At 40.1% G+C, this 72,089-nt stretch overlaps 1 protein-coding gene across 2 annotated transcripts; it reads right to left on the bottom strand.

The window, feature by feature from the left end:
* Positions 1–21,425: 21,425 nt before the first annotated feature.
* On the bottom strand, positions 21,426–70,315 carry LOC110490016 (cadherin-10). Of its 2 annotated transcripts, XM_021563092.2 has the most exons (12): positions 69,963–70,315; positions 61,096–61,448; positions 38,691–38,985; positions 36,522–36,641; positions 35,717–35,884; positions 34,912–35,099; positions 32,004–32,263; positions 30,698–30,834; positions 30,217–30,338; positions 30,016–30,124; positions 24,610–24,858; positions 21,426–22,547 (listed from the first exon to the last, which is right to left on the bottom strand). In XM_021563092.2, the coding sequence occupies exons 2-12, from the start codon at positions 61,309–61,311 to the stop codon at positions 22,054–22,056; spliced, it is 2,358 nt and encodes a 785-aa protein (XP_021418767.2). In that variant the 5' UTR covers positions 61,312–61,448; positions 69,963–70,315; the 3' UTR covers positions 21,426–22,053. The 2 variants fall into 2 exon arrangements, with proteins under 2 accessions (XP_021418767.2, XP_036800198.1); XM_036944303.1 differs by lacking the exons at positions 61,096–61,448; positions 69,963–70,315 and adding an exon at positions 56,396–56,498.
* Positions 70,316–72,089: the final 1,774 nt, after the last annotated feature.

Here is a 72,089-nt window from a genome sequence, read left to right as displayed (position 1 = left end):
TTTTTATTCAGATTTCATGTAATGGACATACAGAAAATAGTCCAAATTGGTGAAGTGAAGAAAAAAAACATGTTTCAAGAAATAAAAAAAATAATGAAAAGTGGTGCGTGCAAATATATTCTCCCCCTTTGCTATGAAGCCCCTAAATAAGATCTGGTGCAACCAATTACCTTCAGAAGTCACATAATTAGTTAAATAAAGTCCACCTGTGTGCAATCCAAGTGTCACATGATCTGTCACATGATCTCTGTATACACCTGTTTTGAAAGGCCCCAGTGTCTGCAACACAACTAAGCAAGGGGCACCACCAGGCAAGCGGCACCATGAAGACCAAGGAGCTCTCCAAACAGGTCAGGGACAAAGTTGTGGAGAAGTACTGATCAGGGTTGGGTTATAAAAATATCTTTGAACATCCCACGTTTCACCATTAAATCCATTATTTAAAAGTGGAAAACATATGGCACCTCAACAAACCTGTTAAGAGAGGGTCGCCCACCAAAACTCACAGACCAGGCAAGAGGGCATTAATCAAAGAGGAAACAAAGAGACCAAAGATAACCCTGAAGGAGCTGCAAAGCTCCACAGTAGAGATTGGAGTATCTGTCCATAGGACCACTTTAAGCCGTACACGCCACAGAGCTGGGCTTTACGGAAGAGTGGCCAGACAAAAAACATTACTTGAACAAAACAATTAGCAAAGACGTTTGGTGTTCGCCAAAAGGCATGTGGGAGACTCCCCAAAGATATGGAAGAATGTACTCTGGTCAGATGAGACAAATATTTCACTTTTTGGCCATCAAGGAAAATGTCTGGCGCAAACCAAACACCGCTCATCATCCTGAGAATACCATCCCCATAATGAAGCGTGGTGGTGGCAGCATCATGCTGTGGGGATGTTTTTCATTGGCAGGGACTGGGAAACCGGTCAGAATTGAAGGAGTGATGGATGGTGCTAAATATAGGGAGATTCTTGAGGGAAACCTCTTTCAGTCTTCCAAAGATTTGAGACTGGGACGGAGGTTTACCTTCCAGCAGGACAATGACACTAAGCAGTCTGCTAAAGCAACACACAAGTGGTTTAAGGGAAAACATTTAAATGTCTTGAAATGGCCTAGTCAAAGCCCAGACCTCATTCCGATTGAGAATAGGTGGTATGACTTAAAGATTGCTGTACACCAGCGGAACCCATCCTACTAGAAATGGCTGGAGCAGTTTTGCCTTGAAGAATGGGCAAAAATCCCAGTGGCTTGATGTACCAAGCTTGTAGAGACATACCCCAAGAGATATGCAGCTGTAATTTCTGCAGAAGGTGGCTCTACAAAGTATTGACTTTGGGGGGTGAATAATTATGCGCCCCAAAAATCTATTTTAATTCCAGGTCTTAAGGCAACAAAATAGGAAAAATGCCAAGGGGGTGAATACTTTCGCAAGTTACTGTATCTGACCTCATGGTCCGATACCGTCTGCCCGACGGTAAGGGAGTGAACAGTTCATGGCTGATGTGTGTGTGGTCCTTGATGATTCTGCTGGCCTTACACAGGCACCGTTGAGTAGATGTCCTGTATGAGTGGGAGTACTGTGCCGTCTTTACCACCGGCTGTAGGGTTTTGCGGTCGTGGACGGAGCAATTCCCGTACTAGGCCATGATGCAACCGGTCAGGATGATCTCGTTGGTGCAATAGTAGTATTTGGAGAGAACCCGTGGTGGCATGCCTAATTTCTTCAGCCGCCTTAGGAAGTAGAGACAATATTGCGTCTTCTTGACAAGAGTGGTGGTGTTGCTGGTCAGTGTCAAGTCCTCAGTGATGTAGACGCCGAGCAACATAAAACTGCTGACTCTCTCTACTGCAATCCCGTTGATGTGGTTCAGGGTATGTTCCCTCCTCTGCTTCCTCAACTCATTTGTTTTGCTGAAGTTGAGAGACTGGTTGTTGTCCTAACACAACAATGCTGTAGGACACTTGAGTATTGGAGAAAATATTTCAAGAAGTAAAACCTAAAATGGTGAAGTAATTTTTTATTTTCTTGATTAATAGTGCATTCACCTGCTTGTCGGGAAACTTCCCTCTAAGGAGGTCGTAACTCCGACATGATGGTGTTGAAGCACTTTTGAAGTCGGAAAACATTTCTTCAACCAACAAGATTTTTGATTGCTACTGTAGATAAGCTAGCTAACGTTGCTATTAAGAAAGTTAGCTAGCTTGCTTAACATTGACAATATTGTCAAACTAGCCACATTATCCACATTGACAAAACAGATTTGTTGTAATCTTTTGGTTGAAAAGGTGAAAGGCCAGTGGTGAAACTCCAGAAATTAGCAACTCGGGTAACAGATTTTTTCTTCTTCGAAGTTTCCCACATGTAAATATGACTTGGAGGGTTGTTCAAGTGAAATTCCCCAGTCGGAACTCCAAATTCCAAACTTACAATTGACCCGCAAATTGGTAATCCAACCCCATACACCTGTTTCTTTTTTTTTTAGAGGGTGGATCAGCTTAGTATTGCGGAAAGAATGTTGCTTCCAATGTAATTGTCTGCATCATTTCCAATCCCCCATATTTTTGGGGTAAATATATATATCCATACACGCATGCACATATATACACATACTGTATATACATACACACTTTTTTAAAGAATATACCTTTGTTATTATTCCCCACAAACCCTACCGCCGATCCCCCAATTGGAGTAAACTAATAAACACTTCTGCTTCTACCTTCAATCCATACATCGTATACACATTCTGCAGACACAGTCTACTTTACAATAGTTCTCTCTTTGTTTGTTTGTTTGTTCTTAGTCCTTCCTCTATTTCTGATGTCCATCCAGTTTGATTTCTATTTGTAACTATGCTATTTCACAAACGTTCCGAACCTATATACATTTTACAGATCCCGTGTGCTTTACATTGTTTATCTTGTTATTAGTCCCACCCTTCAGCTCTATTCAACCCCTCCCATCTATCTCTCAACACCATCCATTTCGGATTTCTACTGTCTCACTCTCTCTTTTTCTCGTTATCAAATCACTCTCTCCCCTTTTACGCTCTCTCTTCTCTTCTGTTTCTTGTTCTCTTATTCTCTCTACTTCTGTCTTTTCATCTCCCTCTTCTCTCTCTTCTGCTCTCTCTTCCTCTCTCTCTCTTTTCCATTCTCTCCTCCCCTCGCTTCAATTGGTGGTGGGTGGAGGGAATCGCTGGCACAACTCAATTGCGGGGATGGCCTTGGAAGGTGCAGAACCGAGGGGCATATGACAGCTTATCATCCACCTCTTTCAATGTCTAACTAATTGATGGCCCACTCTGATCTGTCAGCTCTGACCCATGCACAGTGACATTGTGTGTATTGTCTTGTGTCTGCCCTGGCTAATTGAACACAGAATGGTCCAATTTGGAAACGTTGAGGAGAATGAAGCTTAACAGAGATGGAATCAGAGCTGACCTCTGGAACACACTATGCTAGAACCGGCCAGGTGTAGTTACAGGGATTATCTGTAGAGGGCGCTGGTAACACTTTTTCATTAATAATATATGTAATATATGACACTGGTGTTTTGAAAAAGAACCTCAAAATTGAGTATGTGAAGATGAATTGTTTTGATTGAGTAAGGTGAAAGTCAGAAATATGTTTTTCATCCCTGTGTGAAGTTAAGATTCAACCACCGATTCAACCACCTTGTTTCCACCTATGCATGCATGATCTCAGTCACTCACTCACTCACTCACTCACTCACTCACTCACTCACTCACACTACACTACAGTCAGTATTTTGTGGACCACTGGCAATTCGTTTTCAGGACGCAGGATAGATGTTGACATTTTTGCTAAGGCTGTGAGCACTCGTACTCTGACATAAGTATTCTCTCAGGTCTTTTGTTTGGAAAGGGCTCTCTTTTATGTGCCCAGTGAATGGGGTGATCGCAAGGCCATGTCTGAAACAGGAACTATAATTCCAGTTTACAGTAGTAGGAACTGTGTCCAAGTAAGTAGTTATGCTACGGTTAGCTCTTGGCTCTTGGACAGGTGAACTATTGACACTGAACACCTAGGAGTAATAAAGTTGTTGTGAAGATGGGGAAAGGTATGTGTTGCGGAATTATTCTAATCAAAGGAGAAACTTTTTTAGATTTCTTCAAAACAATTTAACTTAATTAATTACTGCAGTAATGGAGTTGGTCGGTAACCACCCTGGAGGTGATCGCTGAGAACTCAGAAGAGCATAACTAAGTTACAGCTCCTTATAGCAAAGACATCCTTCTGAATACATGACAAACAGAAGATGTGTGGAATGGGACAAAAGGTTAGAATTTGTATGAAAGAAATGAATAATTCACAGCAGATAGTATCTGCTGTGAAGACTGTTCTCATTGTAAGGAAACCAGGGTCTGGCCCCCAAAACGAGGTTCCTCTCAACCTGAGCTATCTCTCCTTGGTACCTTCCATTACACAAACACCAATTCAGTCTATGAACTGCAAGCTCAGTCAGACCAGAGCCATCTCCCTCACATCAATGGAATGTGGCTTGTTAGGTTTATCACCTAAGGCATCGTAAATCTGCTGCCAGCGTTAACAAAGACAGATGAGAGTTCTAAGAACCCTATTCTGTAGCCTCTAAGAAAAACAGACAGTGTGAATGGACTTATATAGGAATACATTTTAACATGGAAGTAATGTGATTAACATAGTGCTGTAATTCTACGACATTTGTCTGTTTTGACACAAAGATTAACTGTATTAGTTGTCCAGGCTCTGATTTTGTCCTATCTTGATTACTGTATGGTCAGCTGCAGCAAAGAAAGACTTAGCAAAGCTGCATCTGGCTCAAAACAATGCAGCACGCCTTGCCTTTATCTGCACAAACAGAACTAGCATCAATAACATGCATGATAGTCTTTCATGGTTGATATCTTAAGAAAAATGTGTGTGTTGAAAATGCCTAACCACGTGTATAATCTATTTGCATACACTTCAAACGGACATACATACCCCACCAGACAAGCTACTACTGTATGGGTTTCTTCACAGTAGCCAAACTGAAAACATATTTCATGCATTGCTCAGTTGTGTATATTTATTTTACCTTTATTTAACAAATCAAGTCAGTTAAGAACAAATTCTTATTTTCAATGACGGCCTAGGAGCAGTGGGTTAACTGCCTGTTCAGGGGCAGAACAACAGATTTGTACCTTGTCAGCTCAGGGGTTTGACCTTGCAACCTTCTGGTTACTAGTCCAATGCTCTAACCACTAAGCTACCCTAGAGTCTTGTCATTCTGAAATGCTCTGCCACCAGAGGTTACTCAGGCCAAAAGCAAGTTTAGCTTTTAGATTAAAAAATAACATATTGTATCACAGCGCCTCTCCTAATAAACTAAACTGGATTGATGGAATCAAATTCATGAATTTATTCATAATCCTGACGAAAGCATTCATTCAAATTGGATCAATGGTCATTGTCATTTTCTCCTACAGAGTCAAACCTAAAGACTTTAGTTGCGTGGATATGGTAGTCCTAATCTAACGACAAACCTGCTTGAAAAGTGCAATTATTTTGCCATTACTTTGCTGCCCTCTAAAGGGGATACAGTACTATGCTTCTACTTTCCGCCATAGTGTCTTTGTCTTTGAATGTGTGTTCCTAGCAATCTTTGCTGACGTTAAACATCTGTAAATGCAGTCATTCAAAGCCTATGCCTATTGAGCACATTAAGGTCCGCTCTGCAGGATTTATGCTGATTGGATGACCTTACTTACTGGCCCAATCGTGATTTCCCATTCTTCTCCAGGACCCTTTTACAAAACGAAAAACAGCCAATAAATTTGCTTGGGTAAATATTGAACAGCCTCACCACACGTTTTATTTCAATATTTCCCTGAATCTAATTCCACATTAAATAATAAGGATATGACATTATTGGTCAGGTCTTAGATATCTTTATTTGTTTCCATTGGTCAGGTACCCAGGTTAATGGTTCCATATCAACATGTTTGGAATTTAAAATTGTTAGCCGTTATTAGAAATGCTCATAGATTATATTACTTTATATGGTTTACCAGCATTTTAAAAGCAATAGCATGTCCTTTCCAGAAGATGGTGACACATACTAGGTAATGCTTCCTTATAGGTCCATTTTTATAGCCACACTGTAAACTTTGTATATGTACTATAATAAATACCTAATATTACTATAAATACATTACTGAGATTAGTACAGTATAACTGCCTTACCTGGTCATAAGGAAAAAACAGTGTAGGCTGTCAGTGTGCTGTAAGGCCTATCTTCTCACTTAAAAACCTAAAGTAACATCACATTTAGGATGTTGATTTATCTGCAACAAAATGGCAATTATCAACATTGGTTATTGGACCAGCTAGTGATATCTGCAGCTGTGGGACTGGATATGGTGGCTGCATGGTAATTTCAGCACAGCAAGGTTTTGGCTATTTAAACAGCAATTACATAAATCATCCCTTAATGTCTCCCTTCTCAGTCATCTTCTCTTCCCTTTCTTTCCTTGTTCCCTCTCCTTATTTAACTATACCGTCAGCATGGCATCCTCCCTGTCAAAATAATGTCCTACCAGTATTTGTTGGGAATGGCATGATTGGCATGTAACTGCCTCCATAATCATCTGAAATGTGATGAATACATATTACTCCACCGTGGAGAGCAGCACACACTACAAAGACAGCATTGAAATCATTCAAAACAGCAATTACAATCTTCCCCCTAAGAAAATAGCCCGGATGGAGTTGAAATATGCAACAATTTGTTTGGTCATTTAGATGCCTATTCAGAAGTTTCCCCTGCCTGTAATTATAACAAACCAGGCAGTGTGCCTCACCATTGATGCACTCCCTCTGGATTTGGGAGTAATTTCCAGTTCCTGAGGGAAACCTATGTCTTCTATTTTAACATTCTCGTCACGTCCCTCTTTCCACTCGCACATCCCAGAACAGAGCTTTACTTGTTTACATGAAAGGATCAGGTTATTTCACTGTTAGTGATGTTTGCGGATGACATAACATATGTGCATCCCAAATGGCACCCTATTCCCTATATGGGTGCTAGTCAAAAGTAGTCCACTATATATATGAAAAATTGTGTCATTAGGGACAAATACAATAGTGTACTCTATTGGCTATATGATTCTTACAGTTACTTCAGATGGATTTATCTCAGTGCCAAATGCAGGGGATTTATAATATAATATATCCATGTTCATAATTGGGTTAATGTGTGGGAAATTATCGCTTTCAATTAGACTCTGAACGAGGACTCGAAATTTGGAGGGTTATCACAATGTTAGCAGAATCTGTTAAATTGCTTGGTAATTGTTTTAATTTAACATGCAAGAATTATAATGAGGTATGACTAGTTCTCAGTTTGAGCAAATGTTTGGCTCCAGACATCAATGGGATGTTGAGATGGATATGATGAGTTCATTGATGCCAGCATATGCCAGTTTATGGGCCTACAGTTTGTGATTTACAGTAGGCAACAAAGCACTACTACAGTTAAACATACTTATGTTCAAGAATGTACCATTTTGATAACAAGGCCTATAACTATAGTGCATTCGGAAGGTATTCAGACCCTTTGACCTTTCCCACATGTTATGTTTCCTCATCAATACCTCATAATGACAAAGCAAAAATTGTTTTTTATAATAAAAAAAAACATCATGAGTAAAAAACAGAAACTTTATTTACGTAATTATTCAGACCCTTTACTCAGTACTTTGATGTACCTTTGGCAATGATTACAGCCTCGAGTCTTCTTGGGTATGACTCTACAATCTTGGCACACCTGTATTTGGGGAGTTTCTTCTCTGCAGATCGTCTCAAGCTTTGTCAGGTTGGATGGGGAGTGTTGCTCCAAAGCTATTTTCAGGTCTCTCCTGAGATGTTCAAATCTGGGCTCTGGCTGGGTCACTCAAGAACATTCAGAGACTTGTTCCGAAGCCACTCCTGCTTTGTCTTGGCTGTGTGCTTAGGATTGTTGCCTGTTATAATGTTAACCTTCACCCCAGCATTCACCCCAGCCCTCTGGAGCAGGTTTTCATCAAGGATCTCTGTGTACTTTGCTCCATTCATCTTTCACTTGACCCGGACTAGTCTCCCAGTCCCTGCCTCTGAAAAACATCACCACTGCATGATGCTGCCACCAGCATGCTTCACCGTAGAGATGAAGCCAGGTTTCCTCCAGACGTGACGCTTGGCATTCAGGCCAAAGAGTCCAATCTTGGTTTCATCAGACCAGAAAGTCTTGTTTCACATTGTCTTAAAGTCCTTTAGGTGCCTTTTGGCAAACTCCAAGGGGGTTGTCATGTGCCTTTTTACTGAGGAGTGGCTTCCGTCTGGCCAGTCTACCATAAATGCCTGATTGGTGGAGTGCTGCAGAGATGTTTGTCCTTCTGGAAGGTTTTCCCATCCCCTCCAGCTACTCTGGAGCTATGTTAGATTGACCATTGGGATCTTGGTCACCTCCCTCACCAAGGTCCTTTTCCCCCGATTGCTTAGTTTGGCCAGACGGCCAGCTCTATGAAGAGTCTTGGTGGTTCCAAACTTCTTCCATTTAAGAAAGATGAAGGCCGCTGTGTTCTTGGGGACCTTCAGTGCTGCAGACATTTGTTCCCCAGATCTGTGCCTCAACACAATCTTGTCTTGGAGCTTGACAGACAATTCCTTCCACCTCATTGCTTGGTTGTTGCTCTGACATGCACTATTAAACGTGGGACCTTTGTGTGTGCCTTTCCAAATCATGTCTAATCAATTGTATTTACCACAGGTGAACTCCAATCAAGTTATAGAAACATCTCAGGGATGATCAATGGAAACAGGATGCATCTGAGCTCAATTTCGATTCTCATAGCAAGGGGTCTGAATACTTATGTAAATAAGGTACTTCTGTTTTTATTTTTAATACATTTGCACAAAAAAGATGCTAAAAATCATTATGGGGTATTGTGTGAAAATGTATTAGGAAAGAACATAATTTTAGAATGAGGCTGTAACTTAACAAAATGTCACTCACCAACTGGATTCGGTCTTATGTAGCAAAATGTGAAATTGTGTTTTTTACATTGGATAAAAGTAGTGTCACCACGTTCACACCCTCTTAAGCTTTAGCCCCATCCATCTCGTTTCGCTCTCAGAGCACACACTTGATGCTCTGGGCAATGATTTGTTTACCGCTGTATAAAATTAAAACAACCTAACCAGCTCTGCTGGCAACAACTTCATTATGCTTTTTTTGCAGATGTTTACTGACACCGGCCATATTCAACGGGTGTTGTACACAAGTCACGTAACGTTAGCTAACGAGCCAGCCAGCTAACGTTAGCTAACGAGCCAGCCAGCTAACGTTAGCTAACGAGCCAGCCAGCTAACGTTAGCTAACGAGCCAGCCAGCTAACGTTAGCTAACGAGCCAGCCAGCTAACGTTAGCTAACGAGCCAGCCAGCTAACATTAGCTAACGAGCCAGCCAGCTAACGTTAGCTAGTTAAACAACAATGAACAAAGTGACAATAATGTCTAACATTAGGAGCTAACGAGAAGAGCAAACAGCTCTGGGAAAAATAATAAGGTCTGCTAGGGAGCCAGACAGCTAAGGTTAGCTAGCTAACAGTAAACTTTAGTTTAAGACATATACACTACCGGTCAAAAGTTTTAGAACACCTACTCATTGAAGAGTTTTTACTTTTTTTATTTTTTAAACTATTTTCTACATTGCAGAATAATATTGAAGACATCAAAAATGTGAAATAACGCATATGGAATCATGTGTAACCAAAAAAGTGTAAAAATGTTTTTATATTTGAGATTTGCCTTGATGACAGCTTTGCACACTCTTGGCATTCTCTCAACCAGCTTCATGGGGTAGTCACCATGGAATGCATTTAAATTAACCGGTGTGACTTGTTAAATGTGAATTTCTTGAATGTCTTTCCTTCTTATGCATTTGAGCCAATCAGTTGTGGTGTGACAAGGTTGGGGGTAAAAGACCAAGTCCATATTATGGCAAGAACAGCTCAAATAAGCAAAGAAAAACAACAGTCCATCATTATTTAAAACATGAAGGTCAGCCAACATGGACCATTTCAAGAACTTTGAATGTTTCTTCAAGTGCAGTTGCTAGTGCTACCGTCTGGGATTAATTTAGAATTCAAGGCAAACTTAACCAGCAAGGCTACCACAGCATTCTGCAGCGTTACACCATCCCATCTGGTATGGGCTGAGTGGGACTATAACTTGTTTTTCAACAGGACAATGACACAACACACCTCCAGGCTGTGTAAGGGCTATTTTACCAAGAAGGAGAGTGATGGAGTGCTGCATCAGCTGACCTGGCCTCTACAATCCCCCAACCTCAACCAAATTGAGATGGTTTGGGATGTTTCGGACTGCAAAAGTGAAGGGAAAGCAGCCAACAAGTGCTTAGCATATGTGGGAACTCCTTCAAGACTTTTGGAAAAGCATTCCAGTTGAAGCTGGTTGAGAGAATGTCAAACGTGTGCAAAGCTGTTTGTTAACACTTTTTAAGTTACTACATGATTCCATACGTGTTATTTCATAGTTTTGATGTCTTCACTATTATTCTACAATGTAAAAATAGTAAAAACAAAGAAAAACCCTGGAATTAGTAGGTGTTCTAAAACTTTTGACCATTGTGTAGCTAGCTAGATAAACATTGATCCTAGCTAGGTAAACAATGTTTAAAATCACACATGTCACGTAAAGTTAGCTAACGAGCCAGCAAGCTAACATTAGTTAGTTGAACAACAATGAACAACGTTCCAACAACGCCACAGTGCTTTGAGCTAACCAATCATGTCCGATGTTAGCTAGCTAACATTTAGCTCTAACTAGAAAATCTAATGGCTCAGGGAAACAACTAATAATGTCATCTAGGGAGCCAGCCAGTTAACGTTAAATAGCTAGCTTTCTTTCAAAATGAATAACGTGTATTATCTGAAAATGTAGCTAGCTATCTTACCTGTGTACATCTTATGCATGATGGACGCGTCTCCATCTCTTTAGCTATCATACTTGAATTCCACTGATATCAAAACTTGATCCTCCAGAAAGTAGAGAGCAACAATTACGCAGCTCCACTACACAATACATAAAAAAGCAGCGTTTGACAGGATTACCAACACAGACTGACGAGCTCAAATAGACAGAAGCCTTGAATATGGCAGACCAATCCTAACTCCTCTCTCGGCATGTCCAGCCCACTCATTATCTCATCCAATCATGGCTAGTGTGAAGGTTGCCAACTTTTTCTGTGGCTTAACCAACAAGGCTCATAATTTAACCATTTTATTCGTATTTACAGATGGCATACAAGTTTGTTACTAAGGCACATGAAAGATAGCATGTTTGAGAAGGCTGTTCTGCCAAAAAAAACGCATTTTGATTTAAAAAAAATTAATTTCAAACGGCTCTCCTGTGAAGTCGTGATTTGCGACATACGCCTGGTTTCCTGAATCGATACATTCATCTTCATGGTATTTTGAAATTTTATTTTGTCAATTTTTGCCTATCCCTGGGTACAGTAGTGGTTGATGCGTGATAACTTCTCCCCTGTATGTATGTATACTGTTTCTGATTTAGATATTTTTATTTTTACATATTACAAAGCACCATACAGCTGAACATACTGTAAATGCATGCAATTAATTACCCTTGAGAGCTAGGCCTTCAGTCTCGATGATAATAATATTACTATTAATAATAATAATAACTTTATTTGTATAGTACTTTTCAGTAAACAAAGTGCTTCAAATCCTAAAATAATGTATGTATTCTTAATCCAGTTGTGCAGTATATGGTTGTAATCCTATCTCTGTGTTTTTTTTGGGGGGGGGGATTAAGGAAACAAAGCGATATTAGAGTTTAACCTACTTACATTTGCAAGAACCTATAACTGGGCCTATGGTGCTCCATAGAGAGACAGATTAGAGTTCAAGTTGATGATGCTCATTATGTTCTCCATGATGTATCCTGGCACAGAATCAGTCTTCAGCTTTTTCACACCATAAAATCCAGAAGGTGACAGGTGGATCGCCGGGGCTGTTTTTCATCAAGACACTTTGAGTATCTTCATCCTGACTGTGCAAGCCTGGGTCTTAGAAAATTGGCTTAGCTGTGTCATGGGCTTGCTTTTATGAAGTGAAAAAGACTGAAGGCACTGTCAAATTTAGAGGGGGTGCTGTAGGCCTAGCCAATATATACAGTATGTGCTATTGTAGTCTGCTATATCCTAGTCTTAGCAGAGTTGCCAACAACCGGATGTATATGGTTTTCAGGGATTTAGCTAATTCAACCTACAGTAGATTCCTTTTCCGCTGAAAAACTCAGGTGTTTTTTTTACTCCTGCTATGTTAGGTTAGCCATATCCCTAAAATGGAACAGTTTACAAATAGAAAGAATTGAGGACCAACATCCGAGCTGCAAATAGACGAGTCAAGTTGTCTATTCACAGAAAATTGAAAACCATAGGCAATGTAAAATGCTATTAGGAGAGAATGGACTATGCACCAATCTGATAGCTGATGCCTGTGCCCCATGATTGCAACAATGTCCCCTTCTTTGTAAACCAAACATTAACTCTTGCAGTGATGGGTTCTTCTAAAAATCAACCATAGTCAGAAACATCCATTACTTAACATTTCTAATGACTAGACTCCCAGCCCCTTTAGGAAATGTATTTTCTTTATTAAAAGATGAGTATTGTGTCTTCTGGGGCCACCGGCTTCCATGATGACTCACTTGATTAATCGTTACCGTCCTCCGCCCAGACGCATCGCCGGACGCACCGCTTAGCTCCACTCAAGTGTGAGTTCAACCTCTAAACAGGGGACACAGAACTGCCTCCCAAATGACATCATATTTCCTATATAGTGCACTACTTTCTACCAGGGCCCTGGTCAAATGTAGTGCACTAAATAAGGAATAGGGTGTCATTTGGGACGCATACACTGTGACAGGGAGAGCCATTCCCACTCCTCCAGGACCCCACCATGTCTCAGGTGGTCTGGATTCCCTGCCCCAGCCTGTCACATCCCATCCACATGCCAATACTTCACCTGAATTATTGATCACTATGGCCTAGCGGTCCATGCCTGACTCAGAAAAATGATTCCCTTCTGCGATTTTCAAACCTGATCCATCATAAAAAATATAATGTATTATACAACTTGACATGCAACCCATTTCTCGCTTCTTCTCGTCTGCTTCACAGGGGGTACAATAACATCCCAAATAAAGAAAGTTTTGGATGTAGTTGCTTCAACGTGCTTGCAGGCAATTATTTACGCTGCATAGAGCAGTGTATGTTCAAACTATGAGAATAACACAGGGGAGGATCCCATGTGAGGAAGACAGTACTAAGTTATCTTCTATCATATCTGAGAGACCTTTTCTCAGAGTTGCTGATGTGACTATTTCAAGACATGAGAGATATCAAAGTCATAGAGAGTCAATCGATGGGGTGGTACAAAACCGATGTTGTGAAACTATACTCCTAACACACACACACACACACACACACACTAGTGGCACAAAATAATGCTAACATTAGAGACACAATTCTGAACCATTCTGAAGATGGTGACTTGACAAGACATCAGAAGCCACAATGGCCTCGGGTTAGAAAGCAATTTGTTACATCCAAATGCTTGTCACATCTGAGGAAGTTAAAGTGTGGGAAAAAAAGATCAGTGATTGTCATCTGCCGCTTTGCACTTAAAGTGCACTGTGAGCACTAGAGCATTTGCTTACCCTGGGAATCCTCACCATAATAAGGTATCTGCCATGTATTATTCCATATGACATGCAAACAGGATATGCATAACATAAGTACTCACAAGCTGCCACATGTGAGGGAGGGAGGTGGAACATGTAAGTTCTAGATGTGAGTTATTCCCCTCTGTGGTGTTTTAATTTGCGTCTGAAACAGCACCCTATCCCCTATGCAGCGGTTAAATCCCCTATGGGCCCTGTTAATAAAAAGTAGTGCATTATATGAAGAGTTTATATCCAATACGCTATATCCACAGTTTTTTCACATTTGTGTTTTTCATCAGAAATGATTGCTTATGGGTACCTTCATGTGTGTGTAAAATATTACTGTTCTCAGATTTTTATTTCATAGGTTTTAGCTGTATGATTTTTCTTTTAGCAAAACGCTATTATATCCATTGTTTGTATCCTGTATATTTGACTGATATGTGGTTCTACTGTATAAGATGAATGTATGAGTCGCTCTTGATAAGAGCATCTGCTAAATGACTAAAATGTCAAATGTAAATGTTTTACATGCAGATCTCATACTACTGTATTGAATAATATTGATGTCACAAATGTATCATTTGTACAGATCTTTATAAAACATGTAGTTGTTTATTACATTTTGGGGCGGCAGGGTAGCCCAGTGGTTAGAGCGTTGGACTAGTAACCGGAAGGTTGCAAGTTCAAACCCCCGAGCTGACAAGGTACAAATCTGTCGTTCCTAGGCCGTCATTGAAAATAAGAATTTGTTCTTAACTGACTTGCCTAGTTAAATAAAGGAACAACCCCATGCCATGATTGGGATAGACTAAAGGTTGCTAGATCAAATCCCTGAGCTGACAAGGTAAAAATCTGTCTTTCTGCCCATGAACAAGTCAGTTAACCCACTGTTCAACAGTAGAACTTCATTGTAAATAAGAATTTGTTATTAACTAGTAAAATAAAGGTTACATTTAAAACATTTGATAGTGAAATATACACCAATATACACATCATTAATAATTTATTTAAACAATTAAGGCTAATTTACCAATAATTCTGAAATAGCGTTTTCGAATTAAACTCTTCATATAGGGAATAGGGATCCGTTTGGGACACAGACTTAGCGACTCTAACGTTTCCCACAGTTCAGTGCACCACATGGGTTATTGCTCTCGAATGAGCAAGCCATGTGAACCCAACGCCTGATGCACCTCTGATTAAGACTGCATCAAGATTAAGACTACTGTTTTGACCAACACACTTTTGGGAGGCAGATTCAATTATTACCACCTCTCCTTGAGGACATGCTTCTCTTTTTTACTGTGAAAGGTACATTTTAATAATAAGCTATGGTAATTCAAGGTGACAGCCTGTTGTGTATTTAGTCACTTATCATCCCTATTATCTAGCATAGACATGTCATCAAATAGTGTTGTGTCCTTCGGTGTACCACAATAGTAAAAATGAACATGGACAAATGCAAGCATTACCTACTCTAAGGCTGGAAATCAATCAAAGACACATTATAGACAAGGACATTGCACTTTACTTGAAGGTAGCTTAATTTACGTGCATTTTGATTGAATCCCTATTATTTAAAAAGAAAATGTATGTTCACGCTGTTTGCGAAACATATTTATGAAACCTTATGGCTTATTACAGTACATACAGTACCTTTAGAAAGTTATTGAATTGTGGTGGCATTTGGGTACGGCAAAAAATAAAGAAAAAATGTTTAGCACATTTTTCCTAGATTTTGTCAAATTTAAAGGCATCTTACACATTCGAAGTGAACTAATATGGTAGCTTAATGACCTTTTTACCATTATGATAACATTGTGTCACCAGTAGGAGCAGTAACACCAATGATGGCCACACCAATGATACATTTGAGGTAAATTTCGATTTTTGGAAATAGAATCCACATATTCTCAAAGCTAAGGTCATTAACCCATTGAACATATATGATTAATCATTTTTCTCACAATGTAATTTCCCTTTATTAACATTGAGCAATACCAAGTGACACTTGGATTCAGAAACCCCAAATGATAAATGGAATCCTAAAATGTATGACAAACTAAAAGGGTGCAATTAGGCAAGAATTGTATTTAATATAGACCCCTCCCCCAGTAACAGTTTGCCACTGGAGGAAATGCTCAAGGTCCTTGTGTATCTTTGTAATGATTTTCAAGGTGATAACACCAATGACATAAAACTGAGATACACATTTTATATTTGTAAAGAAAAAGTAGGTATTTTAAAAGCCGCCTTTGTTTTTTATTGATCTATACTATATATGAAATACTCTTGTTTACTTTCTAGTGTTCAAAATAATAGATATCTCTAAATCCCCAAAACGTGTCACTGCAACTCTACTTGGTCACTACTGGGACAAGCCCATTTTAAACAATGCTTAACGTTTTGCACTATAAATTACTGGATTATGTTGTATCAATGATAAACAGTTGAATATAAGCAAAAACATGTATGATGTGTAACTATTTTTCATTTTAAAGTGTCTTTCATGGATCTAAAGGTGAAGGACTGAAAATGCCTCCGCAATTCAAGAAACACCCCATAGGCCTCTATTACATCAGCATCCAAACGTCATAGACTGGTAAAGTGTGACTTCACTGTGCTGACTAGGCTAGCTGCTACACATACAACTTATAATCAGACTACCTCACTAAATATAATGGAAAATACATTGACCTTAGATATAGGTCTCTCCCACTTCACAGCACTGATATCACACCATAACTAATGCTGCATAGTACTGATGTGGTGCTTGGAATATTAATGCATACTTTTTGGCCACAAACGACATGGATGATTCATAGTGCGCCATATTACCGCCTTTGTGTCCAAAATGGCAACTTATTCCTTTTATAGTACACTACTTTTGACCAGATATAATACATTATATAGGGAATAGGGTGCCATTTGGGATGCAGGCCAAGTCTAAAGGTAATGGCCAGTGACAGTGGCACGTCTTTGCAGTCACCTTGGCGTGTCTCTCTGCCCGAATGCATTATTCAGAAAGGCATACTGTAGTATTGGTCGGGTCTCTCAGTAGTCCCCCTCTTTGTTCTGAATCTACAGCTCCAATTGTGCTTGTAATCAAATGTCTTGGGTGGCTCCAATAATGACACGATGTTGTTCTACAGATGTAGTATATTCCTGGATAAGGCATCAATTCAATTAAAAAGGAAAGGTAGAATGTTACTTGATTTTTACTCACTGTCAAAAGGGGTGTGATATTTACAGTGAGTCAGTTTGGATAAAATCATCTGGTAAATGACTGTGTACTATTACTGCCATAGACTCCCACATTGTCAATAGCAGTCAGTGTGTCTATCATAAATCAAGACACCATCTTGCTGGAGGAATAGTAATACTATTACTGCTAATACTATTAGTTTTAGCATGAGATGAGAATGTTAGCTAACCATGGAGACTTCATGAGTAACCATGTTGTGTCGCCATAAGGAATGGCACTTCAAAGAGATAAAACATTATTATATTGTAAAGCTAATCATGACCAACCCCACATGTATACTTCAAAGTTTGGACTCTGGCTTGGACTACTGTGGCTTGGACTGCTGCTTGGACTGTGGCTTGTGCGGTAAGTAGATTATTTATTTAGTTAAACTCCTGATTTATGTTTGTAAATCTGAGTACTCTGCATTGTCTGTGTCCTCTTGGAAAAATGTTGCTTTCTAGAACCTAAAAGGGTTATTTGGCTGTCCCCATAGGGGAACAGTTTGAAGAACCCTTTTTGGTTCCATGTAAAACCCTTTCCACAGAGGGTTCTACATGGAACCCAAAAGGGTTCTACCATGAACCAAAAAGGGTTCTCCTATGGGGACAGCCAAATAACCCTTTTGGAACCCTTTTTTCAAAGAGTTTACCCACCATGAGGGAATAAGGTGCCATTTTGGGACACATCCATTTGTTATATTGGATATGATTCCACTCGTTTCAAAATATGCATAGAGCAACATTATCCATAATTGTGCTTGGACTAAACAAGTAGGAAGTTAATGTTGTGAGTAACCTCAGAGGGAAGAGAGAGAAAGATAGCTGGAATGTAATAAATTGGATGGGGGGGAAATAGAGAACTAATTCATCAAGAGAAAATATGTCCACAAAGGGAGAGCTGTTGATTATCTTATAAAATACCTCCCTAGCAGAGCCCGACCTGTTTTAAGCCCCACATTTTTAGCAACAAAAAAAATTGCTCTGATAAATTATATATTTTAAAAACAATTGGGGGGGCTTGCCTATTTTGCATGTTATTTTGTCATTAATGCGTGTCACAATATACAAAAAAAAAATATATATATATATATATAATTGAGTTAATAAAGCATCATACAAACATGGTCTCTGTTGTTTTCTTGAATAAGGCAGCTCCAAAATGCAGGTGTTTCAGCCTAGCTCAGTGCTTTCTGTGGTGGTAGGGCAGGCCAGCAGAAAATAGGAGCATTGTGCCGTGATTGGCTCAGTGTTCTGTCACTCATGGGGACACTACGTCACAAGTGAAAGTCCTTAGTAAAAGTAGACATCGAACATTTAAGCCCTTTGGGTCCTGCCATAGAGTTACATTAGAAGAGCCCTTCCAAGAAAGCTCAAGATCATTGGCCACAGATAAAATGGCGTCAAATCCGTTGTATGTACAGTAGCTTTGATTGGAGATGTAAACATCTTACTTTCAAAATCTTAGCTAATAGTCATCATCATAAATGTGTCGTGTATTTACTATCATTAAATTGAAGACTCTCTGTAACTATTATTACGCGATCAACTGATTAATCATGTAATTGTAATTAACTAGGAAGTCGGAAAAATATTCAGATTACAAAGTTATCATTTCCTAAAATAACTTTTCAGATATTTTATCTGATCAATTAGTCTTTGAATTAATTAATTATTTACTTTACCTCACGTTAGTCTCATTCCAAACGTCGTAAATTGTTGGTTATCTGCACGTACCTAGTCTTCACTATGAGTCATCCATACATCAATTGTCTTAAATCATTTATTTATTACTATTACTTTATTAAGTAATTCACAGAAATGCACAAACAAACAAGGTAAATGTCGTTACAAGAAATGATAGGAGAATGTGCCCTAGTGGGCTAGACAAAAGGGGAAGTGGGGGTCGACTAAGAAGTCAATTCATAGTTAATAATTATAACAACTGAAATGTTAATCCTTTACACATGAACGCTCACTCATTCGGGAACAATTGCAATCAATATATATATTTACGCTCAGTGTGTCGTCTTGATCGCTGGTGAAAAGTTTGTTTCTTTTGAGGAATTGTCCGTCTCTCTCCCTCTCTCTCTCTCTCTGTCTTGGTTAGAGGGGATAGTTCAGAGTAACATTCATTCATTTGTTATAGAATGGATGTTTCGGCGGTTGTCGTTCTTCGCATTCAATGATACCGAATTCCTAGCTGCAGACTAGTAATTAATATCAAAGACTTGTTCTTATTCTGTCGGTATCGATAGTCGAAGAGTTTAACCACGTGGTACGGTTAAAAGATTCAGCAATGGTTTGCAACCTTTGTCCTCTCCTAATGGAGAAAAACATGGTCTGGTGATAATTTCTCAAAGTTGGGTTTTATTCGGAATTGCAGAAAAGGGCTGTCCCAGGACACCTGACCCTAACTGGGCTCAGGGGCGGTCCTCTGATTTAGTTAACTCCAAATCCCTTTTTGAATTTTCCTTCATTAAACAGTCCAAAATCACATTGTAAAATTGTGTAAACAGTATCATACTCACTCATTCATCTTATACAACAATTAGATGTAAACCTTATATCTGAGGCTATTATATAAACAGCGTTATGGTAATGTGGCCACACTGTCTCCCATGATCTTCCCCAAGTTGTAACAAACGGACCAGTTCGTAGCTGGATTCTTTACCGATCTTCTATACTTTCTCCGTAACATGACATTTGTTCGGACCTCGAGTTATGTGAGGTGGAAGAAGTTCCCCTGTTCTCTATGAAAATGTACTCTCTCTATACTGCGTGTCCATGAGGAGATCTTCAGGAATTTATGACGTCTCTCTGACCACAGCAGCCTAGTTGAAGGAGGAAAGGGGGAGGCAGGGAGAGGGGGATGGGGATGGGGCATGCCACACCCAAAGAGGGCAACATCATGGCAAATCTTTTTAAATCCTCGTCAAAGGAGAAATAAGGAAGAGAAATTATAGATAAAACGCATCAGTGCTCATCGGCCATTGAACATAAACATTACACAACAAGTTGCAAATTCAACAATCAGTGGATTGGAAGGAATCATTTGTCACGGATCCCCCCCCCCCCCCCCCCCCCCGTTATGCTGCTCATTCTGTTCACCATTTCCAGAGGTCGACGTCACCGGCCTTCTAGGCTGCACTGAACTGTCATTACGCACACCTGGTTCCAATTCCTCACTGGTTGTGTTTGTATAAATATGCCCTTTGTTTCCCCAATTGGGTTGTCGATTATTGTTCCCATGTCCGTTGGTTGTGTGAGTGCCTATGCATTGTCTCAGCCTGTGCTGCGTGTTTTGTGCATTGTGTATTACGGGTCTTGCCCCGTGTCGTTCTACGAGGTTTACCCTCACTCTTTTGTTTAGGTACCTTTCAGTGTTTTGTATACATGTTTGTTTTGGGTGTATTAAAAACCCAGATTATGTATTCCTGCGCCTGTCTCCAAATCCTTTATACCAGCGTGACATCAGTGGATAACTGCAAGCATTGCAAAGCAACCACTAACGTTGGCCTGCTATTCAGTGTATAATAATTTTGTCTATTTACCCCCCTAATTTTGCCTACTGTTCTAACTTGGTGGTGCACATGTAGCCTGTAACCTGTTTTAGAGAAATGTAAACATTGAATTTTGTAAGAGATTCTGCTATTATGCCTCCTTTATTTATCCTACGGTTATGACTTGGTGTGCAGGGAGTACACTGTAAGAACGGCCCATGTTCTGAATGCTGTCGCTGTACATTTCAAAAGTGCTGAACAAATAGTTATATTGACTATGTCCTTCGTCGCACGCTTATTAATGTCTTAATCGAAATTACGGACTGCCTCTTATCCGCTTGTCGTCCCATTATGCCATAGTTTGTACATCTTAATTGTCAGTAGAAACCACATTTGTTTAAGCAAGTCAGCCATATCAGCTATTTGAATGAACAGCTATTTGAATGAACTATGAATGAACTGTTTCGCTGCCAGACAAGTCTCTGCTGATAGCCAGGTGTAGCAGTTGTAAGGTGTTGGGACTCTCCTGTTGAGACTCTGCTGTTGGGACAGCTTTATGTAGGCCCTAACAGTTTGTGGGCATATTTGTCACTGTTATAGTGCAATTCATGTATTGTTTAGTGCTGTGTTGTGTAGTCGCTTTGATGGCATGCATCCTACATTTTTTTAATTTTTTTGCCACACCAAGATTTACATGCTAAAATCACCACTGGTTGTAGCTCACGTACAGTTTCCTGTAGTTCAGATGTGGCCATGTAAGATTTACAATATGCATCATCTGCTGAACAGCAATGCTACCAAATTACACTGATATGATGTATCATTGTATATTTTATAGAGGCCAAAGCATGTCTATGGAAAAATAGGGAAAAAGTGAAGTGTTTTTGGGGAATTTTTATTAATAAAATAAGTATAAAAATATAAATATAAAACAATATGACTTGGCAATCAAACAACATGAATTCAGTGTGTAACAGTTACCCTACAACGTACACGTCCTTATTACATTGTACACCTATGATGAAATGTATCCACAGTTTGACGAATAAACCTTACCAACCGTTCACATGAACATTGTTTGTCAAACAAAGATAGTGAATAGGATATAGTATGTCCATCATGGAAAAACAGTTCATACATGTATCTATTTCAAATGTAATTTGCTGGAAAAGCATTTTTTAATATTTTTTACTTTTTTTCATGAATATGTTTTCCCATTAAACATTGATAGTATACAAGACTACTATCTCGTTCCTCAGTTACAAAACACATTGTCCACACCATTGTTCACAAAATTTCCTAAAATTCAAAGGCATCTTTACTGATTATACCAAAAACAGTAAAACTGTGAGAAATGTCACCACCAGTGTTGAGAGTAATGTTCAAGTCTTGAAATCTACTTGACCATTCATATGAATCAATGGATGGGTGGCAGGAAAGTGTGTGAGAGAGATTATTGAGACATGACGTTGATGATGAGCTGCTTTCGTATAGGCCTAATTATGATCTAGGTTTCTCTCGCCGTGTCCTTCCCTATATACATATCTGCTAGTTTTTTGAACGGGGGTCCCCAGTTGCTGAGGTAATCGTACTCCTGGTCCCCCTCTACACATCCTGACTCCAGGGAGCTGAGGGACTCGGCTAGCGAGCCGCTCCCCTCATAGGCGTAGGTGGCCAGGGAGTCGTAGGGCGGCGCGGTGGGGTCCGAGTCGTTCTCATAAAGCCTCCCATGAATGAATTCTCTGACGTCGGCGTTATCCTTTATAGGAGATGTCCTCTGGAAGGGAAATAGCATCTCTGGGATGATATCCCTGCGCAGCTTGTTAGCGTCCATCACCTCTGGGTTGCGCAGCGTGCCAATATCAAAGGCCTGGGTGTCCTCCTCTCCACCCCCTTCATCGTTGTAGCTGACGACGTTGTCTCTCACATCCTCTTTGGAGATGATCAGAGGCTCCTTCTTCCTCTGCTGCCTCCTCAGGGCAGCGAACAGCACCACGATCACTATAGACAACAAAGAGAGAGAATAACTTGAGTATGAGATGGGAGAGGAGTGGGCTTCGATACATGTGTCATGCATTAAGGAGATTCAGAAATGCACAGAAGAGAGAAAGACGCATTTGCTATCAGTGATAAATCCGCTGCACTGCCGAGGGCACTCACCTCCTTTTATTAAAGATTCAGCAGAAAAGATTTTCTTTCTCTTTTCCGCTTAACTTCACATTCACTGTAGAAAAGCTGTAGCATTTGAAAGAGTGCCTCCTTTTTTCTCTCTCTCAAGTCAGACTACACTTACACACATGATTAAATGCATCTTACCATATTTTCATTTCTGAGCAGGACTTTTAATCAAAACTTACCAGCATGAGCAGAAATTTGCATCCAGAGAGTGGCGCTATGAGAGTGTGGGATTTTTATGGGGTCCAGCTCATTATTTTCATGAAAAAGGAGCAAAAATAGCAAAAATAATTCCAGCCAGTGTTACTCCCTCCTCCTCCTCTTCCTCCTCCTCCTCTTTCCACCTCTCAGCAGGTGCTGTAGTGCTCTACCTGCCTCCCACCTAGGTGTTAATTATAAAGCTCTCTCTGCAGGAGGGGCTCTTTACATGCCCTGTGACCAGAACTTTCTGACTGACCCATGCTGTGGTTTTGGGCGGTTTGGGGTGGCGAAGAGGAGGACAAGCAGGAGGGCAAACCGTTCTAGCTCAGTGCCTACTGCCTGCCTGCCTGTCTGTCGGAGGCACAGTAGAGGTGAATTAGACAGCCTGTCATAGGGGTTCAAGCGAGAACCATTGGATAATGAGCAGATGTCATGATATTTCGCTCAAAAGGCAAGCATGGGGTTCAACCTTCAGCACTTCCAATCTGAGTGAGCCAGAAGCCAGAGCTACAGTTGAGCTCTCTTCAGTGTGAGACAGACAAGTGAAGGGAGACTGTGAGGAGGAACAGGCATGCAGTGGAAGAAATGTCAATACTTAATTTGCTAGCTAGGAATCAGTTGCTTGGTGAGGATGCAAACAGGATTCTAGTTAAGTGGAGATCATAAAACAGGTGTTTGTGAAAGAAAGATAGCATACACATGAAGAGGTGAACACATCAATAGATGAGCTGGGTCTCTGCAGTATCGCGTGAGGAGGAAGATTAGCATACACACTCAGGCACATTAGAACCTGTGTAATATTGTGTATAACACAGGGCTAAGGGCTGTTCTTAGGCACGATGTGAAGTGAAGTACACAAAGAAAACTCAGTGGATATGTATGTTGCCGTTAGGTCACTGTCATGACTTTTAATGGGATAATTGAATTGATCAACATCTTAAATAGGCTCCTCCTATATGATGCTGCTTTGGTGGCACTGGGGTTATGCTTGGCCAAGTGCAGTACCAGGTTCAAAGTCAGTTTTTTGGCCATTACTTATTTATATACCCTTGAACATAAGCACTACATATTTTTGCTTTTTGCAGTGGAAAATGACATGCATACTTGCAGTTTTGCACTGTGTGCTTTTACAATACTGCATTAGCTCACAAAGGGGGCTGAAGTGGTGCTTTAGGAAGTCAGGAAATAGCATGTGACCTACTTTAGCACGGAAAAACACAAACATTTTTGTCAAGTGGATATATCCACTAATGATAGCTTTCATCCCGCTACGCCATTTTCATGAGGAAACACACTGTATTTACACAAGCAACCAGCAAAGTATGCCTCAGCGAGTGGTCCTACATTCAACTATCTTTAGTTGAAGAATGATGATGAAAGGAATACACACAAAGAAGAAGGAGTCACAGAAGTAGCACAGTGGATTTAAGTGCTGTCGAAGGACTTTGTGGCTACAGACCTGTTCAGCACAGTGCAGTATATTTATTTGTGAGTCCAACACAGCCCATAATAATTACCTCCACACACTACCGTGTGTTTAGACTTAAGAAGATTACTTGAGTGATCTGACTCTGATTTGGGTGTCTCCCAAATGGCACCATATTCCCTATACGTTTGAACAGAGCCTTATGGGCTCTACACAAAGCCGTTGACTGTCTGTACCAGTGTAATTGATAGTAATACTTACTCAAGAGGATAATGACACAGAGCAGGATAGCCACCAGGGCTCCAGTGCTCAGCCCCGCAGACAGCAGAGCCTCAGTGTTGCAGGACTGCATGTTCCCCCGGCTGTCGCAGGCACACACATTCACAGTCAAAGTGCTGGTGCTGCTCTGGATAGGGTAGTCATTGTCCGAGATCACCACGGGCAGTAGGTAGGTATTCATCTCACGGCGGCTGAATCCTGCCCTCCGAGTCAGGATCCTGGCTGTGTTATCTAAGGGGTGGATTGCAGAGGAAAGAAATAGAGGATTCGAGAAATTAAAGGTAGTTTGTAATGTTTTGAACAAATGGTCCCCCTAAAGCTTGTATCGTTGCAGCTCCATAGGTCACAAAAAAGTACATAATACATCTCACTGTAAGAAATTGCTGTAAATTTACAGCATCTAATGTACAGTTAGCTACTATAATTATATATGACAATACAGTACTGTAAAGAGCAATGCATGTTGGGGGCTCAATGGCATTCTGCCACACTGCTGTAAAATGACATGCAGCCAAAACAGGCCTTTTGGGATATTTCAAATACAAGTGTGGGAAAAGACTGATTGGAGAGCAAATGGTTCCTGCGGAAAAGAGAAGACTAATCAGCCTGTAGGCTCACCAAATAAACTTAGCAAAAAAAAAATAGTCCCTTTTTCAGGACCCTGTCTTTCAAAAATAATTCGTAAAAATCCAAATAACTTCACAGACCTTCATTGTAAAGGGTTTAAACACTGTTTCCTATGCTTGTTCAATGAACCACAAACAATGAATGAACATGCACCTGTGGAACGGTTGTTAAGACACTTTTATCTACAGACTGTAGGCAATTAAGATCACAGTTATGAAAACTTAGGACACTAAAGAGGCCTTTCTACTGACTCTGAAAAACACCAAAAGAAAGATGCCCAGGGTCCCTGCTCATCTGTGTGAACGTGCATTAGGCATGCTGCAAGGAGGCATGAGTAATGCAGATGTGGCCAGGGAAATAAATTGCAATGTCTGTACTGTGAGATGCCTAAGACAGCGCTACATGGAGACAGTACGGACAGCTGATCGTTCTCGCAGTGGCAACCACGTGTAAAAACACCTGCACAGGATCGGTACATTCGATCATCACACCTGCGGGACAGGTACAGGATGGCAATAACTGCCTGAGTTACACCAGGAACGCACAATCCCTCCATCAATGCTCAGACTGTCCTCAGTAGGCTGAAAGAGGCTGAACTGAGGGCTTGTAGGCTTGTTGTAAGACATGTCCTCACCAGACATCACCGACAATAACATCACCTACAGGCACAAACCCCCCGTCGCTGGACCAGAAAGGACTGGCAAAAAGTGCTCTTCACTAACGAGTCGCGGTTTTGTCTCACCAGGGGTGATGGTCAGATTCACGGTTATAGTCGAAGGAATGAGCGTTACACCGAGGCCTGTACTCTGGAGCGGGATCAATTTGGGGCGGCAGGATAGCCTAGTGGTTAGAGCGTTGGACTAGTAACCGGAAGGTTGCAAGTTCAAATTCCCGAGCTGACAAGGTACAAATCTGTCGTTCTGCCCCTGATCAGGCAGTTAGCCCACTGTTCCTAGGCCGTCAATGAAAAAAAGAATTTGTTCTTAACTGACTTGCCTAGTTAAATAAAGGTAAAATAAAAAATTAAATTAAATTTGGAGGTGGAGGGTCCGTCATGGTCTGGGGCGGTGTGTCACAGCATCATCGGACTGAGCTTGTTGCAGGCAATCTCAACGCTGTACATTACTGGGAAGATATCCTCCTCCATCATGTGGTACTCTTCCTGCAGGCTCATCCTGATATGACCCTCCAGCATGACAATGCCACCAACCATGCTGCTCGTTCTGTTTGTGATTTCCTGCAAGACAGGAATGTCAGTGTTTTGCCATGGCCAGCAAAGAGCCCGGATCTCAATCCCATTGAGTACATCTGGGACCTGTTGGATCGGAGGGTGAGTTCTAGGGCCATTCTCCCCAGAAATATCCGGGAACTTGCAGTTGCCTTGGTGGAAGAGTGGGGTAATATCTCACAGCAAGAGCCGGCAAATCTGGTGCAGTCCACGAGGAGGAGATACACTGCAGTACTTAATGCAGCTGTTGGCCACACCAGATACTGACTGTTACTTTTGATTTTGATCCCCTTTGTTCAGGGACACATTATTCCATTTATGTTAGTCACATGTCTGTGGAACTTGTTCAGTTTATGTCTCAGTTGTTGAATCTTATTATGTTCATACAAGTACACGTTAAGTTTGCTAAAAAATAAACGTGGTTGACAGCGAGAGGACATTTATTTTTTTGCTGAGTTTATGTTATGAACTTTTACATATGCCTATTGAGTGAACAGTATTGTCTCAGAAAGTAAAACAAGAGAGAGGCTTTTGACAAAAGGGCATCAGCAATCGCCGGTGAGTTAGCTGCGCATCATTGGGTGAGTCAGTGAAACTGGAAAGCTTTTTTAGGACTTAAATTTCCTTCTCATATTGTACAATACACTGTATGTGTCTCCACACACCTAGGCCTAGGCTATTGATTGAGTCAAGACAAGGTAGTTTTTATTGATCTCAGATTCTCAGTTTGTCAGTGTCTAAGTAGGCTGTAATTTCAGTTGTGAGGTAATAAAAACAATTCTGCTAAAATCTTCAATGATAGAAAATGATGTAAAATTCCATGAAATCCAGTCATAAAAGGCAAAAATAAATCCCGTTCCTAGGCTACAAACTTTTTCCCCAATGTGTGCAACTTCTGCAAGCACCTCTACCCTACTGCTCTATGCCAGTGCGCAAAATCTATAATAATGCTATTATAAAGGTGATTTTTTTTTTCATGCATTCTGGTACCTCAAAGCCCCCGAGGTCACCCCTGATATGTGTAGGGGACAGATCGGCGAGGCAGTAAATCTCAAACCTGTAATGGTTGCGTGTTTAACTAAGTCCTCTAGATCTGTTTTTCCCTGTAGTCACTGCCAGTTTAGAAGCCTTTGTTAAAGTCTCTACAAGTGCAAGTAATATAAAACACCAAATATGAATTAGTGTGCTGTAATATATATTGTAATTACGTATTCAATGTTAGCAATTGTTGTGATTGTATTACAATACAATTTAACAATAAAATACTGTATTGCTGTTTGCTCTATATTTACAGAAGCATTGTGTAAATGATGGTGCATTGTGGGAAAAAATGTGTGGGAGGGGAAATCGCTGGCTTATAAACATATTTTGAGGCGTGCCTTGTAAGTGGCTATATTCACCCGTTAGTAAGAATGCTGTACCAACTGAACTGACATGTGGTAGTTGTGTCTGAGCATTTTAATGTGCATAGGAAACAGATCACAATGGTAACTAGTCTTAAAATTTTACTGATTTGCTAAGATATAGTGGCTTGCAAAAGCATTCACCCCCTTGACATTTGTCCTGTTTTGTTGCTTTTCAACCTGGAATTAAAAAAAACATTTGGGGGATGTTTGTATAATTTGACATACACCACATGCCTACCACTTTGAAGATGCAAAATATTTTTTCTTGCGAAACAAACAAGAAATAAGACAGAAAACTAAACTTGAGCGTGCATAACTATTCACCCCGCCAAAGTCATTACTTTGTAGAGCCAACTTTTGCAGCAATTACAACTGCAAGTCTCTTGGGGTATGTCTCTATAAGCTTGGCACATCTAGCCACTGGGATTTTTGCCCATTCTTCAAGGCAAAACTCCTCCAGCTCCTTCAAGTTGGATGGGTTCCGCTGGTGTACAGCAATCTTTAAGTCATACCACAGATTCTGAATTGGAATGAGGTCTGGGCTTTGACTAGGCCATTCCAAGACATTTAAATGTTTCCCCAACACTCGAGTGTTGCTTTAGCAGTATGCTTACGGTCATTGTCCTGCTGGAAGGTGAATCTCCAGCCCAGTCTCAAATCTCTGGAAAACTGAAACAGGTTTCCCTCTAGAATGTATTATTTATTTATATTACATTTAGCATCAACCATCATTCCTTCAATTTTGACCAGATTCCCAGTCCCAGGGCCTATGAAAAACATCCCCACATGATGCTGTCACCACCATGCTTCACTGTGAGGATGGGGTTCTCGGGGTGATGAAATGTGTTGGGTTTCTGCCAGACATAGCGTTTTCCTTGATGGCCAAAAAGGTCAATTTTAGTCTCATCTGACCAGAGTACCTTCTTCCATATGTTTCGGAGTCTCCCGCATACCTTTTTGCGAACACCAAATGGCCACTCTTCCGTAAAGCCCAGCTCTGTGGAGTTTACTTCTTAAAGTGGTCCTATGGACAGATATTCCAATCTCCGCTGTGGAGCTCTGTAGTTCCTTCAGGGTTATCTTTGGTCTCTTTGTTGCCTCTCTGATTAATGCCCTCCTTGCCTGGTCTGTTTTGGTGCCATATTTATTCAATTTTTTTATAATGGATTTAAAGTTTCTGATATTTTTTTATGACCAAACCCTGATATGTACTTCTCCATAACTTTGTCCCTGACCTGTTTAGAGAGCCCCTTGGTCTTCATGGGGCCGCTTGCTCGGTGGTGCCCCTTGCTTAGTTGTGTTGCAGACTCTGGGGCCTTTCAGAACAGGTGTATACATATTCAGATCATGTGATACATAGATTCCACACAGTTGGACTTTATTTAACAAATTATGTGACTTCTGAAGGTAATTGGTTGCACCAGATCTTATTTATGGGCAAAGGTGGTGAATACATATGCACACACCACTGTCCTTTGTTTTAAATGTTTTATTTTTATTTGTGCATTGTTGTTTGCTGTTTTCTTCTCTTTTCCTTTTTCTCTTTAGTTTATTTTCTTGATTGTTGGTGCATTGGGGGGTTCTTGGGGGTGAGGAATGGAATTACATTTTTTTTTTTTCCCTGGGGGGGGGGGGGGGGGGGAACTGTGGGAGTGGTCTTGAATGGTTGAGGGACAGCTATCGGGGAACTGTGGGGTGGTTCATGTGAGCAGGAAATTGACCCTGGATGCTTCTGTGTGTCTCTCTGAATGGGAATCTGTTTGATGACTGGTATGATGTAGTTGTTGAGGGGCTTCACTGCAAGTATATTGTATGTTTCGGATATTTAACAAAACATTTTTTTTTAAGTCTATGTTTAAACTTGAAAATACAAGATACGTGAGTGAATTAAACTATTTCAAAATAAAATATATGTACTTCAGGCCATTGATATCCAAATGACAAATACACTGTAAGTCTTGACACATCTATATCAAATAACAGAAATGTGCTGCCAGTATTGCACTACAAAAATTACAATACATTTTTTTGCAGTGAACCGTATGAACAGATAATGGCCAGATACAAATCATTCACTACTTGTAAATGCTAATAGTCAATAAAGAATTACAGAAGGCTAACGTTTACCTTCATTGTCAACGATAGTGAAGTTTGGATTGGAGGAGCTTATGCTGAAGACAAACTTATGTCCAACAAGGGGCTCATCTGTGTCAACCGCACTTATCGTCTGAATCAGCTGTGGATAGTGAAACAAAAAGGCATTCGAAAACATATGTACTTTCTTCAGGCTTTTCCTCAACATTCTTAGTATTATGATGTCTACTTTACCTGTCCTGATTGGACATTTTCACAGACAAATGTCTCGTAATACATGGCAAATTCAGGTGCATTGTCGTTAACGTCCAGGACCTTGATGAACACTGGGACTCGAGTGGTTTGGCGAGGGTTACCTAAACAAGATGTTTGAAGTGTGTTAGCAGGACCATACAGTAGACCCCTCAAATTGAAATCTGGACCTTGAAGCCAGTTCCGCTGCTTTTACAAATGTCTTCCCCTCTAATAAGGGACTGATTTAGACCTGGGACACCAGGTGGGTGGAACATATGCAGATTTGTACATTTTTTATTTAACTAGGCGTATGTGAACATGTGCAGCTTTTGCATCGCATTTATGTGTCTTTGTCTATTTTCAAAAGTGCATAAATGCCTCTAGCAACAACAATTTGTGTAATAACAAAGGCCACGGAATTTAGCAAACATGCACAATATTTTTTGCCAAAAAAGTAATAAAAAGAGGATGTTTATCTTACTTATTTCAGTTGCAACAACAGAGATGTTATGCCATTTTGACATCTCCCTGTCGAGGCCTTTCAGTGTTGTAATGGTGCCGTTAACAGAATCAATGTTGAACAGTCTCTCCAAATCGGTATGGCGGTCAATGGAGTATCTGCATAGAGTAATAGAAATACATCATGTTTGATTGTGTAAAACTGTCCCTCATTTTAATTTACCCATATTAATCGAGACATGATTCAAATCAAATTAATCATATGTACATGATGTTTTGCCCCAGACATAAAGCTGTAGTTCTTGTCTCCTGTGATAAATTCCATCAATATCATTCATTATGTTAGAGCATAATAACATAGGAGTCTATTAAAAAATACACTACAAATCACCTAATGTTGGCCCGCACAGTATATATCATTCCTCTCCTTCTATTTCCTTTGTCAGGAAATAATGAGTACTTATATACCGCTGTCTCATTTATCATTGTCAACTTATATATTCGACTGACATTCCTCATTGTGCTGCACGAGCAGAGACTGGCATGTCTCCATGTTGGAGAGAGAGACAGACGGACGGAAGGATAGATGGAACGGGCAGACAGACAGATGGGCAGGTAGATACACAGAGAGACAACAGACAGACAAATACACAGACAGACCGGCGCCATATGTGTGGAACAGCGCAGTGTGAATCGATAGAGCAAATTAGGCTCTTTGACTTTGTGCCGCTACCACACTGGGCTAGCTTACATAATTCTGTGGAAATTAACAGTGTCTGTATTCTCTTCACAGTGCGGTCAACAAGGAGGGACCCATCAATAATTTGCTTTTCTTCCAACCACCCTCTCTCCACACTGACACTCGGATACACTGATGGATTCGATTAGCAAAGCGAACCACATTTCCACATCCACAAATGTAATGGTTGTTATAGACTTATTACCACACCAGGAATTGTTTATTTCTATTGCTACCTTTTATTCTTTGTTTCTTACACCATAATAGTCCATTAGGTTATGAAACAATCAAATGACCTAAATTAAAACAGCTTTATTCATCGAGGGAACATCTATAAACAATCAGTAAGTCAACTAATCAACCAACTACATGTAGTCAATCAATCAATCAACCAATGAAACCCTGTGGATTATATGAATTTATAACAAAGATGCTGAGCCAGATCAGTTCAATGTATGGTCTGAGTCTTAACTGGCACCATATAACCTATATGGTGCACTCTTGACAAGCCACCTGATGGGCCTGGCCAAAAGAAGTGTACTGCATTAGGGAATAGGGTGCAATTTGACATGCAGACACAATTACTTACTTGACTGAGTTGTTGTCAGCATCGGGGTCCCTGGCAGACACCACACCAACAAAGCTGCCAGCGGCTGTGTCCTCGTGCACCTCAATGATATAAGGGTTCCTGCTAAACACTGGCGGCTCATCCACATCCTCTATCGTCACTCTCACCATGGCGTCATCTTTGAAAGGAGGGTTTGGACTGTACATGAACCTGGGGTCCAGATAGGTGTTAGTCACCTCCACTTTGAATGAGTACGTCCTTTGTTTCTCATAATCCAGTTGCTATGAAGAAAATGAAAAAGATAAACCATCAATAATTATTCAATAGAATTAATTCACTATCATAACTGAAAGTAAACTGAAAGTTGATGCTTAAGTTGATAAACTTGGTCGATTATTGGTTGAAATAAAAACTAGTGAATGAGTAAAGTAAAGCGGAGCTCCCCTACTTATCTCCTTACAGCTTTATACCTACTGTATCTATGAGTTTCTTTATACCTACTGTATCTATGAGTTTCTTTATACCTACTGTATCTATGAGTTTCTTTATACCTACTGTACCTATGAGTTTCTTTATACCTACTGTATCTATGAGTTTCTTTATACCTACTGTATCTATGAGTTTCTTTATACCTACTGTACCTATGAGTTTCTTTATACCTACTGTATCTATGAGTTTCTTTATACCTACTGTATCTATGAGTTTCTTTATACCTACTGTATCTATGAGTTTCTTTATACCTACTGTATCTATGAGTTTCTTTATACCTACGTTATCTATGAGTTTCTTTATACCTACTGTATCTATGAGTTTCTTTATACCTACTATATCTATGAGTTTCTTTATACCTACTGTATCTGAGTTTCTTTATACCTATTGTATCTATGAGTTTCTTTATACCTACTGTTATCTATGAGTTTCTTTATGCCTACTGTATCTATGAGTTTCTTTATACCTACTGTATCTGAGTTTCTTTATACCTACTGTATCTGAGTTTCTTTATACCTACTGTATCTATGAGTTTCTTTATACCTACTGTATCTGAGTTTCTTTATACCTATTGTATCTATGAGTTTCTTTATACCTACACTATCTGAGTTTCTTTATACCTACTGTATCTGAGTTTCTTTATACCTACTGTATCTGAGTTTCTTTGTACCTACTGTATCTATGAGTTTCTTTATACCAACTGTATCTGAGTTTCTTTATATCTACTGTATCTATGAGTTTCTTTATACCTACTATATCTATGAGTTTCTTTGAGTTTCTTTATGCCTACTGTATCTATGAGTTTCTTTGAGTTTCTTTATACCTACTGTATCTATGAGTTTCTTTATACCTATTGTATCTATGAGTTTCTTTATACCTACTGTATCTATGAGTTTCTTTATACCTACTGTATCTATGAGTTTCTTTGAGTTTCTTTATACCTACTGTATCTATGAGTTTCTTTATACCTATTGTATCTATGAGTTTCTTTATACCTACTATATCTATGAGTTTCTTTGAGTTTCTTTATACCTACTGTATCTATGAGTTTCTTTGAGTTTCTTTATACCTACTGTATCTATGAGTTTCTTTATACCTATTGTATCTATGAGTTTCTTTATACCTACTGTATCTATGAGTTTATTTATACCTACTGTATCTATGAGTTTCTTTGAGTTTCTTTATACCTACTGTATCTATGAGTTTCTTTATACCTATTGTATCTATGAGTTTCTTTATACCTACTGTATCTATGAGTTTCTTTATACCTACTGTATCTATGAGTTTTTTTTAGTTTCTTTATACCTACTGTATCTATGAGTTTCCTTATACCTACACTATCTGAGTTTCTTTATACCTACTGTATCTATGCGTTTCTTTATACCTACTGTATCTATGAGTTTCTTTATACCTACTGTATCTATGAGTTTCTTTATACCTACGTTATCTATGAGTTTCTTTATACCTACTGTATCTATGAGTTTCTTTATACCTACTATATCTATGAGTTTCTTTATATCTACTGTATCTATGAGTTTCTTTATACCTACTGTATCTATGAGTTTCTTTATACCTACTGTTATCTATGAGTTTCTTTATGCCTACTGTATCTATGAGTTTCTTTATACCTACTGTATCTGAGTTTCTTTATACCTACTGTATCTATGAGTTTCTTTATACCTATTGTATCTATGAGTTTCTTTATACCTACTGTATCTATGAGTTTCTTTATACCTACACTATCTGAGTTTCTTTATACCTACTGTTATCTATGAGTTTCTTTATGCCTACTGTATCTGAGTTTCTTTATACCTATTGTATCTATGAGTTTCTTTATACCTACTGTATCTATGAGTTTCTTTATGCCTACTGTATCTATGAGTTTCTTTAAGCCTACTGTATCTATGAGTTTCTTTATACCTACTGTATCTATGAGTTTCTTTATGCCTACTGTATCTGAGTTTCTTTATGCCTACTGTATCTATGAGTTTCTTTATGCCTACTGTATCTATGAGTTTCTTTATACCTACTGTATTTATGATTTTATTTGCACACCTTTAGATATAAAGGACTGCTATCAGGGTGTCATTTTTAATCTGAGCCTATATATACAGTATGTACGCACCGTCTTCTTTTCACTTAGGCTCTCCAATTTGCATAATTGGCAGAGGCTCTGAAAAGTATGGCCCTGGCTAAGAAAAGAAAAGCTAAACCTGGATTTCAAAAGTCTCAAAGACTCTTTATACAAATTCCCAGAAGGAATAAGGGTCTCTTGACAGTGAACAGGATTAAGTACTTTCATGAAGATGATAATAATAGAAAATGGGTTTAGTTTAGAGAGAGGATAACTATATACACAAAGTGGTATCTTGTGATTTGAAGCAGTTGGGTCATAAGCAATTAAAACATGAGAACATTGTACTGGAAGTTTAGGGCCTACCTTTTTTACCCTGATAACGCCCTCCTGTGTGTTTTGGTCGGAGATGATCGTGAACATATCCTGTCCGTCTCGGTCGACGATGCTATACTGCATCTCAGCATTCCGCCCCACGTCCGCATCGTTAGCCTTGATCCGACCTATGGCTGCTCCTACTTCAGCCGACTCCAGAGTGCTCAGACGAAACGTATCTGGGGAGAAGAAGAAAATACGATAAAAATAATTGAATAGAAACAGAATAAGCACCGGATTTTTCTCCCCCAGATTCTTTGCACTCTGGGACGATTAGATTTGATGTGTATTTTTAAATGTTTGTTTATCTACGTCTCCTGGGGGAGAAGTATATATAAAAGGTACTCCACTTTCAGCTTCAATTAAGTAGCGCAGATTTTTTATAGAGTTTGTCCTGTGTGGAAATGTTCTGGTTTGTTTTGTCATTAGTTGTGGGACTCCTTCAGAAAGGATTATTATGTACAGATTGTTCCCTTTTCGACTCTGATGCCAGTCCTACCCGTAGGCTACGTACATAGCACAATATCTGCCTTTTAACTAACAAAGTTTCAGCATAATTGTAGTAAATGGGTTATTAGTTATGTCATAACCCATTACTCAAAACCAACTTTTGACAGAGGTCAAACCAACACTGACTTAAGAAAGAGCTCACAGGATATCGTCGATGCATGCCAGATTAACAATTGTCGTCTCAGTTAAAAAAAAATTGCACAGTGATAGCGAAAAGAGAGCACATACATACATGTACAGCACTTTTTGTCTCCACGAAAAACAGAATATCAACAGGGTCTCTTACGGTTAGCAAATCGCGGTGGGCTGTCATTCTCATCAGAGAGGGTAATGCTGACTGTGGTGGTCCCTGATAACCCACCCATCTGGCCAGCCATATCTTTAGCCTGGATCACAACCTGGTAGTTCTCCTTGGTCTCCCTGTCCATGTTAGGCAGGGCTGTTCTAATCGTGCCTGAATGAGAAAATAGACTATTATCAATATGACTGGTCAGGTTTAACTTGAGATTAAAATAATTTACAAGGACAATATCTACTTAATTTAGAGTAAATACATTTGAATTGCCAGTCCTCAATAGAATATGTGCAATATATCACACGAATGTTGTAGTTATCAAAAGAAGGTATCAAAAGCCGAACACTACTGTAAAGTGCTATCTATAACCTAAAATGATTATTTGGCTGTCCTCATAGGAGAACCCTTTTTGGTTCCAGGTAGAAACTTTTTGGTTCCATGCAGAACCCTTTCCTCAGAGGGTTGTACATGGAACCCTGACACTGAAAAGGGTTATCCTATGGGGACAGCCAATGATCCCTAAGAGTGTATATTAACACACCAAGCCATTGAGTTCACAGCAGCCATTGTATTCACCCACTATTAAAATATCCTTTCCAGGTGCCATCTGACTAACATAGAGATAGAGAGGAAAACCATGAATAAGTTCAACTCACTCATCATTCCCTAAACAAACACCCCATACTGAGTGCTGTTGGGTCTCTGTTTGCAGAGTAGAGGAGGAGATATAATATACACACATGATGGCTTCTTTCAAGTGTTTGCATGCCCATTGTGGGTGTTGTGATTAGATTACCATTGTCTGAATCCACTGAGAAATATGGTTGACCCTGTAGAATACTGTACACAAGCTTGGCACTGTTCCCGTATGTTTGATCATCAGCATCTGTCGCGGTGACTTGAATGACTGATGTGCCTGTGGAGGAGAAGATAGAGAACTTACAATACATAGCAAAGTATAGATAATGCACAAATTATATAATTTGGTTGGTGCTTCTATTTGTCCTATTTCACACATGTACAAGTGTGTATTAGTATATAATTGGAAATGTGTTTCCTGCATATCCCAACTCTCCCTGAGATACCCTCGGAGAGTGGTGCACGGCCATGGTCTGCCATTATTAACGGCGACCCTGGAACAATTAGTGTTAAGTGCCTTGCTCAAGGGTACATCAACATATTTTTCCCAGTTATTGGCCCAACAGTCTACTCGCTAATGCACATCCATACATTCACGAAGATGTACATAGCTATACAGAGCAATTACTAGGAATGATCTAGCATGCATATAATAAAGTAATTATAAGCACAATAGCATTTTACAAAATAATTTGAAATGCAATCCAGCTCAAAGGGAGGTAGAAGTTGTGTGAGGCCTTGTAATTTATGTTGCACAGTACCTAGTTAACCTTGCCTAGGGAAATATGAACAACACACAGCTCTTGTCATTATAAATATAGCTAAAAATAATAAATTCCCCCCCAAAAAATTCCACGGAATGCATAATAGTCATCTATGAAAGGGACGTAAATTGAGCTGAAATGATTCAAGCTCTGCTAAGGGTGAACAATAGAGTACAGTTTTACATTTTTGGGGGGCAAAAATGTCATTCTTGTTCTAATACTAAGCCTCTAGGGGCTGGTTTCCCAGATACAGTCCTAGACAAAAACTCATGTTCAACTGATATTCTCCATTGAAAGTGCCACTTAGTCCAAGACTAGTCTTAATCTATGTCTGGGAAACTGGCCCCTAGAGTGTGGGTTCATAGCCCTTTGTTGTACTTACATTGTCTAGCCACTGCTCAGATTATGGTGGCATGCCAAGTGACATCCTATTCCCTATGTAGTGCACTATAGGGAATAGGGTGCCATTTGGAACACATTTGTCCTTGGCATTCTGAAGACCTCTGTAACGTCCTGGCTAAGTCTGACTATCTTCAAGCATACTAATGACTGCAGAAACAGCTGTCTGCAATGAGAATATGAAAGGGGGCTACCTGCTGACTCTTCACAGATGCCTGCTCTGACAAACCAGTTTGCACCCTCTAAACACATGGGATGCATCCCTATGGGCCCTGGTCAAAAGAAGTGCACTAGGGAAAGAGTGCCATTTGGGATACAACCATGCGCAGTTTGTTCATCTGTTTGGTGAAGCATTGGGGACCGTGACCGATGATTTGGTAATGGCTATGCACTTCACACACAAGAAATCCCATGATAAATGCATCACCCTAACATTACAGAGGGTATGTATGAATAACAAATTAATGAAATAATGATTGGAAGAAATGGATGGATTAATGAATGTATTAACAGACAAATAGAAACTGGAAGCATCAACCTTTGAGGGAAGTCTGCCTGTTAGCACAAGTGGTTTACAGTGCTTTTACTGTACAACGTTTACTTATACAGTACACCTTTTCACAGTGCCCAACCCAGAGCTTGTTGAGTCTGATCTTCAATAAATAGTGGTTGGTTACCTCACAGAAAGACATGTATTCAATGCATATTACCAATGCTGGATGTTTTAACCGCAACATCCTCTCTCTGGAGTCAGTCAGCAATTCAATCATTATGTGAACACAATAGAGAACCATTATTTTTCATATTGGCAAGTAAGTTTTAATTCAATGGTGATTACACTTTCTATTCATTTGTAGGCTCATGATTGGAAATTGATTCCAGTTCTCCTGTTTGCATTTTTAAAGCTTTGTTGGTATTCATGCCTACTGGTTAATCTATATTATCTGAATTAATTTGAGTGTGATGAAGCAAAACCTTCACTTTAATGAAAGCTTCAATTTCAACCTTCCACTATTATTATATTGTCGTGTGAATGACATGATTTGATTGATATGCAGTTCATTGTTTATCTCTGCCTCTGTGAACTATATAGGTTTAAGAAATAATTGTCATTCACATTTCTCCACAGAAATAAAGCATCACAAGAGGACCAACTTACTCACCTACGTCAGACATCTCTGGGACACTGGCGAAATAAAGGTCTTTAGAGAACTTTGGCTCATTGTCGTTGATGTCGTGGATCTTGATGTTAAATTCAGTATCAGCCTCCAGTGTCTCATTTGTCCTCTTGTCCACCACCTTAGCGTGGAGTGTGTATATGGCCCTCTCCTCCCTGTCCAACCTCTTAGTGGCGTGAATGTCACCTGAGTTCTCGTCTATTAAAAACAAGCTTCCCACCCCTTCTCCAGTGAGAATGTACTTCACGTTACCATCGCCTCTGTCCATATTCGAGTGCAGCTGTGGATAGAGAGAAAAGCTGTGTAAGAGTTTTATTTGAGATGGAGCATTCAGTGTTAGTCAGGAAATGTGAAATGTACATGAAAATAAAATAACAAATACCGTTGGCAGGTTTACGTAAAGAACAGATTCAACTTCAAATGTGCCATTAAAACTTTACATCTGCCTTCCATTAGTCTCTCAGGACAGATAGTCATACTTTATATCTTGCGATCATGAGCTTGAGATCTTAAGCTCACAATGTTGTCCTTGGATACATTCAATCCACAGATATTTGATTTCAGCTATTTATTTACTATTGGCTACCAATCACCATCCCTCAGAATTGTTTAATTCATCTGTATATTTGAGAAATGGAAAAACAAGAATAGTAGCTCACAGACTGCTCTAATGAAAATGGTTATTGTTTGTATCTTGTATGGTTCTTGCATGGACCTTACATTCCACCCGTTAAATGACACAAAAATAAAAACATAAACGGTTTCTCAGCGACTGCTCTAAACATGTTTCATGTTTGGCACAGAACTCTCATCTAGAATATTGTATTCCAGCTGTTTCTTAGGAACATGAGTGTCTGCTTAAAGTGTGTCCTTCAAATTGATTGCAATACTTCTTATCCTGATTGTGACTGCCCCCTGAAGTGGTCATTTCTAAAGCAGGATGTCCCTGTCTGATCAAAATAGTTATATTCTGTGGGCAATTTCAAACAGACAATTTCAAACGGACAACCCTTGAGGTGTCATGTATTTCATGTTACAACACAGACACCAATACTGTAACAAGTACTACCCCTTACAAACAAGTCCTACAGGAATCATACGGGGGAAGAAAAAAAACAGGAATCATGCAGGACGATTCCTTCCTTTCCTGTGGCCAGGTAAAAAACAAAACAAACGTAGGGGAAAAATATCCTACAGCAAAAGGCAAAACCTTGATTGGAATGATTTTTGCAACAACTTTTCCTTGAAGCATCAACAGTCACAAAGCACAGACCAAGCTTATTTTCATAATTCCATAATTCAAGACTTTGGTTGAAGACCAAAAATAGACAGAAGCTCAATCTGATACCATATGCCAAGTAGCATAAAATCATGTCACTTTGACTCTAAATCCATTTAGCTCCCTAATGTCTTCCGTCTGCGACGTTGCCTTCAGGGCAGATCCAAAAATAAAGATTTCTAAGGAGATTGGATGACTTGTTTCATATTTTATGGGCTATTTGTTTAGCTGAATGGTTACTTCATTCTTAAAGATACTGGCCTTTGCACTTGCATGTTACCATACTGTGTAGGCCTACAGCATGGATGACCCCCTCCTCCCCCTCTGAGTGAGTTTTCATGAGGTTTCATCCTTCTCAAATCAAATAAAAGTTTATTTGTCATGTGCGCCGAAGACAACAGGAGAAATGCTTACTTACAGGCTCTAACCAATTGTGCGAAAAAGGTAATCAAATCAAATCAAATTTTATTTGTCACATACACATGGTTAGCAGATGTTAATGCGAGTGTAGCGAAATGCTTGTGCTTCTAGTTCCGACAATGCAGTAATAACCAACAAGTAATCTAACTAACAATTCCAAAACTACTGTCTTGTACACAGTGTGAGGGGATAAAGAATATGTACATAAGGATATATGAATGAGTGATGGTACAGAGCAGCATAGGCAGATACAGTAGATGGTATCGAGTACAGTATATACATATGAGATGAGTATGTAAACAAAGTGGCATAGTTAAAGTGGCTAGTGATACATGTATTACATAAGGATACAGTCGATGATATAGAGTACAGTATATACGTATGCATATGAGATGAATAATGTAGGGTAAGTAACATTATATAAGGTAGCATTGTTTAAAGTGGCTAGTGATATATTTACATCATTTCCCATCAATTCCCATTATTAAAGTGGCTGGAGTTGAGTCAGTGTCAGTGTGTTGGCAGCAGCCACTCAATGTTAGTGGTGGCTGTTTAACAGTCCGATGGCCTTGAGATAGAAGCTGTTTTTCAGTCTCTCGGTCCCAGCTTTGATGCACCTGTACTGACCTCGCCTTCTGGATGATAGCGGGGTGAACAGGCAGTGGCTCGGGTGGTTGATGTCCTTGATGATCTTTATGGCCTTCCTGTGACATCGGGTGGTGTAGGTGTCCTGGAGGGCAGGTAGTTTGCCCCCGGTGATGCGTTGTGCAGACCTCACTACCCTCTGGAGAGCCTTACGGTTGAGGGCGGAGCAGTTGCCGTACCAGGCGGTGATAGAGCCTGCCAGGATGCTCTCGATTGTGCATCTGTAGAAGTTTGTGAGTGCTTTTGGTGACAAGCCGAATTTCTTCAGCCTCCTGAGTTTGAAGAGGCGCTGCTGCGCCTTCTTCACAATGCTGTCTCTGTGAGTGGACCAATTCAGTTTGTCTGTGATGTGTATGCCGAGGAACTTAAAACTTGCTACCCTCTCCACTACTGTTCCATCGATGTGGATAGGGGGGTGTTCCCTCTGCTGTTTCCTGAAGTCCACAATCATCTCCTTAGTTTTGTTGACGTTGAGTGTGAGGTTATTTTCCTGACACCACACTCCGAGGGCCCTCACCTCCTCCCTGTAGGCCGTCTCGTCGTTGTTGGTAATCAAGCCTACCACTGTTGTGTCGTCCGCAAACTTGATGATTGAGTTGGAGGCGTGCGTGGCCACGCAGTCGTGGGTGAACAGGGAGTACAGGAGAGGGCTCAGAACGCACCCTTGTGGGGCCCCAGTGTTGAGGATCAGCGGGGAGGAGATGTTGTTGCCTACCCTCACCACCTGGGGGGCGGCCCGTCAGGAAGTCCAGTACCCAGTTGCACAGGGCGGGGTCGAGACCCAGGGTCTCGAGCTTGATGACGAGCTTGGAGGGTACTATTGTGTTGAATGCCGAGCTGTAGTCAATGAACAGCATTCTCACATAGGTATTCCTCTTGTCCAGATGGGTTAGGGCAGTGTCCAGTGTGGTTGCGAGTGCTTCGTCTGTGGACCTATTTGGGCGGTAAGCAAATTGGAGTGGGTCTAGGGTGTCAGGTAGGGTGGAGGTGATATGGTCCTTGACTAGTCTCTCAAAGCACTTCACGATGACGGAAGTGAGTGCTACGGGCTATAGTCGTTAAGCTCAGCTACCTTAGCTTTCTTGGCAACAGGGACAATGGTGGCCCTCTTGAAGCATGTGGGAAAAGCAGACTGGGATAAGGATTGATTGAATATGTCCGTAAACACACCAGCCAGCTGGTCTGCGCATGCTCTGAGGACGCGGCTGGGGATGCCATCTGGGCCTGCAGCCTTGCGAGGGTTAAAACCTGTTAAGGATATGGCAGACATACGCCCCCTTTGGAGAGATTGGGTACCCCTAGTAAACTGGAAAAAAAATCTGTCAAAAATTGCTAATATATGCAAATAAAATTATTATTGGATAGAAAACACTCTAAAGATTCTAAAACCGTTGGAATTATGTCTGTAAGTATAGCAGAACTCACAGGGCAGGCATTCTTCCAAACTAGTTTTTGTGGCCATGAAAGTTGGAGCAACTTTGACGTCATGGCCCCCACCCTTCCCAACCAGCTATGATTCTGGGGACACTTTCTATCTCTTCCGCTAGATTTCCTCTTTCATTAGAGCTTCAAATCGTTCAAATCCCGCGAGAATTGACCCTATGGGAGTGAAATTAGTGCGTGCCACGAGAGAATAGGCTGTGCGTATGGGCGCGAATTGGTCCCAGCCATTCCTTTGTTTCCAGCACTCAAGAGAAGGGCAGACGATGGCCGATTGAATTGAAGTTTGTTTTGCATGTCTAAAACATCATAAAGCTTGCTTCTGCACTTAGTTTGACCTGTTTAGTCGACATATAATGTGTAATTTTGAAGTTTTGATGCGCAACTTTTCCGGACCAGAGGACGTTTTGGGTGCATTTCAGCTGATGTTATTAGCAGTAGCTAATACAAAGACGCAAGACTTGAAACCAAACGATGTATTGGGTAAGTATGAAGCCTTCCAGAACATTCTGAACGAAGACCATCGAAGGTAAGGGAATATTTATGCTTAAATCTGTGTTTCTGTTGACTCCAACATTACGTGGAAATGTAGCTTGGAACTGAGCGCTGTCTCAGCATATGGAATAGTGTGCGATTTCTGTAACGTTAAAAATAAATCTAACACAGCGGTTGCATAAAGAAGCAGTGTATCTTTCTAACTATATGTAGAACATGTATATTTAGTCAAAGTTTATGATGTCTATTTACGTTATCTTGCCGCGCTACATAGATTTCCTGCGGGCATTTTTGAGTAATTTCTGAAGGTGAACTCACTGTAAATGGACATTTATGGATATAAATGGCATATTATTGAAAAAAAAAAATATGTACTGTGTAATATGTCATATTACTGTCATCTGATGAAGATTTTCAAAGGGTTAGTGTGCGATTTATTTTTTAATCCTGCGTTTGTTGATTGCATGTTTTGGCTATTGAAATGAGCTGTGTCTGGTGGTGGTTCTACATATATATGTGCTATGTTTTCGCCGTAAAACATTTTAGAAATCTGACTTGCTGGCTAGATGAACAAGGTGTTTATCTTTCATTTGAGCTATTGGACTTGTTAATGTGTGGAGGTTAAATATTTTTAAGAATATTTTTGCGTTCCATGCGCCACCGTTTCAGCTGAACGTGGGAGGGTTGATCCCCAATTGGGAACCAGTATCGTAGACAGGTTAACACGTTTAAATGTTTTACTCACTTCGGCTGCAGTGAAGGAGAGTTGGCAGGTTTTGCTAGCGGCCCGTGTCAGTGGCACTGTATTGTCCTCAAAGCGGGCAAAAAAAGTGATTTAGTCTGTCTGGGAGCAAGAAATCCTGGTCCGCGACGGGGCTTTTTTTATTTTTGTAATCCGTGATTGACTGTAGACCCTGCCACATACCTCTTGTGTCTGAGCCGTTGAATTGCGACTCTACTTTGTCTCTATACTGACACTTAGCTTGTTTGATTGCCTTATGGAGGGAATAGCTACACTGTTTGTATTCGGTCATGTTTCCGGTCCCCTTGTCCTGGTTAAAAGCAGTGGTTTGAGCTTTCATTTTCACGCGAATGCTGTCATCAATCCACGGTGTCTGGTTTGGGAATGTTTTAATCGTTGCTATGGGTACGACATCGTCAATGCACTTTCTAATGAACTCGCTCACCTTATCAGTGTATTCGTCAATGTTGTTGTTTGACACAATGCGGAACGTATCCCAATCCATGTGATCGAAGCAGTCTTGAAGCGTGGAATCAGATTGGTCGGACCAGCGTTGAACAGACCTGAGCGCGGGAGCTTCTTGCATAGTCACTTTACAAATGATCTAGACTAACCTACATCCCCGCATATTGACTCGGTACCGGTGTCCCATGTATATAGCCTAGTTATTGTTATGTAATTTTCTTGTGTTACTTTAGTTTATTTAGTAAATATTTTCTTAATCTATTTCTTGAACTGCATTGTTGGGTAAGGGCTTGTAATTAAGAATTTCACGGTAAGGTGTTGTATTCGGCGCATTTGACAAATAAAATGTGATTTGATTTGATCACAAAAATATAGGCCTAAATAACCTGATGCTTCCTTGATAATATCCAACACCTCCGTCACCAATTATGTCAAGAGACACCTAATACACAGCACCTATAGGCAGTGGTGTAAAGTACTTAAGTGAAAACACTTTATAGTACTCGATAAGTCGTTTTTTAGGGTATCTGTACTTTACAATACTATTTATATTTTTGAGAAATGTTCCTTTCACTTCACTACATTCCGAAAGAAAATATTGTACCTTTTACTCCCTACATTCCCTGACAACCAAAAGTACTAGTTACATTTTGAATGTCACGCCCTGACCTTAGAGAGCCTTTTTTATTCTCTATTTGGTTAGGTCAGGATGTGACTTGGGTGGGAAAATCTGTTTCTATTTCTTTGTTGGCCTAGTATGGTTCCCAATCAGAGGCAGCTGTTTATCATTGTCTCTGATTGGGGATCATACTTAGGTAGGCCTTTTTCCACCTTCAGTTGTGGGATCTTGTTTTTGTACAGTTATTGTGTAGCCTGCAGAACATTACGTTTGTTTATCTTTTGTTGTTTTTTTGGTGTTCATCGAAATAGAGAAAGATGTACGCTTACCACGCTGCACCTTGGTCTCATTCCAACATCAGACGTAACATTGAATGCTTAGCAGGACAGGAAAATGGTTAAATGCACGCACTTATCAAGACAACACATGGTCATCCCTAGTGCCTCTGTCCTGGCGGACTCAAATGCATATTTTGTAAATAATGTCTGAGTGTTGGAGTGTGGCCCTAGCAATCCATATATTTTAAAAACAAGAAAATGGTTCTGTCTGCTCTGCTTAATATAAGGAATTTTAAATGATTGATTATTTTACTTTTACATACTTTAGCAATTACATTTACTTTTGATACTTAAGTATATTTAAAACCAAAAACTTTAAGACTTTTACTCAAGTAGTATTTTACTGGCTGACTTTCACCTTTACTTGAGTAACTTTCTATTAAGGTATCTATACTGCCTATAGGGAGGATAAAGCCCCTCTGGGAAAGACACCAAGGTTGCGTCCCAATAATCTCTCCTTCCTTCTGAATTGTGCACTCTTTCACTACGACTCCCCACACATTTAAAAACATTGGATTGGTGTAGGCATGGGCTAGAAGGTGTTTCCATGTACCAGTAATAACCTTTCAAATCTATGAAGGGAAATTAACAAGTACACACTTCAGGGGGAAAGGAGAGATAATTGGAATGCAACCAAAGCTGTAAAGAGCCATACTACTTGCATGCACCTTTTCCACGTGCCTGTATGGTGTCCATATTAAGAAAGAAGCATGTGTACATAGATTTGTGACTCTGTCCTATTATTGACAACGTGCACCTGCATGTGTCTCTATACCCTACTACTTCAGCAGGGCATCCACTTAAATCTCATCTGACAATATCCACCAAATATTGATTTTGATGTTCAATGTAAACCATAATCAATCATGTTTGTATAATGCAAGTAGCCTACAAGACCCGGAGACATGAAAATGCAATCATTTCACGGAAAGAAATAGGGGCATCTAAGTGCCTCTTTCTGTACTATTCATCTTCTTGAAAGAAAGTAGCATTACCTCAAGCAAGTATGATGAGTGACTGGCTTGAAGCTCATTACTGCACTGTTGATAATAGTGTCAGAGGCGTATATTTAGCTCTATATCTCTTGGGCCCTCACATCCTAAATGACAAGCAGTGAGGGACACAGCATCAACATCATGCATGAATATTAATATCAGCATACTCAGGAAGAAACTAATTACTGTGCCTTGAAAAAGTATTCATCCCCCTTGGTGTTTTTAATATTTTGTTGCATTACAACCTGTAATTTAAATATATTTTCATTTGGATTTCATGTAATGGACATACACAAAATCATCCAAATTGGTGAAGTGAAATGAAAAACAGAACATATTTCAAAAAATTATACAAAAAAAAATTGATAAGTGGTGTGTGCATATGTAGTCACATCCTTTGCTATGAAGCACCTAAATAAGAGCTCGTGCAACCAATTACCTTCAGAAGTCACATAATTAGTTAAATAAAGTCCACCTGTGTGCAATCTAAGTGTTACATGATCTCAATATATGTTCTGAAATTCCCCAGAGTCTGCAACACAACTAAGCAAAGGGCACCACCAAGGAGCTCTCCAAACAGGTCAGGGACAAAGTTGTGGAGAATTACAGATCAGATTTGAGTTATAAAAAGATATCAGAAACTTTGAACATCCCACCGAGCACCATTAGATCCATTATAAGAAATGGAAAGAATATGGCACCACAACAAATGTGCCAAGAGAGGGCCTTCCATCAAAACTCATGGCACAGGCAAGGAGGGCATTAACCAGAGAGGCAACAAAGAGACAAAAGATAACCCTGAAGGAGCTGCGTAGCTCCACAGCGCAGATTGGAGTATCTGTCCATAGGACCACTTTAAGCCGTACACTCCAGAGAGCTGGGCTTCACGGAACAGTGGCCAGAAAAAAAGCCATTGCTTAAAGAAAAAAATAAGCAAACACATTTGGTGTTTGCAAAATGGCATGTAGGAGGCTCCCCAAAAATATGGAAGAAGGTACTCTGGTCAGATGAGACTAAAATGTACCTTTTTGGCCATTAAGGAAAACGCTATGTCTGACGCAAACCCAACACCTCATATCACCCCAAGAACACCATCTCCACAGTGAAGCATGGTGGTGGCAGCATCATGCTATGGGGTTGTTTTTAATCGGCAGGGACTGGGAAACAGGTCAGAATTGAAGGAATGATGGATGGCACTAAAGACAGGGAAATTCTTGAGGGAAACCTTTTTCAATCTTCCAGAGATGGAGGTTCACCTTCCATCAGGACAATGACCCTAAGCATACTGCTAAAGCAACACTCAAGAGGTTTAAGAGGAAACATTTAAATGTCTTGGAATGGCCTAGTCAAAGCCCAGACCTCAATCCAATTGAGAATCTGTGGTATGACTTAAAGATTGCTGTACCCAGCGAAACCCATCCAACTTGAAGGAGCTGGAGCAGTATCGCCTTGAAGAAAAAAAAAAATCCCAGTGGCTAGATGTGCCAAGCTTATAGAGACATACCCCAAGAGACTTGCAGCTGTAATTGCTGCAAAAGGTGGCTCTACAAAGTACTGACTTTGGGGCGGTGAATAGTTAGGCACGCTCAACTGTTCCGTTTTTTGTGTTATTTCTTGTTTTACAATAAAAAACATGTTGCATCTTCAAAGTGGTAGGCATGTTGTGTAAATCAAATTCAAACTCCCCAAAAAACATTTTAATTCCAGGTTGTACGGCAATGAAATAGGAAAAATGCCAAGGGGGGTGAATACTTTCGCAAGCCACTGTATTTTCTGCAATCTGAAAACTGGGCTCAACAACAGTGCAACTTGGGGAAGAAAGTGAGAAGGATGCACACCGTGACCCGACTATGGTTATGTCTCGAATGGCACCCTATTCCATATTTGATGCTTGGCCCTGGTCAATAGTAATGCACTATATAGGGAATAAGGTGCCATTTGGGATGCTGACTATGAATACAGCTGGGTCGTTCCCTAAAGATATTGTAAGTAGAAATTGTGCACCAATATTGAATTTTAATGGCATGAAATATTCATGAATTGCCCTTTAATATAGACCACGTGAAGAATTCAACACCTCTTGTTGTAATATGAATAAAGACTTGCTTCAGTGCCAAAAATCATAATTTTCCTTCAGTACACATCTGTAACTTCTAGGAAGATTTGAAGCCACTTAAAACCTTTTACTGCAGCGGGCTAAATCAGAGTCACACAGAGTGTTTCTTGGTAGTTTTAAACAAATCAACTTTAAAACAAAGGTATACACCTCACACACATGGTTATGGATTTTAAAAAAGAAGACACCTCTACCATGTCAGATATAGAAATGAAATGTATTCCCTTCTGAGTTTTCATCCCAATATGACACTTGATGTACATCACAGAAGGGATGTGGGGATGGGATAAAACAATAAATAATAATAATAATAATTATTATAATTATGAAATAAAGAACAATTTTAATAACATTCCACCCATGAGGCCTCTAGAGGGTGATTTGGTCCTTTTCACCATCATGTAGTTATTTTGTTGCTTGTGACAAAGTAATTTCTGAAGATTATTTAATTCATGCAGTCATTCATTTACATCTGTCCCTCATTTTAAGGTCAACCCTGTTACTTGAATGAACTCTCGTTTTATGTTGAAACTATCCAAATTATATATATTTTTAAATACATATATTGTACATCTAATAATCAAATCATAGTGTAAAAGCAGATGAGTTGGTTCTTCTCTTTTTGGCAAGTATCCGTCAACCCTGTTACCAATAGATAGACAATTCAATTAAATTCTAAAGCTTGCATTCAACTGCCACTCCCTATTGCACACAGCACCCTTGCATTCATCCTGTCATAATGGGATTTATGGCTATTTTAAGATGAAAATGTCAACCCTGTTACTGTCAACCCTGTCACTTCATAGGCACTTACTATAGTCATTTTCGTTAACCTCTAAATATGGAAAAAACTGTTGAACATGAGCACTTTATGACATAATGTGAGGTGAAATAAATGTTTTTCTTGACAAAGTTACATTTTTCAAAAGGTACAGAATTTTTGGAACGACCCAGCTACAGTCTGTGAATAGTATTACTCATGATGTTCATTGCTGAACATTTAAGAATATGATGAAGTCAATATAATAATTTCGACATAAAATGTACTGGGATGTAGGATCTTAATTTTATCACTTTTTGTTGCTGGGAATTCTTTTATTATTTAGACTTTAAAATGTGAGACTTGATTTGCACCTAACAAAAAATGTATCAACAACAACAAACAATAAACAAATCTGAAACTATAATCTACATAGTAAATGATACTTCCTGTTCCTGCAAGATTGTTTTCTTGATTTATCAAACTGGCTCAAATTAACATCCTACATCTGTAGCTGCTCCTAAAATGCATTCATATTACTAATTTATACCCTGTGTCGTTTCCGTTCACACTGAACATTCCTCTGATGATTCCTGCAGTATGGCTGTGTCCCAAATGGTACCCTGTTTCCTATAGGCCCTGGTCAAAAGCACTGCACTATAGAGGGAATAGGGTACCATTTGGGACATAGCCTATGCTTTTCAGACTCAGTCGTTAATCCCATAAAGAGATAACTGACAGGAAGAAAACAAAGAGGAGACCATCAAAGGGAGGTGAAGAGGGAACTCCATACTGTGGAGCCATACTGTCAGGTCTGCCAGCTAATTGGAGTTTGACAATCCTCAGACAACACAGGCCTAAGGGATGTACTGTACATTGGCTTGCAATTATTGAATTAAAAAAGGCAGAAAATACACAACACGCTCCAACGGTAAACACTAAAAGGTAATTATTGGAGGTCCGCTTATGGACAACTTCACAAGCCGTATGGATATTTGGCATGCTGGCACACTAGTATGGGGTAAACAATATAATCAAATAAAATTGTATTTGTCACATGCGCCGAAATGCTTACTTACAAGGTCTTAAACCAACAATGCAGTTTTAAGAAAATAAAGTAACACAATAAAATAACAATAATGAAGCAATATACAGGGGGTACCGGTACCAAGTCAATGGGTACAGGTTAGTTGAGGGTACAGGTTAGTTGAGACCCCTGTGCTGTATGGATTCATGCAGTATTATTGAGTCAATTCATGCATCAGTACGGAGTCGATTCATGCAGTATTTGTAGGTAATATAGAGGTGATTCATGCAGTATTACACAATCCATTCATGAAACAGTATGGTGTCAATTCATGCAGTGATTCATGCAGTATTATGAATTCATGTAGTGGTATAGATTCGATCCATGAGTAAAATAAGTAACATAAACGTATATGACTTGCTATATGATATGTACTACTTATGACCTAATGCCTAATGCCCCGCATGTTGCGTCCAACAACAACATTGACGAATACGCTGATTCGGTGAGCGAGTTCATTAGAAAGTACATTGACGATGTTATACCCACAGCAACGATTAAATCATTCCTAAACCAGAAACTGTGGATTGATGGCAGCATTCGCGCAAAAAAATGAAAGCATGGCAGTCAAACAAGCTAAGCGACAGTATAGAGACAAAGTAGAGTTGCAATCCAACGGCTCAGACTCAAGAGGTATGTGGCAGGGTCTACAGTCAATCACGAACTACAAAAAGAAAAGCAGCCCTTCGCCTACCAGGATGTCTTGCTCCCAGACAGACTAAATACAGTGCCACTGACACGGCCTGCTACCAAAACCTGCGGACTCTCCTTCACTGCAGCCAACGTGAGTAAAACATTTAAACGTGTTAACCCTCGCAAAGCTGCAGGCCCAGACGGCATCTCCAACCGCATCCTCAAAGCATGCGCAGACCAGCTGGCTGGTGTGTTTACGGACATATTCAATCAATCCTTATCCCAGTCTGCTGTTCCCACATGCTTCGAGAGGGCCACCATTGTTCCTGTTCCCAAGAAAGCTAAGGTAAATGAGCTAAACGACTACCGCCCCGTAGCACTCACTTCTGTTATCATGAAGTGCTTTGAGATACTAGTCAAGGACCATATCACCTCCACCCTGCCTGACACCCTAGACCCACTTCAATTTGCTTACCGCCCCAATAGGTCCACAGACGATGCAATCGCAACAACTCTGCACACTGCCCTACCCATCTGGACAAGAGGAATACCTATGTAAGAATGCTGTTTATCGACTACAACTCAGCATGTAACACCATAGTACCCTCCAATCTCGTCATCAAGCTCGAGACCCTGGGTCTCGATCCCGCCCTGTGCAACTGGGTACTGGACTTCCTGACGGGCCTCCAGCCACTTTAATAATGGAAATTGATGGGATTTGATATAAAAATGTATCACTAGCCACTTTAAACAATGCCACTTAATATAATTTTTACATACCCTACTTTACTCATCTCATATGTATATACTGTACTCTATACCATTTTACTGCATCTTGGCTATGCCGTTCTGTACCATCACTCATTCATATATCTTTATGTACATATTCTTTATACCTTTACACTTGTGTGTATAAGGTAGTAGTTGTGGAATTGTTAGGTTAGATTACTCGTTGGTTATTACTGCATTGTCGGAACTAGAAGCACAAGCATTTTGCTACACTCGCATTAACATCTGCTAACCATGTGTATGTGACAAATACAATTTGATTTGATTTGTATATAGAAAGACTGTAGTTTCTATGATATTGTCCTTCAGAAATGATTATTGTTTAATGAGTTTGGTACCAACATAGAATAGTTATAATTCAATAGCAATGCATTCTTTAGGATTCAAGGTGAGCACAAGTAACAAGGTAACATACAGTATTATAAGTAAGGCTTGGTGGTTCTCTTTTCTAAAGTTCTTGTTGCACAAAATGAGCCTTTGACAGAGGAGCATGTTGATGACTTAAATCCCCTTGCACAAGCACAGAGGAATAGCCAGTAAAGTAGCAAAATCATTGGCAATTCTTGTCAGGTCTGTAGTGAGCATTGCTTAGTGCTGCAGAGGGGAGATAGGAAAAAAGAGCCCCGAAAGGATACAGAATAATTATGCTCTCTCTCTCTCTCTCTCTCTCTCTCTCTCTCTCCCTTTCTCTCTCCACTAATGTTGGTTTGAACATCTGTGATAATAAATACTGTAAGTATTGATAATAAACAGGTTCATAATACAGTCACTTGCTTATATTAGAAAGGACAACATTCCAATGCACTATTTTTCCATGGATTGTTTACTCATCCAAACATCATCCACCTCAACATACAGTTCCAGTCAAAAGTTTGGGTTTTTCTTTATTTGTACTATGTTCTACATTGGAGAATAATAGTGATGACATGAAAACTATGAAATAACACATGGAATCATGTAGTAACCAAAAAAGTATGAAGCAAATCAAAATACATGTTATATTTGAGATTCTTCAGTGTAGCCACCCTTTGCCTTGATGACAACTTTGCACACGCTTGGCATTCTCTAAACCAGCTTTATGAGGTAGTCACCTGGAATGCATTTAAATTAATATGTGGGCCTTCTTAAAAGTTAAGGAGGCATGTATAAGTAAAAAAGGCACATTTTATCATGTTTTTCATTAAAAAAAGGTTTGTGATACAAATATAAAAACATATTAAACATCCTTTCTCTCAATGAAGTTACAATGTCAGAATTGCCAGAACAATCTGAGATACCCCAAATATTTTCCACTCCAGCTGGAGTGCTGGAAAGCCCTTAGTCATTAATCTATGCTGAACAAAAATATAAACGCATGAGCTGAAATAAAAGCATTTTTCATGAGCTGAAATAAAAGATCCCAGAAATGTCCCATACACACAAAGTTAATTTCTTTCAAATGTTATGCTCAAAATTGCTTACCTGTTAGTGAGCATTTCTCATTTGCCAAGATAATCCATCCACATGACAGGTGTGGCATATCAAGAAAATGATTAAACCGCATGATCTTTACACAGGTACACCTTGTGCCAGGGACAATAAAATGTCACTCTAAAATGTGCAGTTTTGTAACACAACACAATGACACAGATGTCTCAAGTTTTAAGGGAGTGTACAATTGTCATGCTGACTGCAGGAATATCCACAAGAGAATTGAATGTTGATTTTTCTACCGTAAGCCACCTCTAACATTGTTTTAGAGAATTTAGCAGTTTGTCCAACCGGCCTCACAACCTCAGAACACGTGCAACCACGCCAGCCCAGGACCTCCACATCCAGCTTCTTCCCTTGTGGGATGGTCTGAGACAAGCCACCCAGACAGCTGATGAAACCGTGGGTTTGCACAACCGTAGAATTCCTAAACAAACTGTACGAAACCATCTCAGGGAAGCTCATCTGTGTGCTCGTCGTACTCACAAGGGTCTTCACCTGATTGCAGTTCGGCATTGTAACCGACTTCAGTGGGTAAATGATCATCTTCGATAGCCACTGACACACTGGATAAGTGTTCTCTTCAAGTATGAATCCCAGTTTCAACTGTACCGTCGTGTGATTGGTTTGCTGATGTCAGCGTTGTAAACAAGTGCCCATGGTGGCAGTGGGGTTATGGTATGGGCAGGCATAAGCTACAGACAATAAACACAATTGCATTTTATCGATGGCAATTTGAATGCACAGAGATACCGTGTCAAGATCCTGATGCCCATTGTCGTGTTATTCATCCGCAGCTTTCACCTCATGTTTTAGCATGCACAGCCCCATGTCGCAAGGATCTGTACACAATTCCTGGACGCTGAAAATGTCTCAGTTCGTTCATAGGCTGCATACTCACTAGACATGTCACCCATTGAGCATGTTTGGAATGCTCTGGACCGACCTGTACGACAGCGTGTTCCAGTTCCCGGCAAAATCCAGCAACTTCGCACATCCATTGAAGAGGAGTTGGACAACATACCACAGGTCACAATCAACAGCCTGATCAACTCTATGCAAAGGAGAGGTCAAGTTGCATGAGGTAAATGGTGGTCACACCAGATACGGACTGGTTTTCTGGTCCACGTCCCTATTGTTTATTTTAAGGTCTGTGACCAACAAATGCATATCTGTATTCCCAGTCATGTGAAATCCATAGATTATGGCCTAATGAATGTATTTCAGTTGACTGATTTACCGATAGGAACTGGAACTCAGTAAAATCTTTGAAATTGTTGCATGTTGCGTTTATATTTTTGTTTAGTGTATAATCTTGGACATAAACTCAAGTTGTTGTACTCGGGGATTATACACATTCAGTTGTGTTATTTCAGATTCTTCATTTTTTACTAGGAAGAGTAGAAACTGGATTCAGGAAGAAACTGTAGTGGGAACTGAAGACCGGCAGCATTTGATTACAGACACAAAGCATCACACACTACCACAAGGTTAAAGGGGTTTTCTTCACATGCATAGCTTGGATGGAACTGAAAGTGATGTGGGCCACTGCACCCCTACAGAAATAAACTCCAGACACAAAAGCTGTCTGATTACATTGCAAGTGTTCACACTTCATACTGAAAAAGTAGGCCTCCCTTGACGAGGGCTTGGCTTGTTAATAACCTCTCTAGGGTACGTGGGACGCTAGCGTCCCATCTGGCCAACATCCAGTGAGGTTGCAGAGCACCATATTCAATTACAGAAATGCTAATTATAAAAATTCAGAAAACAACAAATATTTTACATAGGTTTATAAATGAACTTCTTGTTAAACCAACCACAGTGTCATATTTACAAAATGTTTTACGGCGAAAGCATACCTAGCCCAGAACATACCTAGCCCAGAACACACCTAGCCCAGATAATAGCCCAGTTGACAAATTATTAAAAACAATAACCAGCCAAGCAGAAGCGTTACAAAACTCAGAAATAGAGATAACATTAATCCCTTACCTTTGATGATCTTCATATGGTGGCAATCAGAAGACAATAATTTACTCAATAAATGTTCCTTTTGTTCGATGAATTCTCTTTATATCCAAAAACGTTTTCTTCAGTAATCCACAGGCTCAAACTCAGTCAAAACAATCAGACAAAAAATCCAAATTGTATCTGTAAAGTTCATAGAAACATGTCAAACGATGTTTGTATTCAATCCTTAGGTTGTTTTTAGCCTAAATGATCTATAATATTTCAACCGGACAATAACGTTGTCAATATAAAAGGTAAACAAGAAATGCACATGCGCCTGAAAAAGCTCTGCGACACGTTAGGGTCCACTCATTTAGACTGGTCTTACTCCCTCATTTATAAGAATACAAGCCTGAAACGATTTCTAAAGACTGCTGACATCTAGTGGAAGGCATAGGAACTACAAATGGAGTCCTAAGTCAATGGATACTGTAATGGCATTGAAAACTACAAAACCAAAACAAAAACTACTTCCTGAATGGATTTTTCTCAGGTTTTCACCTGCTAAATCCGTTCTGTTATACTCACAGACTCTATTTTAACAGTTTACCAGTTATATGCATATCATATCTTCTTGGCCCGAGTAGCAGGCCGTTAAATCTGGGCATGCTTTTCATCCAAAATCCCGAATGCTGCCCCCTACCCTAGAGAGGTTAAATACTCTCACTCATTGGCAGTCTGCTAGTGGCAGTCTGAAATAGCTCGCTGAAGATCAGGTGATAGTGAATGAACAACTCCAAGAGGCACATGCAGTGGAGTTTTCTGACAAATACACACCTGGACCAATTTTCATTAAGTTTTGCAGAGTAGGAGTGCTGATTTAGGATCAGGGCATCCATGTTCATGTAATCATTAATAACTGATCATAGATTAGCACTACCCTGGGACATTCAAACTGTAAAGTTCACCTAAAAGAGAAGCCATTTCAGCATCATGAACAGTTTAAATCACTACAGCACAATATTTTATATGATGTACATCTATGATGAGCCCTAAACGTCTGAGATGTGTATTGAGACTGTCTACACCATGATAAGATACCAGATTGATCCAGTGTGTCGGTAAACCTGCTCCTAAAATGTACCAATATTGTTCTGGTAAATCACAATAGTACAATGACAGCTGAAGAAACGAGTTCTCAACAAACCGAAACAATAACATCATTATTTATCTTCCCACATTTAAAGATTTTATTTTGTTTTATTATTTTGATTAGACAAACTCAACTGAGAGGAACACTGGTGTCTCTTCATTATGGAGACAATGCAGTCTAACTTACTAGCCTATCTATAGCTATATACAGTATTTAGCTGGTAGCCTATTTATATTACACATTGGAACTCAGACTCCACAGGTTTTTCCGTCTAATTACTCATAGGCTTACCAGTGTTCACAGAAGTGGGGTCGCTCTCATGAGTGCCGCTGGGTCTTAGTTTTCTGGGAGAGAAGGAGCAGGAGAAAGTGGGCTGACACTCTCACTGGAACTGTCACTATTCTTGAGGGGAGTAAGAAGAAGAGGAGCAAGGCCACTGTCATTGCCAGTCCCGGGCAGTGATGTCTCTGTCAGGAATGGGAGGTTGCTAGTGGTAGCTGCTACATAAGTAGGCCTACTAGCTTCTACCTGCAATGGTGTTTTGACAGTCGAGGACGAGGTGGTAGATTTGCTGATTTGGATATCTTCTGTAATTGGCACTAGCTTGATCAGATAAAGTATTTTTGCTGCATTTTCATGCACCACTTGGTCTTGCCTTTTGTTTGTCCATCTTTAAAATCTCTTTGGGATAGGGGGCAGCATTTTCCCTTTTGGATAAATAGCGTGCCCAATTTCAACTTCCTGCTACTCATGCCAAGAATATAAGATATGCATATTAGTAGTAGATTTGGATAGAAAACACTCTGCAGTTTCTAAAACTGTTTGAATCATGTCTGTGAGTATAACAGAACTTATGTAGCAGGCAAAACCGCATTCAGATTTTTTTTTTATTGAGGTCACTGTCTATTCAATGATTATTCCGTGGGAAACCAGATTTCTAAGGCACTTGTTTGCAGTACCTACCGCTTCCACTGGATGTCACCAGTCTTTCGAAATTGGTTGAGGTTATTCCTTTGTGTAATGAAGAAGTACTGCCATCTTGAATTTGTGTCATTGGAAGTGTATATTTTGAGAAGGCGCATGACTAGAAAAGTAGCGTGAGTTTGTTGTCTTCCTGTATTGAACACAGATTGTCCCGTCTACAATTTGATCGATTAATAACGTTTAAAAATACCTAACGTTGTATTACAAAAGTAATTTGAAATGTTTTGGCAAAGTTTACAGGTAACTTTTGAGATATTTTGTAGTGACGTTGCGCAAATTGGAAGCTGTTTTTTTCTGGATCAAACGCCCCAAATAAATTGACATTTTGGATATACAGTGCCTTGCGAAAGTATTCGGCCCCCTTGAACTTTGCGACCTTTTGCCACATTTCAGGCTTCAAACATAAAGATATAAAACTGTATTTTTTTGTGAAGAATCAACAACAAGTGGGACACAATCATGAAGTGGAACGACATTTATTGGATATTTCAAACTTTTTTAACAAATCAAAAACTGAAAAATTGGGCGTGCAAAATTTTTCAACCCCTTTACTTTCAGTGCAGCAAACTCTCTCCAGAAGTTCAGTGAGGATCTCTGAATGATCCAATGTTGACCTAAATGACTAATGATGAAAAATAAAATCATCCTGTGTGTAATCAAGTCTCCGTATGAATGCACCTGCACTGTGATAGTCTCAGAGGTCCGTTAAAAGCGCAGAGAGCATCATGAAGAACAAGGAACACACCAGGCAGGTCCGAGATACTGTTGTGAAGAAGTTTAAAGCCGTATTTGGATACAAAAAGATTTCCCAAGCTTTAAACATTCAAAGGAGCACTGTGCAAGCGATAATATTGAAATGGAAGTAGTATCAGACCACTGCAAATCTACCAAGACCTGGCCGTCCCTCTAAACTTTCAGCTCATACAAGGAGAAGACTGATCAGAGATGCAGCCAAGAGGCCCATGATCACTCTGGATGAACTGCAGAGATCTACAGCTGAAGTGGGAGACTCTGTCCATAGGACAACAATCAGTCGTATATTGCACAAATCTGGCCTTTATGGAAGAGTGGCAAGAAGAAAGCCATTTCTTAAAGATATCCATAAAAAGTGTTGTTTAAAGTTTGCCACAAGCCACCTGGGAGAAACACCAAACATGTGGAAGAAGGTGCTCTGGTCAGATGAAACCAAAATTGAACTTTTTGGCAACAATGCAAAACGTTATGTTTGGCGTAAAAGCAACACAGCTCATCACCCTGAACACACCATCCCCACTGTCAAACATGGTGATGGCAGCATCATGGTTTGGGCCTGCTTTTCTTCAGCAGGGACAGGCAAGATGGTTAAAATTGATGGGAAGATGGATGGAGCCAAATACAGGACCATTCTGGAAGAAAACCTGATGGAGTCTGCAAAAGACCTGAGACTGGGACGGAGATTTGTCTTCCAACAAGACAATGATCCAAAACATAAAGCAAAATCTACAATGGAATGGTTCAAAAATAAACATATCCAGGTGTTAGAATGGCCAAGTCAAAGTCCAGACCTGAATCCAATCGAGAATCTGTGGAAAGAACTGAAAACTGCTGTTCACAAATGCTCTCCATCCAACCTCACTGAGCTCGAGCTGTTTTGCAAGGAGGAATGGGAAAAAAATTCAGTCTCTCGATGTGCAAAACTGATAGAGACATACCCCAAGCGACTTACAGCTGTAATCGCAGCAAAAGGTGGCGCTACAAAGTATTAACTTAAGGGGGCTGAATAATTTTTCAGTTTTTGATTTGTTACATTTTTTTGAAATATCCAATAAATGTCGTTCCACTTCATGATTGTGTCCCACTTGTTATTGATTCTTCACAAACAAATACAGTTTTATATCTTTATGTTTGAAGCCTGAAATGTGGCAAAAGGTCGCAAAGTTCAAGGGGGCCGAATAGTTTCGCAAGGCACTGTATATCGACAGAATTAATCGAAAAAAAGGATCATTTGTGATGTTTATGGGACATATTGGAGTGCCAACAAAAGAAGCTCTTCAAAGGTAAGGCATGATTTATATTTTATTTCTGTGTTTAGTGTGGTGCCTGCAGGGTTGAAATATGCTATGCTCTCTTTGTTTACTGTTGTGCTATCATCAGATAATAGCATCTTATGCTTTCGCAGAAAAACCTTTTTGAAATCTGACATGTTGGCTGGATTCACAACAAGTGTAGCTTTAATTTGGTATCTTACATGTGTGATTTAATGCATTTTCCCTGGCAATTGGTCAAGTGGGACGCGACTGTCCCGCCTTTCCCAGAGAGGTTTTAACAATGAACTCACTCTCCGACCTTATTCACAGAACTTTTTTTAAAAACTTGATAGCCAATTATGTGAGGAGGCTAAGGCGGTCTGCCGTTGGCGCAGCTGAGAAATTGGCTAATTGGATGCATTAAACTATATTGTACCCATGTATATTGGACAAAACAAACAGTTTGCTTGCTACATATGGACATTTAAAAGGAGGGTTACTGTCAAAGTTATTTTATACAAAATTATATTACAATTTAGACAGTGTTGGTGGGTCCCCCCTCCTTGTAGGGGGCTGAGGGGGTTTCCGCTACACCAGTGGAGAGGAGGAAGATACTGTAGTTGTATGTGGGTTTAGGGAGAGGGTTGGTGGATGGGGGACTTGATTGGATGTGAAATAAATAAATCCTCCCACAGTGCACTGAAATATGGCTTGGTCCTGGGCCTTTAAGTGCCTGTCTATCGGCCCTGGCTTTTCACCACATTTTCATCACAGAAACCAACTCCAGAGTGAAGCTGATGGAATTAGAGGTCGTGATCACTATTCACTTCCCCAGTAAAGCCAGCATGTGGGCTTTGTTTTTTCACCAACTTTATTCATTGAGACCTCATGTCATTCTGACAGTTTAATTGTGAATGATTTTGGACACTGAGTGAGTCAAGAGCCAGCACATGTGATTGTTGTCATGCAAAGAAACTTGCCAGTGTGCCAGCCAAAGATCATCGGAGTCAGAAAGAAAGCCAAAATTATGTGAAGTGAAATTTCATTGGCCTGACTTGATTGATTCATTATTTTTCTCTCCATTACCCACTTTCCCTTCTTCCCTCTTCTCTCCATCTTTGTCTTCTTGTTGTTCCCCTGTCTCCAACCCGTCAGGATGATGCTATCTGCCAAACTGGTAGTCATATCCTCATACTCCACCCTGTACCGTGACACTTGTTTACTCCTGAGGATGAGGCAGGTGATGAAAGCCAGCTTCCTCTGAGAAAATTGGCTGTCGACAGTCACCTCGTTCCCCTCCCTCAGGATGATAACTGTAACGTTGTCTCTAACACTGCGACTAGCTGTCTCTGTGTTAGCACTAACACTGGTGGCTTGACACGTCACTCCTTTGATCTAAAGTGGGGGGTTATAGCTCTGAGAAATATTTCCACTTTTATGCGTTCTTATCTGGTCCCTGACTGGCTAACACAAGCCTCTGTCAGTTGAAGAGCTGTGTCATCATGACAGTGGAGGCTCTTAGGCCCTTGGCGATGTGAGGGACTGGGTCAGTTATTTTGTTTAGCCGTTATGTCTGCCTCATGACTTGATTTGGTTAAGTTGTCTGTCGAATATGGAACATCTATTCCTCCTCCATGTGTCATGTTAAATCGCTAATTTGAGTGACGATTCCTAATTTTTTTACTCATTTATATCCACCTTTGTTGTTTTTGAGTTGTTCTGTGAATGAGGGAAGATGGCTGGAATTAGTTGCCTGTTGCTTGGATATAGATGCCCATTCCCTTCACCTATGATCATTGGCCTAACAAGCTAGTACTTACATTAAGGGAGTTCTCATTTGGTGCACTCCTCTCTATTTATGGATACATTTTCTGAAACTATTGAAAGTTATGTCAAGTACAACAGGAACAGTCCTTTTGATTGAGTGCACTTTGCCATAATCGACCACCTCAAGGCAGCATACAAAGAATGTCCCATAAAAATGGTGCACAAAACCCTTACCTTGCCAACATACTGGTTGTCATTCCCTGTGTACTCCTCCAGAAGAAAGAATTGATTCCACATCCATCCTCGTTTGGAGCGCTGGAGTATCCTTCCATCATCCTTCTCTTGTGATGTTCCCAAGAGATTCACAGTATTTCCAGGTGCCACAGGCAGGGCATTGATTGGCTGCAGGATGGAGAGCATCAGTAGACCCAGGAAGTGATTGGTTATCATGGTATCCAATCACACGGGGAAATAGTTATGTATGACTAATGAGTTATGGTAATGGACTTCTGGTAGGATGCACGCTGGAATGAAATGTAACCAAATCAGGCATTGTAGTCTTCTTCCCTTTGATCCCTTATTGATCCCTGTGAAGAAGAAGAACATGGATAAATTAGAGAGATAACACAAGCAGGATATTGACTTGAGGCAGTCATATTGGGTTTCAATATCCCCCCAATGGTCATATTGTCTGATTGTGTCTAATACAGATGTAGGATCTTAATTTGATCACCCATTGCAGGATAACTTTTGCATGAAATAAAACATGTGTAGTGCATTTGAGGTTTTATCAAGACTTCTGAAGTTTGTAATTGCCCATTTGAAATGACAGACTTCCAAACATGTACATTAATTATTATAATCCCAATAATAATTCACATTAGTTGTTGCAGGATAATTTTCCTGCTCTAGCAAACTGGCTCATATTAAGATATTTTATCTGTATCAAGAGATAATTGGTTTCAAAGCTCTTTAGTGTTGCCAGTGTTGTACATTGCTACTGCTTAATCTTCCTAGAGAAAAAAACAGGCAACATAAACATGTCACCCCCCCCAACCCTTGGGTCAATTGAGATTGCGTGTGACTAACACATTTTTGTTAATTACTATAGCTCCCGCCTTGGCCCAATCAGTGTAATTTTGTAAATGCCAGATCTCTATAGCAATGATGAGCATTCAACCAAACTTCGTCAAAATCGGGCCGGTGCCATCTGAAATATTGCGTGTGACTAATGTACGAACGGACAGACAGATGGAGACAGATCCTCAGTTCCCTGCCCAATTTCATCGTGGGGGACAATTATGAATTATATGGAATTAGAAACTTCCTTAAATGCATTCATTAATTATCTTGGGCTATATAAAATCCATTTTGCATTTGTCCAGCATTACGAAATTTAAGTTCAGCTAAAGGCAATGCTCCCGCATTGGCAGAGACTGCTTTCAAGGTAAACACTGCATATGTTGGCCCAATCAGAAATTACCTTTAAATGTCTATAGTGTAATCTGTAATGCTTCAGCGATACAGATTGAATAGAGCTTTTAGTAAAGGAATTCTAGCTCCAATCGGCATCTCAAAGAGTCATACATTTTACCTAGGATTAGCTTAAACTAGCTTAAACTTGCTGGTAGCCAAACTTGTAGCAGATTTGATCAATTTGATTTGTAGATTTGATTGGTACTAGAGTAATACAGTAAGGTAAATAATGCAGTCCAGAATAATATTTACCTGCAAGGCGTGCAGGTCCAATTATTTGCCATAAACTGTCACGCCCTGATCTGTTCCACCTGTCCTGTGCTTGTCTCCACCTCCTCCAGGTGTCGCCCATCTTCCCCACTTATCCTCTGGGTATTTATACCTGTGTTTTCTGTATGTCTGGGCCAGTTCGTCTTTTTTGTTCAAGTCAACCAGCAATTGTCTCTGTTCCTATTTTTCCACAGTCTCCCTTTTTCACAAAGTCTGCACTTGGGTCTTACCTTGATTCCTGATATAAACATAAGTACCAATGCTTGGTAAATAGTGCATAAACAATTGTAAAGGATGAATTACAAGAGTAATTTGTTTTTGGTTACAGTCAAGGATATGTTTTGTATTATTCTACAAAGGCCTACTGCAACACGTTGCCTGGCCTATTTTAATTTCCCTTACAATAAAACATTAAAATGTAATACATTGATCGATTGTTTTTGCAGATTTGATTAGTAATAGAGTAGTAGTAAGTAATACAGTATAGTAACAGCTATTTTCTGGTTTCATCATTAGTTTTATTTTGCTAGCCAGTTGTGAAATGAAACAATAGGTATTGACAAAGTGAATTATAAAACCGCCATGAAATTGAAGGAAGTTAGCTAGCTTGCTAGATACTTAGCTAGCTAGCTAGCTAACTCAACCACAGTTTTCCTAGCCTGGTTCAAGTTCAACTTAAGCTAGCCATCTTCCTGTTAATTGATACATGGTGACTGACCACTGACAAAGCTATATCTACTGGGCTTGCTGGCAGCCAAACCTTGGCTTCTAAAGGTAGCCATTGTATTATTGACTCCATGGCACGCGCTATGTAGACAGTGGGTTGTTTAGCAACAAAACCAATGAGTGTGCAACCATGTAGCAAAGAGGCTGGGTTGGCTTAGAATCAAAGGATTGTTGACAACATGTAAACTATATTTCCTCTCCAAATCTTTATTGAAATAATAAATACATTTGCACAATGAGCACTTGTTCTCTTTCAAGCACATTGTTAATTTTAGCCATACTGTATAATCATAGACGTGACAAGAGTCAAAACACCTCAAAACAAGAAAGACATGGTATCATAACAAGAGACAATGAGCCACCTGCGAATCCCCACATGGCAGCTTCTTGTCATTGTTGTTAGCTGTCTGGCCACCCAGAATCATGAAAAATACAGACCTCTGCCCCCTCGAAGCACACACATCGTCTTTGTGACGTTATCAGCTAACCAGTCTGTAGTGCCTAGATGAAGCAGAATCCCCACCAGGGCCAGCCTTGATAGGTAATTTGCGGATGCATGCATAATTTATGGACTTTGGAAAGTTAATCCTAATAAATCTTGTCCTCCTTTTATAAAAAGAGCCCATTTAGTGTGAAGCTGGTGGAAAGGCCATAGTACCAGCGCCATCCTGACAAGCATTCATTGTGTAACTCACGAGGGGCCTTGAACAAGCAAGGACCATATTAGATCATTTCTCTGCTTTTGTTCAACAATCAATAAAAAAAATGAAAAAACAAAGGACCTTGTTTGTAGCCAAATTAGTAAGGTTCCATTGATGAAATTGAAGCACCGCCACATGTAAATGCATGTTATCCCATGAATGCAAATCAAATAATTCAGCTAATGAGATCTCAAAATAAAACATTATTCATTCCATCAGTCTTAAAGAGCACTGTGGAATGTAATTCATGTCATTAAGGCTAATGCCTACACTGAATCAAACCATGACTCTCAAACAGACAGGTTATGACTTATATCCAAATGTTAAAAGGTTAGGACAGCGACAGAGAGAGACAGTTGTGATTGGGAATACTGGTATGGTCTCAGCTGTCATCCAAGGTCAAGCCTTCAAAACATAAAGTGTAACTAAACCATTAAAGTTCATTTTCAGTCTGCCAGACCTCGGTCCAGCAGTTTCCCAGATGTTTAACCTTGTTAAAGTACAAGAACAATCACTAATTTAATAAAAATGTGCACTACGTGAGGACAAAGTAATGATTTTCACAAAACATACAGTACGCTTAACAACATGTACTGGATGAACCAAGAAAATGTGATATCAACTGTAGGTGTCGCTGTCCCTACCAACAGATAGAAGATACAGAATGAAGCCACGCTGATTGGGGGAAGTCGTGGGGTGCCAGTAAGCCATAAGCTGATGATGATGTGCTGTTATCACTTCACTACGTGTCCAGGCTTTGCCATGAGTATGACAGGCGGCATGGCAGGCGCAGAACCCCGGAAATCGGGAAACATTGGCTGGCAATTAATTTGGTCTGATTCCTGTGATTGCATTTTCTAATTATCATTCAAGGCTGTCCTTGAGTTTTAATAGCATTCTGGATATTAATCTTTGATGCACCATGTCTATTAAGCATTAGGCCAGTGTGTCTTTTTAAAATTCCTCCACACCCTGAGCAGAGCGTACTGACTCGATTTCTTGACCAGATGCTATAACTCCTCTCACTGAATCATCTTGGTTTGATTAGTCAATTAAATGCCTACAGTATATTAAAAATGTTGTTTATGATTATATTAGGTGGTAGGAAGCTTGAGAGGCTTGGCATGCAAACAGACAGAGATGCATGAAACAACAAATCATTAAATATGCTCTTAAAATTTAAGTCTTTAAATAGAGCGTTTGGCAATTTATGGTTGTCCATTCTGGCAAAAGCTAGTGGAATAAACACTATTTCTATGAAGGCTTATATGGTTATCAACCATTTATCTGTCCTTTGAATATGACTTTTAAGAACACACACAGTGTTGAATAAGTTGGGAGTGTTTAGACTCCTAACAGAAACGGTCAGTGGAATTGCTCTCGCCCTTTATACTGTAGGAGTATTCTGGGTGCATTTCTCTTGAGATTCAAAACCTATCTGCAACAGCAGCCTTAATATGGAATAAATAACCACCCTGAGACCAGCTAAGACCATTCCATTTAGCAATACAGTGCAGATTGCTCCCTAAGCATCCCTTATAATGGAGTGTATGTATATATATATAAATATATATATATATATATATATATATATATATATATATATATATATATATATATATATATACACACACACACAGTGGGGCGAACAAGTATTTGATACACTGCCGATTTTGCAGGTTTTCCTACTTACAAAGCATGTAGAGGTCTATAATTTTTATCATAGGTACACTTCAACTGTGAGAGACGGAATCTAAAACAAAAATCCAGAAAATCACATTGTATGATTTTTAAGTAATTCATTTGCATTTTATTGCATGACATAAGTATTTGATCACCTACCAACCAGTAAGAATTCCGGCTCCCACAGACCTGTTAGTTTTTCTTTAAGAAGCCCTCCTGTTCTCCACTCAATACCTGTATTAACTGCACCTGTTTGAACTCGTTACCTGTATAAAAGACACCTGTCCACACACTCAATCAAACAGACTCCAACCTCTCCACAATGGCCAAGACCAGAGAGCTGTGGAAGGACATCATTGATACAATTGTAGACCTGCACAAGGCTGGTATGGGCTACAGGACAATAGGCAAGCAGCTTAGTGAGAAGTTCAATATGACGGTCAATCACCCTCGGTCTGGGGCTCCATGCAAGATCTCACCTTGTGGGGCATCAATGATCATGAGGAAGGGGAGGGATCAGCCCAGAACTACACGGCAGGACCTGGTCAATGACCTGAAGAGAGCTGGGACCACAGTCTCAAAGAAAACCATTAGTAACACACTACGCCGTCATGGATTAAAATCCTGCAGCGCACGCAATGTCCCCCTGCTCAAGCCAGCGCATGTCCAGGCCCGTCTGAAGTTTGCCAATGACCATCTGGATGATCCAGCGGAGGAATGGGAGAAGATCATGTGGTCTGATGAGACAAAAATAGAGATTTTTGGTCTATACTCCACTCGCCGTGTTTGGAGGAAGAAGAAGGATGAGTACAACCCCAAGAACACCATCCCAACCGTGAGGCATGGAGGTGGAAACATCATTCTTTGGGGATGCTTTTCTGCAAAGGGGATAGGACGACTGCACCTTATTGAGGGGAGGATGGATGGGGCCATGTATCGCGTGATCTTGGCCAACAACCTCCTTCCCTCAGTAAGAGCATTGAAGATAGGTCGTGGCTGGGTATTCCAGCATGACAACGACCCAAAACACTCAGCCAGGGTAACTAAGGAGTGGCTCCGTAAGAAGCATCTCAAGGTCCTGGAGTGGCCTAGCCAGTCTCCAGACCTGAACCCAACAGAACATTTTTGGAGGGAGCTGAAAGTCCATATTGCCCAGCGACAGCCCCGAAACCTTAAGGATCTGGAGAAGGTCTGTATGGATTAGTGGGCCAAAATCCCTGATGCAGTGTGTGCAAACCTGGTCAAGAACTACAGGAAACGCATGATCTCTGTAATTGCAAACAAAGGTTCCTTTACCAAATATTAAGTTCTGCTTTTCTGATGTATCAAATACTTATGTCATGCATTAAAATGCAAATTAATTACTTAAAAATCATACAATGTGATTTTCTGGATTTTTGTTTTAGATTCCGTCTCTCTAAATGCTTTGTAAGTAGGATAACCTGCAAAATTGGCAGTGTATCAAATACTTGTTCTCCCGACTGTATATATATATATATAGGCCACTGATGCCCACATACTCTTCTACAATAATCAAACTTCAGTCGCACACACAAATCTTGCTCTGCAATCAGCAAACTTTTACAGACAACCAGTGGTCCACGTCCCACAGTTTGAGAATGTCTTATTTATGTTACATTCTACCAAAATATGACCAAATCCATCATGGGCTATATTTTGTTCATGTGATGTCCCTGTGGATAGACCTATCTTAACAAGACGGAGCGATGGTTTGAATACGTATTTGCCAAAAACAATTTGTGGTTCTTCTTTTAACAAAACTGTGCACTTGAGATTAAGGCAGTTGTGGTGCAATGGGGTCAAGGACTATAAATGCCTGTTTTGTGATTGACAGACTGAGTGGCTTTAGCTACTGATTGCACACTGACAGACTACACAATTGACAGACCACCACAGAGCCTAAGTGCTACTACAGTAGGGGTGGTGATGCAGCTGTGAAAAAGCGGCAGACTTGAAAAACGTGTCCACTTGGTGGAGCCCTAGACCTTTCCAACATCGCAAGCATCCTGGCTGCCTGCTGCAGTCTCTGGCAAGGCTTGACAACTCTTTACAGAACCTGCTGCAATTTTGAAATGCAGTTTTGAAATGCTGTCTTCACTTTGTACCTTGAAAACTGGTCCAAAAGGAGGTCGAACTATACAATGTGTGAGGCCATGAACAGACAAAATCCTTTCAATTGCATAAATTGTCACTTAGAGTTAGTGGTGTGATTTTGATGCACTAAAACTGAACGGAAAGCTTACAATTTCATTCACAATTTATTTTGCTGTCCATGTCAGTTCATTGATTATATTTTGTATTATGTGTTTTAGATGAGCCCTACTACACAAAATTAACTTTGTTGCCTGATCCAAGCATTTTATAACAATGACAACCCTTCTGATCAGCATGTGATTTTTTTTCCAGATTTTCCTATATATATCCAACATGATCATTTAGAGTTCGGTCTGTCATGTTTCAATTTGAGCCTGTTGAAAGCTTTGGTTGAGTATTTGGGAGAGAGAGAGAGAGAGAACCATGCAGTGTCTGTGTGGGAGGGATACAGGGTTTTGCTATTATTCATTCGAACGCTGAAAGGCCAGTACATATCTGACAATAATAATTCATAAAAATGTTAGTGGTTAATTTGTGTTAAACAATAATGGCATTACCCAAATGACCCAGTACAAACTGCACCCTTATAAATCACGTGTGACTATAAGGCAGTCTCTACCAAGCCCCATAGCACACAACAGCAGATAGGGAGAGGAAGAAAGATGAGAGAGAGAAAGAGACAGAGGGATGCAGAGATGCAGAGAAAGATAGAGACATGGGGATGGAGAGAGAGAGAGGGACAGAGAGATTAGTTCTGTGCTGTAGGGTATATAGAACATAAACATCCTAACATACTCATTGCCCCTATTATTGCAGTGCTCAAAACCCCACAATGAACTCTTTCACCCTTCCATGCATCTGAGCTGAGATAGGAGCAGTAGTGTAGTGCCTCACCGTCAAACCTGTTCACACTTAACTACATGTACGGTTTTGCCATTGCTACCACACACACACAAATCACTCTTGTAGCTGACATAAAAGTCTGAATATGATTTAGCTTATTGGAAGCATGTGAGGCCGGTCATGAAACATTTCATCAGAGTGATACACTGGAGGAATCTGTAAATCTGTCCTATGAGCTAGCGCAATGCTAGTCCTATTTTGTTTAGGAAGTCTCTAAATTTACAGGTAACTGCCGAAAATAATGAAACTTGAGTAAATGAGGGATACGTATAATTCAAAGTATATTGAAGTAGGTGCTTTCACACGTGTGGTTCCAGAGTTAATTAAGTAATTAACATCCCATCATGCTTAGGGTCATGTATAAAAATTCCCAGTTGCCCATTGTTTTGGCTACCATGGTTAGAAGAAGAGATCTCAATAGGTGTCTCAAAGGAGCATGGGGGTTTAAAGTGTGTGTGTGTATGTGCGCACACACACGTCAGTCAGTCACCAGAACTCAACCCAATTAAACACTTATGGGAGATTCTGGACAGTGTTTTCCATCAACAAAACACCAAATGATTATTGTGGAAGAATGTTGTCGCATACCTCTCCAATAGAGTTCCAGAAACTTCTAGAATCTATGCCAAAGTGAGAAGCATTGAAGCTGTTCTGGTGGCTTGTGGTGGCCCAACGCCCTATTAAGACACGTTATGTTGCTGTTTCTTTTATTTTGGCAGTTACCTGTATGTAGCTGCTGCCCTTCAACATCCGTAATTCCACTGTACGAGCACTGTGCCAGTCCTAGTTTGTTTTCATAAAAAGTCTCTGCATTCATGAGCACTGTTCATCCTATTTTGTTTAAGAAAGTATCTGAATGCATTTACAGATTTTGATAGGAAATGTAAAACCTGTAGTGTATTTGAGGTTTAAAAAATGCTTCTAAAGTAATTTCCACTTTGTAATTTTCACTTTGAAATTTCAGGCTTGATTTTCTGTTCCAAAAAAATGTATCAACTCATGTATGAACCCCTACAAAAATGTGCATTAATCATAATCGAAATAATAATTCACATTTCCTGTCAAATTAAAATCCTACGTGTAGCTACTGCCCTTCATCAGGCACTTTTTTTTTTGAAGTTTCCTAAGACTGCAGAGATGGAGATGAGAGATTTGATATAACACCAGAGATTTGATATAAAAAATCCTACAACACAGAGAATAGAAAACAAAAAAACTGAACCTTACCTTTGTTATTCACAGCTAGTAGTATTGTCCATCTGTGTTTCTGAGTGTCATGGTACTGTCTCCCCACTCCTCGCGTAGCAGTGCTTAGCGGTGGCACTTATTCTATCTCCTCTTGGCTGCACTTACATCCAAGACTGAACAGTACTGCAAGCGCTAGTGTGTGTGTCAGTGTTTGTGTGAGCCTACTGCCTGCTTCCTCTGTCTCTCTCTATGCTCTTCTCCCTCTACCTCCCTCTCTTGCTCCACCTCCTGCCTCACATTTGATCTTCTTCCCCCACCCTCTTTCTATCCTCTCTCTTCCTGCCTCTCTCTCTTTTTTCTCTTTCCCTCTCTCCTTCTCTTTGTCCATCTATCGCTCTCTCTCTCTCTCTCTGACTCCCTCCCTCACCCTCTTTCTCTCTCGCTGCACCACTTCTCGCTGTGGATGTCAGGGAGGCTGAAGCAAAGGGGACTCTGCTTCTGATTGGCTGCCATTCTCAAGTTTGCGATGAAGAAAGAGAGGGCAAGGGAGAGAAAAAAAATGAAAGAAATGAAAAGGAAGCAGAGGGGAAAAGGATAAGGGAGAAAAGAGAGTGCCCTTACTCACAGTGAGAAGCAGCAGTTGACTAAAGCACCAGTGGAATTGAGGATGGGGGAGTTAAAGTTTATGCCTTTCGAGGGGGTCCACTATTGAATCACACATTCATATATGGCAACACAGATAGACAAAACATTTATCAAAAGGAAGTTTGTTTTGAACTGTCTGTCCTATATCTTAGTGATATAAGAAAGAAACTAAACTGCCTTCAGATGAGGCTTGTGGGCATCCTAGAGAAAAACAACCAACACATACTTGGTCAGTCTCACTTTTCAATGGATGGGTCATATTAGTGTATAGCCCAAACGGTTCAGATGCTAAAGAGGTTTTCGTGAGAAGACAGATTTTTGCAACATTCCACCGCAGATGTGGAAGGCCGTCATCGGCGGATGGGGTAGATTGAGACGCAGCCCATGCAAAAAAAAAAAAAAACTCTCGCTTTAACAAACAGCATTTGATGGGGATTTTTCATTATACTAATTAGATATCTGCTCAGGTGAGGACATCAAGCTTCACTCCGTTGATCTACATGTGTGAGTGGGATTTTTGGAGTAGCGGACACTTTTTGGTAACATGACATCCTCGCCGGTCACACTCCCATTCACAAGGGGACAATAGCAAAGATTAAATTTTTTTACATTTTTATTTGGTGAAAACAAGGTAGATTTGCCATCCCTTGCTACTAGTAATGAGCAGCTTGGCTAAAAACATAGCAAGTTAGCTAGCCTTTTTAGCTTCTATGTGAAATAATCAGATTTATAATGAAAAAAATATGCTGTGGCAAATATTCTTATTCTTTACAGGTGTAACTAAAATATTATCCCAGTTTGATATGCTGCTTGTAGTATATTTACGGTAGGACTCCTGGAAGGCACAGAATGAACTCCATATGACTGCAGGGAGAAAAGCAGCTCTGTAGAGAGGAGGCACCCGAGTCTAACCTAGGTTGTCCTGATCAGTCCAGCTCCTCTGTGATGTTTGATGTCTCAAGCTATCAGCCCTATCTAATATCCTTTCAATGACAGTAGAATGAAGGAGAGAAAGGCCATAACTTGTGAATCACCCTCTCAGGGGGGGGGGGGGTTGTTCTACAACTACATCTCCATTGCTCTCTCGTCTGCCTGGGTGGGTGACTTGGCCAACCGGACTGCAGTGAAATTGAGCGCGTGCGCTCAGGCAGTTAGTCCAGGCAGGCAGCACTCCGTCATGTCTTTTCATTATGTGCTTCATCTTGGATGCATATCAATATAGCTCTTCCACAATCCCCTGCCTTTTGAAAGTGATATAGCATTTTAATTCAGTTGAGGGAAATGGAGAGAGTTAATATATCACAAGGGTGTTTGATTCTGAGTACAGAGAAAAAGAGAGTAAGAGAGAATGAGCGAGAATGAGAGTGAGAGAGAGAGAGCGTGATAAAGCATCAAATGCCAATACACATACGTGTACCCTGAGCTGATAAACAATGTGATGGAGTACCTTTGAAATGCATGGTATGCCACTCAGGGTCTGCAATCTCAATGAATAATTTAAGGTAAGCAGCAGCTGTACCA

This window comes from Oncorhynchus mykiss, chromosome 15 (assembly GCF_013265735.2).
Source record: "Oncorhynchus mykiss isolate Arlee chromosome 15, USDA_OmykA_1.1, whole genome shotgun sequence".
Classification (NCBI taxonomy): domain Eukaryota; kingdom Metazoa; phylum Chordata; class Actinopteri; order Salmoniformes; family Salmonidae; genus Oncorhynchus; species Oncorhynchus mykiss.
This window is presented reverse-complemented; position numbering and strand designations above follow the sequence as displayed.

Excerpts from the sequence above, each read along its gene's own strand:
- LOC110490016 (XM_021563092.2), bottom strand. The coding sequence starts at position 61,311 with ATGATAACCAATCACTTCCTGGGTCTACTGATGCTCTCCATCCTGCAG. Across the intron at positions 30,339-30,697 it reads TGTTGTTGCAACTGAAATAA|GTAACCCTCGCCAAACCACT; the intron begins GTAAGATAAACA and ends CATCTTGTTTAG. Across the intron at positions 24,859-30,015 it reads CACTATCGTTGACAATGAAG|ATAACACAGCCAGGATCCTG; the intron begins GTAAACGTTAGC and ends TCCACCCCTTAG.